Source organism: Adiantum capillus-veneris, chromosome 18 (assembly GCF_014529385.1).
Source record: "Adiantum capillus-veneris isolate H3 chromosome 18, ASM1452938v2, whole genome shotgun sequence".
NCBI lineage: Eukaryota > Viridiplantae > Streptophyta > Polypodiopsida > Polypodiales > Pteridaceae > Adiantum > Adiantum capillus-veneris.
This window is the reverse complement of record NC_140948.1, coordinates 115,124,106-115,196,194: the sequence shown is the minus strand read 5'-3', so window position 1 is coordinate 115,196,194 and position 72,089 is coordinate 115,124,106. Positions and strand designations below refer to the sequence as shown.

The window sequence follows — 72,089 nt, the reverse complement described above, 5'->3', positions numbered from 1 at the left end:
AATTTTCTTTATATCTTTAATTGTTGTATATTTCAAGAACTCTTGCAAGTTGTTTTTTCCTCTCTTATATTTTGTCTTCTTGAAAGTGGTTGCATCCTTTTCTCCTATGGACATGCAAAAGGAATACGGGATAGCACATTTGGCTTGTACTTGGATGGGATGATATTTCACTCGTACATACTAAGATAGAAAACACAAGCGAACACAGTGTGCATATCACATCTCCAACCATGCTTCAACAAGTTGGCAAAACATCACATTGTATGCTCTAGTGTTGAAATGAATACTAGAGATTTTATCCCTTATTCGGTATTTCTCCAAAAAGTCCTAAGTTACTCTTTGGTGTTCCAAACACTATTGTTGACAACATCTGATGTGAGAACCTTTACAAGCATTAAGATGTATTTAAGAACGTTCCACAACTTTCCTATGTGAACAACGTAGCACATGTAATCTCTTCCCACGGACTTGTAAAATAAAGAATTGTCCCAAATTTGTGCATTTTTTCCAAAATTCCTAAATATGTTTATTTATATATATATATATATATATATATATATATATATATATATATATATATATATATATATATATATAGAGAGAGAGAGAGAGAGAGAGAGAGAGAGAGAGAGAGAGAGAGAGACAAGTGAATCTCTACTCGTAGATTAGAGATGATAAGACTTTGGAGATCCCATAAGGTATTGTAAGCATTGCAAATTTTTCTTGATAGTGTGTGTGTGTGTGTGTGTGTGTGTTGCCAAGCCCACCTCTAGGTAGTGTAAAGTGTGAGCTTTGTTCTAAAGTGTGAGTCAAGAAGAGAAGAGTGGAATTATCACACATAGTTAGGTCGTGTTTGATTAAGAGATCCCTGCACTTAATTAGGGTCATTTTTCACCTTTTTGCATTTTTGATTCATTTCATTTAGTTATTTTTATATTCTCATTGGCTACATAATCTTAAAGCCACACTCACAAGCTACCCGAAGAGCTATGAAGCTCTGCAATTTGAGCTTGAGAGCTCCCTCATCCCCATGCCCAGATTTATAACTTAAAATAGGTGTGTGTGTGTGTGTGTGTGTGTGTGTGTGTGTGTGTGTGTGTGTGTGTGTGTGTGTGTGTGTGTGTGTGTGTGTGTGTGTGTTTGTGTGTGAAGCCCTGCAGAGTTGAGGAAAAATACCTGACTATTGGAGTTTCCAACACGTGGAGGCCCATTGGGGCCCTTGGTTTATCACAATAACTCTATAAATAGTTCTTGTGTGTGGTCGTGGGTTCAATCCAAGTGGGGGATGTGGGCAGACTTGAGGAGTGCATTTAAAGTGGATTCAATCCCCTTGGCGGGTCCACAGGGCCCTCTTACCACAAGCGCCTGACAACCCTTTTTTGCATCTTTGATTAATTTCATTTAGTTCTTTTTCTCTTCGCATTGGCTACATAATCTTAAAGCCACACTCACAAGCTACCCGAAGAGCTTTGACGCTCTGCAATTTGAGCTCGGGAGCTCCCTCATGCCCATGCCCAGATTTATTACTTAAAATAGGTGTGTGTGTGTGTGTGTGTGTGTGTGTGTGTGTGTGTGTGTGTGTGTGTGTGTGTGTGTGTGTGTGTGTGTGTGTGTGTGTGTTTTTGTGTGTGAAGCCCTACAGAGTGGAGGACAAATACCTGTCTTTTGGAGTTTCCAACACGTGGAGGCCCATTGGGGCCCTTGGCTTATCACAATAACTCTATTAATAGGTGGCCATAGGTTCAACCCAAGTGGGTGATGTGGGTGGACTTGAGGAGTCCATTTAAAGTGGATTCAATCTCCTTGGCAGGTCCACACGGCCCTCTTCCCACAAGCGCTTGACAACCCTTTTTTGTTGCCGCTACCCAAGATCCTACCCATTGCTTGCGCCTGCCCAATCCTTTGCCCGTGCTGGCCATCCTAACCCTGTCTGCCTGGCCTGCTCGTTGGCATAGTCCCGCATCACACAACCCTGGGCATCGCCAAAATCCCAAGGGGGAGTTCCTATAGGCCTTGCAAAAGGTTCTTTAACCTTGCCTTATTTTGGAGCCTGTTCCTACCTGCAGCATAGTACACTGACCACGTGTAAGGGTCTTCTCCCATATAGCAACCTACAGCAAACCCGAAGCACCAAAGGAGAGCTTCATCAAACATCTAAAGGAGTTTTAAGGTAAAGAGCATCAAATGTTTATCTTAAGGAAGAGGCTTCTCAAGACAAAATTCAAAAGCTTCCTTGAGCAATCCAAAAAAAAAGGTGGTTTTTTGTGAAGAGTGACTTCACCCCGGTGAAGAGGAGCTTCACAAAAATTCAAAGCAATTTTCTCTTACTCTCTCTCTTATTAATTTTGTAGCTAGGCACAATAACTTGCAAAATAAATTTTTTCAATCATCTCTGCTAATGCCAAAAAACGAGGTTAGAGGTATGCGTAACTTATGTCCTGCAACATTCAAAGCGGGCATGCTTTACCTGCAAAATATTTTTGCCTTCTATGGTTGGGGAAGCATGCGTTCACCATGTATAACAGTTTTTCCCTTCTACAGCAGGACCACAACACTAGGCTGGCTTTCTGTTTAAGCCGTAGGATCAACTGCTCCGCATCCGGCCTTACAAGACAAATTACATTCTTTTGGAGATAGACTACCCGTGGCGTGTGCTCCTTTGGTAGGCACTCAAGTTCCTCAAGGATTTCGCTACAGCTGGTTAGTAGCACGCCATCAAGATCAAGCACAATCATCCGCCCGCGTGTAGCAGCCACATCAGGCTATAACAATGTGCTTGCCGGTGTCTCGTCTAGCCACCAACTTACTACAGCACCAACAAACATAATGAGTGGGGAAAAATACACAGTGCAAACATCATATCTAAAACAAAAAACTGGTCCAAAAACTACCAAATTTGGTATTGTATTGCACAAGTAATAAGGACTATCCGAAATTGCAAGTTCAAGAAGTACCAAATTGGTACTGTAATAGTGGACAGACGTGCACCCAAGTTCAACCGTACCAAAAAGTACCAAATTTGGTACTGTAATGCACATATAGTGAGGACAACTGAAACAGTAATGCAACGAAAGGTAACATACCAACACAGAACTAGATAGAGAGAACAGATAAAGCTCAGGGCCAAAAAATCAAGTTGACTCAGTCACTAAAAAGCACAAAGTGTGGAATACAATAGATTCTCACTGGCTACAGTTTGCATGCACGAGATAATTGATCACGGGCGCAATTGCGCTTCTTTCTCTGCAAACAGAAAAGTTCCTGCAGGGTCACGGAATCAGGGGAATCACCTCTCCGCTTCGAAACAGCATCGGCAGCAGTAGAGTCAACGCCCCCGTCGATGCTGTCCACAACAGTATCGTTCGCAAGTACTTCTTCCTGTAGAGAGCTTAGGAATATTGCTTAAGATGATTAAGAAATCGAGAGTTTTTCTTGCTTCTAGAGAGAGAGCTCCAAGAAAGGGGAGAGAATTCCAAACACACGAGGGTCCTCTCAAGAGAGCCCCCCTTCTCCTTTTATTTGTTGCATGGATTTTCCTCTTTCTAAAAATGGCCTACTCATTAGCAATGTCGCTCATGGGTACCCACTCAATGACGTGGCAGGGCAGATTCCGAAGCAGTGTGAAATTTGATGAGAGTGGCGCCGAAATTCACCACCTTGGTCTGCTCTTGCAACTTTTGTCTCTTCACCGCCTTCATTTGAGCGCCATATAGGCCAGCGCGAGCCTGCGAGCTCCCTCCTCGTCGGCTGTAGTTGCCGCCATGGCTTTTCTTTTCTTTGCTTCACATTAAAAGCCCTTTATTTTGTTTAATGGGCGGCCATGCCATATTTTGGGTGGCCAGTCCCTTAAGGTTTTAATGGGCGGCCACTCGACTCAATATGGGTGGCCACTATTGGGTGGACACCAGCTTTTGGGCTGCCATCTTTGCCTTAGGCGGCCTTAGGTGGCCTTAATGCCTCACTGGGCAAGCGGTCCCCTAAAGGGACTTCACATTTGGCATACATATCGACTAAAGCATCGCGAAGCACCACATTCTCTCCTACAGTCCTTGACTAATATTATCATCATGAACTTTGATGCCCGGATTAACATCTCATATAATGCATCATGCCCTCAAAATGCAAGTTTAATTGATTATATTCGCGGGAAGGCATCTCCTTTGCAATCGGTAAAAAAAACCCAGCTCCTTGTAGCAGCCGTGTCGGCATTCCCTGCAATCATTGCATTCCAAAAGATGTCATTTCGGACATGATACTCCTCAAGCACTTACTGCTCCCGCATTTCAAAACCTGGATGAAGCTTAAAATTTCCTAGACGGAACACCGACCGAGCGGACCAGACTAGTACAGAACTGGCCCTCGATGAATCTTCAACAGCTAATATCTTGGCAACCGGAACTCCGATCACTGATCTAAAAAGACCAACGCACTCCACAAAGCGAGCACTTCAAGCTTGTGCATTCATTTCATTTTTGTCCCCTCAGCTGCAGTTGCCCAATCCGATACGGATCTGCATCGACTCAAACTTCAAGCTGCCATAACTTCCTATCTGTAGCTCCAATTGACGAGCCGTAAAGACAGGCCTATAGAGAACTTCAAGTACTTCATCTTTGATAAATAAAATCCTTGCTATGATCACTTCAAGAATACTCATTGTTTATCATTACCAAGACATCTTTTGGCCCTTAGAGCCCCATCTGGCACACTTTTAGCTTAAAAATTGACTTGTTAGCAAGCCCTTATAACTGTTGAATAATCATGTAGGATTCAAATACACCTGATTGGCATTGCTTTGCTCATTTTCTTGTCATGGGACCAGAGCGGCAGGACATCCACCCCCTCTGAACCTGCACAGCCTCCGATATGTGCCAACCCGTGTTCAAGCTCCATCTTCTATAAACACCTTAAGCTACTTGTCATCAAGCTCACGTAGTTGGTAAAGGCATGTAAAACAAAAGAAGGTTTAAATCATAGCATCAATAGTCTAGCTCACTTATCTGGTAGCTATCCCATCACAAATCCTTGAACTGTAGTGGTCGTATCTCCAAAGCATTCAATTATGAAAAAGTTGTTTAGTGAACCCTGCCAGACTCAAGTGCTCCAGTTAATTATGCACACGGCTTGACCATCATCTCGCTTTAGGGAACCCTGTCAAGCTCAAGTATGTCTTACTCTGTCTGCACACGGAATGGTCGTCAAGTCCTTTACTTCAAGTTCTGGTAGCAGAACCATCTCAAAAGATGTGAAGATATTATAATAATTGTCCAAAGATGTCAACTGGAAGATAGCCATGCAAGCTTATTGATCATATAACCAAAAACACTTCTGTTTTAGCATACACCCAAAACAAATCTACTGCCAAGTAACCTGCTACAAGAAAATAAATGATATCTTTGAATCTGCAAGTTGCTCTTCAATAGCTCCCAGGAGAAAATGGGATAATAAGAAATTGCCCCAATAGTGGAGCATCATAATATCATTATGAGCATACATATGCTGAATCGATCAACTTCAAGCATGTCTGCTCCAAATATGTTCTTCCAGGATCTAGCAGAAAGAAACCACAATATATACCTAAAAATACCCATTCATAGTGAACCTGCTTTTGAAGATCTTTCAAATCTCTTGGATCAAATACCATTAAGATCACATAGCATTGATGGCCTTCGCAATATACTAGAGCTTCACCTGAAGCATAGTGCAGCAGCCACATCTCATAAACTTTCGATAACTTAAGGTCGTTACCAACAAAAATTAAAGTTTTTGGACTCCCTTTTACCGGTATCCAGGACATCACTGACATAAGAACTATTAGGAATAGTATCCAAATCCAGCCACATTTAGCACATTGTCCAAAGAAACGAAAAATCTTTACGCAGTATCAAGGATGATTTAGCATCATCACCCCCTCTAGCTTCATAGCCATTATGAAAAACCTTATAAATTTCTGGACCTATATCATTAGAGAGATTTTTACCTGGATTTCAAGTTTGATAATGAAGAATAGCTTTATCCCGAGGATCTTCATCCATAGCATCCTTGGGAAAATCACCCTTGGAAGTCTCAAGATTCATCAAAGCTATAGGAGTTGGCTCCTCTTGCAGCCCGTATATAAGCATAGATGTAAAATCCATGTCAATAACCTGTTCACAATCAGCATGATGTAGGAAATCTTCAATATCATCCTCTGCTTCATCATCTGCATCCATGCTACTTAGCAAGCCATTATAACTCTGAAAAGGTTCATCAGGCACCCCTTCTAAAGGGGTACATGCATCACAAAGCTCTCCTATACTGCTATAACCTTCTCCTTCAGATTGGACCAAAACCTTCAATTGTGGAATCTTCTTCTGTAATAATAGATTCAACAAGCATATTGCTAGGAGAAACCATAGGTTCATTGGCATTATCAGGTGTATCCTATGTTTGGTCCAAAATCTCGGCCACTTCATCAGCTATTGTATATATAATGGATTTGTTTATGCAATCATCTAGAAGAGGTTCAGAAACCAAAAGGGTCGTGATCGCTCAAGGCGGAGCAAGTCACGCACGAAGTCAGTTCTTGAATGTTGGAACTGTGGCAAGAAGGGCCAGGTTAAGAAGGATTACTGGTCCAAGAAGAAGAAGGAGACAGAGTCTCAAGACAACAAGCCAACATCAGAGGCCAATGTGGTAGGTAAAGTAGAGCAAGATGCTCTAATTATCTCATTAGACAATGTGTCTAATTCCTGGATAGTAGATTCCGGGGCTTCATTCCATGCGACACCACACAAGCAACATTGCCAAGATTACACCAAAGGTAATTTTGGGTATGTATACTTGGGAGATGATGAAGCTTGTGAGATTGTCGGCAAAGGTACAGTTTCTATCAAAACTGCTAATGAAAATGAATGGAAGCTTAAAGATGCTAGGCATGTTCCTTCTCTTCGCAAAAAATTTGATCTCTACTGGACAATTGGACGATGAAGGTCACAACATTGCATTCGAAAATAAATGGTGGAAGATCTCAAAGGGATCTTTGGTGGTTGCCAAGGGAGAAAAGGTCGGTACACTTTACTTGTGTATTGTTAGCATGCAACCTTCAGGTTGTGCAGCAACTACAGAAGTTGACAGTGCGGTGTGGCACTACCGGCTTGGGCATATGAGTGCCAAAGGAATGCAAATCCTTCAAACAAAGAAGCTTCTACCAGGTTTGAAAGAAGTGGACTTAGAGTTCTGTGAAGATTGTGTTTATGGTAAACAAAAGAGGGTAAAATTTCAAAATTCAGGAAATGAAAGAAAAATAAAAAAACTTGAGTTGGTTCATTTTGATGTTTGGGGTCCTGTAAGTACACCATCACTTGGTGGCTCATTGTACTATGTAACATTCATAGACGACTCGACTAGAAAAACATGAGTTTATATCATGAAGAATAAGTCCGATATATTTTCCATATTTCAAAGGTGGAAAGCCTTTGTGGAGAATGAAATAGGTACCAAGGTTAAATGCGTCACATCCGACAATGGAGGCGAATATTACAGCCAAGCTTTTAAAAGCTTTTGTGCTAGAAATGGCATTCGGAGGCAAAGGACAACCCCAAGGACACCTCAACAAAATGGGATTTTGGAAAGGATGAACAAAACAATCATGGAGCAAGCACGAAGCATGCGGCTACATGCAGGCCTACCGCTTGAGCTTTGGGGGGAAGCTGTAAGTACGTATGTGTACTTAATCAACCGGTCACCCTCAACGGCATTGGATGGGGGAGTTCCAGAAGAGGCATGGACAGGTAAATCGATGAATTATGCATTTCTCAAAGTGTTTGGGTGTGAGGCTTTCATGCACATAAATAGAAGCCTAAGATCAAACCTAGATGAAAAGTCCAAAAAGTGTTTCTTCATTGGCTATGGAGAAGGTGACTTTGGGTATCGCCTATGGAATCCTGAAGATGGTAAAATCTGAAGGAGTAGGGATGTATTTTTTAACGAAAAAAATATGTACAAATATTACTTGGAAAGAAAACAAACAAAAGAAACAGGTGATGATTACATGGAGCTTGAGGACGGTGAAGACTCAAGGATTGCAAATGGTGACAATGTGCAACAACGTCAACCAAATGAAGAGCCTCAACCTATTCCCCGAAGATCTACAAGAGCAAGTAGACCGCCAGAAAGGTTTGTTCCTTCCTTCAACCATCTCTTGATCTCAGATTCTGGAGAGCCGGCCTTGTGGCTGCTCGTGATCTAAATCTCGAGCAAATGGATGTAAATACGGCATTCTCTCCCGGTGACTTAGAGGCGGAAATCTACATGCTTCAGCCAAAGGGGTATGAAGTAAAAGGTAAGGAGAAAATGGTTTGCAAATTAAAGAAGAGATTTTACGGTTTAAAGCAAGCATCAAGACAATGGTACTTGAAGTTTGATCGATGGATGTTGGGTCATGGATTCACAAGATGCAACTCGGATCATTGCGCCTACATGAAGAATTTGGGAGATGGGAAATTCATCATCCTAATGTTGTATGTTGATGACATGTTGATTGCAAGTGCTAACATGCAGGACATCAAAGACCTAAAAGAGGAGCTGTCTAAATCTTTTTCAATGAAAGATTTAGGTGCTGCAAAGAGGATACTTGGTATGAAAATATCAAGGGATAGGACGAAGAAGACAATAAAGCTATCTCAAGAGGATTACATCAAGAAGGTACTAGAAAGGTTTGCAATGCAAAATGCAAAACCAATTTCTACACCTATGGCTGGTCACTTTAAACTAACGAAGGATATGTGTCCAAAGACACAAGAGGAGATAGCCTATATGTCTAAAGTTCCATATGCTGCAGCGGTAGGTTCTCTAATGTATGCTATGGTCTGGACAAGGCCAGACATTGCACATGCAGTGGGAGTTGTGAGTAGGTTCATGGACAACCCAGGTAAAGAGCATTGGCAAGCTGTGAAGTGGATACTTAGGTATCTAAAAGGGACAGCAACAAATGCTTTGTATTTTAGAGGAACTAATATTTTTCTTCAAGGGTATGCTGATGCAGATATGGCAGGTGACAAAGATACTAGAAGGAGCGCTATGGGCTATGTCTTCACGGTTGGAGGCACAGCAGTAAGTTGGGCTTCAAAGCTGCAGAAAGTGGTCTCACTTTCTACCACGGAAGCAGAGTATGTAGCAATGACAGAGGCAAGCAAAGAAATTATGTGGCTACACAGATTCTTAGAAGAGCTTGGATTCAAACAAGACAATTGTGTCTTGTACAGTGATAGCCAAAGTGCTATCCATCTTGCGAAGAACTCAACCTTTCATTCAAGGACAAAGCACATTGAGGTGAGATATAACTTCAAACGCACTCTTTTGGAAGAGGGACAGCTAAAGCTAGGAAAAATGCATACAAGTGAAAATCCTGCAGACATGTTTACAAAGGTGGTCAACAAGGAGAAGTTGAGCTTTTGCTCATCTTCAATCGGCATTCAAGGATAAGAGCCAGGATGGAAAGCAGTCACAGGTTTGGTTTGGAGATCAGTCTCCAAGTGGGAGATTGTTAAGTATGGAGCCTAATTTACCCCTTGTAATTTTTTGTGGTAAAAATGCACATTTGTAAGGCCCCCATTATGAGGAGAAGCCATCGTGCGTGAAGGAAAATCACTCGTTGGAAACCAAAGTTTTCACGGCCAATCTCGAGATTGGCTTCGCCGGAATATTATGGCTGGACGGTGGTCGGAAAGTGGTCAAAAAACGACCGGTCGGTTGGCCGGTTGGCCGGTGGCCGGTAGTCAATGGCCGGTGGCCGATGGTTGAAAGTCAATGGCTGATGGCCGAATTCTATGGCCGGTGGTGCCAGAATTCAAAAGCGGACTTGTCTTCTCAAGGACGGCCACACATGGCCGGATTGGAGGGTCCGATTTGGACTTATCTACACAAGAGCGGCTACACATGGCTGCCTCTGATGAGAGAGGGCAGCCCTTTTGGCCTATAAAAGGAGGCCATTTCTACACACATTTCATGGTGTGAAGTTGATGCAACAAGGTGAGTGTGAGGCAGGTGGTGAGAGTGAACCAAGGCGGGAGCTCTATTAAGGGTATAATCCCTTTGTAAACTACTTCTTGTTTTGAAGTACTAAATCCATTGAGTGGTTGCTTTCTCGTGGACGTACCCCACATTGGATGAACCACGTGTATCGTGTGTACTCTCTCTCTCTCTCTCTCTCTCTCTCTCTCTCTCTCTCTCTCTCTCTCTCTCTCTCTCTCTCTCTCTCTCTCTCTCTCTACTCTATAAACTCTTGTGTGTGAAATCTATCTCTCTCCATTAAGTAATCTACTCAAATATCTATTTAGCTACGTCATATTTCCTAACAGGACTAATTGTCAAAAGAAGCCGCTAATCAATGTGATGCTTATCAACCCTAGGCGGTCCATGTTCGTAGAATCTATTGACACTTCGTTGAAAGACAAGACAAACGACTATCTAACAAGGGTATATGAGCATACAATAGAAAGGGAAAGTGGTCCAAAGCATGTGACTGTAATCATCATAGATAATGCATCCAACTACAAAGCTGCAAGAAGGGCTATTGAAGTTAAGTACCCAGAGATTACTCAGGTGCCATGTGCAGTGCATACTCCTACTGGATGCACACCATGTGGTGAAATTTATTAGAGAGCATCAATTTTTGTATGCTCTTTTTCGAACAAAGTCACCCAATAAAACTTTACTTATATTTTGTGCAAAAAGGTTTGCTATATTATATTATGTTCTTGCCACCTTGTAAGAAGTGAAACCTGCCTTGATTGAAACTGTAGTTGATAGACAATGGGATGCATGGCTCAACAAGTATCATAGCTATCAGGATGCAACTACAAGATGTGCACAGCTTGTGAACTTGTCAGTTTTCTTGGTGGAATGTAGAAAGGACTGTCACTTTGGCAAAACCATTTGTAGATCATTTGCAAACAGCTGATAAAGGCTCTTTCATCTTTGGCCGAATTTATTGGTATATGTCAGAGGTCTTACATCAGAGGTCTTACGCAAAGTAAGAGAGCACGTTGGCTTTGGTACAAAGGACAAAGCTGCCATAATCACAGCTACCAACAAGCGATGGGTGCAGTTGCATACACTGTTGCATGGTGCGGCATTTGTATTGGATCCTAAATTCAAAATGCATCAACAGTCAATCAACAAAGAAGTCACGATTAGAGAGTTCGGATGTAAAGTCAATAAGTCATCACGTTAAACCCACTTATTGCATACCACTTATATAGTTATATCTACCACCATGTTGCAAGAAAGAGACAAGATAAATTAATTGATTATATAAATTACAATCGCCACTAGAGACAAGACTAAAATCAAATCATCACTTTAGCCATCAACTAGTCGTAGACTAGAAGTCATTACAATTCCATAACCCACTCTATGGGTGCCATTTGGAGCGAGTTTGTGGAGAGAGAGAGAGAGAGAGAGAGAGAGAGAGAGAGAGAGAGAGAGAGAGAGCGAGAGAGATATCAAAAGCGTTAGGCCAGGTTGAGTGATTATTTTGCTTGCCACTCTCAAGGTGTGTAAGTACATTGCTCAAAAAATCCCTTTTGTTTTGCTCTTGGGACACGGGCATGCACTTTAAGAGCCATTTACAAAAGTATGGCACATGGAGAAGACATCCATGGCTTTAGTCCAAGGGGGATTAGTAGATATACATTATGGGGTGGCCCACGGAAAATCTATGTCGCTTTGATTTCTAGTTTCTATCTATAAATGTTGCTGAGAGGAGGTAAGTGGGCCATTGTTTTGGTCTTTGTGCATGACCCCCAATCCACAATGCCTACATAGACACCCTTCTGCCCAAATGGAGCATCATGTTGCAGGGGTGCAGGTCATTGTGGAGGTAGTCATGTGCATGTAAATACTTCAAGGTTTGAGAAGATCATTAATCATCTGCATAATGTTATTTTGGAATAGCTCTAATGATTCCTTGAGGGGTTACATAATCACAAATGGCAGGTTGACTACCATCTGCATTGCTCTACATGGCCACATTCCAAAAACATGAAATGAGCATTGGATGCTCTACGTGGTGAGCCATGGCAAGTGGATAAATAATGCCACAATGAGAAATCCAAAAGTGTGGCTTTGTCAAGTTAACCTAGTGATCCATTGTGTGTTCATGCAAGTGGACTTTGAGGATCTTCGCAACATACATTGGATCTTTAAATGTAGGATGGGAGACACCCACACGCTTCACAAGTGCCCATCTTCCTTCTCCCAACTGTGGAGCTTGTATGTTGAAGATTGCAGTATCTTACAAAAGAGGGAAGTTATGACTGGTCTAAAGTGATAGCAACACTGGCAACAGCAGGCTCTGCTCTAATGGTGTTTCCTTGATCTTTGGAAACACTGGAAGAGCTCGCTTCCAATATTGTACACTTTGCTGACCTTTCTATCTTCTCCTTGCTCTTGAACTCATTATACAAATGTTGCACAAGTTGTATGCAAGTAGCTATCCTTGGCAAAGTAGTAATTTCAAGATTTTTTAGCTCCTGAAAAGGCTTTTATGATCTACCCAATAGACTACTTGACCATGTTCAATGATGAACCTGATGTCATTAGAGATATGTCAAAAGCGATGGGTGCAAATATGCACTAGAGCTGCTCAAATATAGACTTTGTTAAAGTCTCTATGAAAACTGGTAATAATGCACAGGAGTTTAAGGGTTTAGGCAAGGAGGAATCTCGGCCTGTGACATGTGATGAAAGTGGCGTACTATAACCTTGAAAATAAACTTTTGCTAATGTTTTACCAGCTTAATGTCTTCCATATTTATAAAATATAATTTCAAAGCATAAACATTATGATATGAATGCAAACTACCAAAATCATATCATGATTGTGAACCATAAACACTATGACATAATTTGTAGCCAAAAACACTATGTTATGATTGCAAACCATACATTATACAATAAATCATTGAAAGTATAAGAACTAGCAAAGCACACACAAGATATATATATATATATATATTTAGAGAGAGAGAGGTGCACAGGCCAGGAGTGTGAGGTATGTTCATTACAAGAACTAGACTCAATTATATGTGTAGGGGTGAATTTAGAGCTTTAAAGAATATACATAAATGGTTAAAGGAGCGTACATGTGAACAACCCAGCCTGTGTGAGGTGCACTCACCACAAGTCTTGGATGATGTTGTAATGCTGATTGATAGTTTAATCAATCTAATCCTTGATGAAGTGTGTGGAACTCACAACACAACCATCAACAGGCAGCTTAACAATCTAAGATTTAGGCCAAACATTGTATGTCTATACATCCAAGACAACACTAAGTCATCTAGTGATGAACAATGGCGTATCTACGGATAGAAATTTCAAGGGTAATGCATGTCATGCTAAGATGAAGAGGGCATAGGTATGCATCTCTCCCTCGGAGGTTGATGAGCGTAACCCTCACATTCCTATGTAGTATTAGCGATAATGTGACATAATCTAAGATGAAGTGTGTGGAGCTCACAACACAACTATCAACGGATAGGTAAAGAGGGCGGGAGAGGAGAGTAAGAGGTAAAGAGGGAGAGGGAAAGGGAAAGGGAGATTGAGAGTAAAATAGTCAATGAGAGATAGAGAGGGAGAGGAAGTGGGAGAGGGGAGTTAGAGGATAGAGAGAGGGAGTGGGATAAAGGGAGAGTGAAATGGGAAGTAGAGAGTGAGGAGGGGGAGTGAAATGAAGAGAGGGAGAAAGGGATAGGGGTTATAGAGTCAAAGGCAAGGATTTCATTAACGTAATCATGATCGTGTGATTACGCCAATGACTCTAGTATTTACACAAGAAAATCACGTGATCACGTTAATTATTAACGTGACTTTGATTATGACCTGCAAAAACCCATAGAGCTTATTAGCCCTCCAGGTTTTTTATGATTCCCTACGAGGCCCGCTGGGCTTTTTCATTTTCTCGGCGGGCCCACAGGGTATATGTAAATGCCCGGCAGGCCCGCTGGGAAAATGAAAAAGCCCGGCGAGAGTAGTTATATATAGTAAATAGTGTGCTAATCGCGATCCTTTAGCTAGAAAAATCCTTGGGGAGTGTATCTGAGTGCCGGGTATAGTCATCTCCTTGTAAATTGACTTAAGGTTACAGAGTCACAGGTCCTTTTTTCTGACTTTTTGGTCGAACGTGATTCTTAATTCGGTAACCACTTCTAAAAAATTTTATTTCAGTTTACCGACATAAAGGTACGAAACCAAAACAATTGAAAACTTGGAGAGTCATGCTCATTGCGAAGAAGCCATTGGTCCAAATGAGGGTTGTAATTGGTTTTAGAAGATGAGCATATGTAAATGATGAGTCCATAGTCAAGGGTTAGATGTTTTATACTGGTGTACTGTGCATATAAACATCCTTGTAGTCTTGTATTTTTCACCATCATAGATTTGAGTTGATTTATAGTATAAGAGCTATAATCCTTAATGGGATTAAAATAGCTTTTATATATTGAATTGGTTGCATGGGGGGGCTACAATCCTTCACTAGGTACAAGTGGTCCTCAATTGAGTGAATATATTGAAGATTTATTTGCGTTAGTTCATGCATTGGTTTATAGAGAGAGTGCATTATGTATTACAATAGATTATTAGTGCATGAAATGACCAATTATATATTTTATTGCTTTCGTTTTTTTTTGTAGCAATTGAAATTAGATGTGTCTTATTGTTTGCAAATGAAAGTGGACATATAGATAATCATTATAATAATGATTGCATTGAGAAATTCATAGCATTGTTCTAGTCATTATGCCGTGCATAGACTGTATTGCAATGTGTATGTTTGCTCACAATATAGGTGATCGATATGTGGATTGACTAGCGTGTATTGAAAATTTCATATTGTGCATCATGGTTACTTTTATATTGAATGGTTTTTTAATCTAAATATAAATTGAAAATAAGAAAAATGTTCAAAAATTGAACATCTGGTTCTTTTGTCTTCAGTTTTAATTTAAAAGCAATGGAGCAAAATGTAGGCACAAGTGGTACGAAGAAGCCAAAGAATAAAAAAGCTCCTAGCAAAGAGTGGGATTTTGCTCACAACATATGCGGCCGATATGTGGAGTGGCAATGTAAATTTTGTCACACAACAAAATTAGGTGATGCACCACGTATTAGGGATCATTTTCTGGGTAGTGTTAAAAAGAGTTGTAAGAAATGTGAACATCCTCAGGCACCTGTAGTTGCAAATCATTTGAGTGAAGAGCTCGAAAAGGGTGGCAAGAGACGACAGATATATAGCTCTGTGGCTTCAAGTCAGGAGTCTCAGAGCCAAATATTAACTCCACAGATCCTGTAGTGACGCCAACTAACCTTGGAGAACAACCTGCCCAGGGAGAGGAAATTCCAGGCAGTGTTTCTTTCAAGCATCACAATGAAGTTGGACTTGGTCAAATGCGTCAAAAATCATTACATCAAAGCTTTCAAGTGCAGTCTCTAGAAGAGGCACAAACTGCACTCACCAAAGCAATATTCTTTATTGGAAGTGTTGTGGTCATGGTAGACAGAAATCATTGGAAGGCTGCTTGGAAGAAAATTAGTGAGTTTGGCCCAGGATTTTAAGCTCCTTCTTATTACACGATACAAAATGTTTTCTTGGACAAATGTTACATCGAAATCAAAGAGCGTGTTGGCAAAATAATACTGGGGAATATTTCACTTTCAGGATGTATGATTGTGAGTGATGACTGGTCAAATTTTCAAAGAAGACCGCTGATCAATGTAATGCTGGTTTGTTCAAGGGAGAAACGTTTATAAAGGTGATTGATAGTTCTGGTGCAATTAAAAGTGGCAAAATACATTTTTGAGGCCTTGATTAATGTAATTAAAGAAATTGGTGTTGAACATGTCGTTCTAATAGTCATAGACAACGTAAAGAATTGTAAAAACGCAAGTTAATTAATAAAGAAGTGCTTTCCACACATTTTTGCCAATGGTTGTAATACGCATAGCTTAAACTTGGTGCTGAAGGATTGATACACTAGCGAAGAAACCACATGGTTCGCCAAAATAATTGATACAACACATCAGGCTGTGAAATTTATCTTGAAACGATAAAGAGTGCTCGATTTGTATAGGATATGCATGTCAATGATGTTGAAACTTTGTGTTGAAATCGGTTCTACATGCACTTTTATACCTTGAAATCACTTCTTAGCAATAAATGTGGTGTAATCGACACATTCAATTGCGCGGCCTTTGATGAATGGCAGCTTGAGTGAAAAGAAAAAAAGAAAGGTAAAATTACATGTCTACATGGCAATGTAAACAAGGTTGCTTGGTGGAGGAGTGTAATGGATGCATACCATGTAATGATGCCCGTTATGTTCGCGATCCGTAACCTTGATCAAAGGGCGCCAAACTTGGGCAAAGTGTGGATGACATGGTGGTCAGTCCAACAGAGTCTTGAACATCCCGAAGAGCTGAAAGAGTCTATAGTAGAGAAGAACTAGTGACTACCATTCTCTGGCAAAAACAGTGAAAAATTTTGGCCAAGTATTTTTATGCAAGGTGGAAGAGCGCTCATAGACCACTCCATAGCGTTGCTTACATGCTCGATCCGGAGTATTGGAATTTAGATCTGATGTCCAATACATAGGTGATAAGCGATTTCTATCACGTGGTCAACACGCTCTACTCCAACGTTCAGGACCGAATTGATTGCATCAAAGAAATGAGTGCATTTAGATTAAAAGAATGTCCTTTTGCGAATGATTTTATACAAGTAATGGAAAAAGAGAAACCTGCATGAAAGTAATGGATGATGAATGGTGGAGAGCATTACTCTACCTTAAGTCCCCTTGCAATGAAAGAACTGGCACAATGTGCAGCAAATTCAAGTTCAGAGAGAAACTAGAGTATGTAAAAGTATGTTCACAGCACTATTCGCAACAGACTATTAGCAGACAGAGCAGAAAAATTAGTGTATATGTTTTGCAACGAAAAGATATTGAATCATATCGAAAGTGCTGGCTACGAGGAGGAAATTCCAACCTGGTTATATGATTGTCAAAACGAAGACTAAGAAGAGTTCAATGTTGGTGTATCTCAATGCACTATAGACGAAATAGAAGAGAATTTGATAACAGATGTGGAGGTTGAATTACAAGGAAAACCGCAATACTCATACTTAGAACCAGATAACAACTTTACATTCAATATAGCTTGAGAGTAGAATGAAGATCGTGTCAAAAACCATTGTAAAAGACCTTGTATTCAAATGTGTTTTGACCATATACAATGCTTCATATTTGCGATTATACATAGATTTTTTATCTCAATTGTGTTGCTCTGAAGCAGCATCTTGTTCACCAAACAGATTTCTAATTGTGCTAGGGGTATCTTGGCGGGCTTGCTTGAATTTATACTCATTTTCCATGTCAAACATAATATATATTCCTTGTGGAGTATCAAGTGATAATAATGACCGCATGTCAATGTAAAATATCCACTCCATCCATCAAAATTCTTGTAGCAAATTGGACATTGGGAAGATGAGGATGCATCTAAAGTAAATGAGGGGACAAAATTTGGAAGCAAGACAAGGTGGCTGATGTGTGTCCCTTGTACAAGTGTTGGATTCACTCGCTGTGTCAGATTTTGAACATCCTGGCTTAAGCGGTGAATGCTTTTCTCCATCCGGATCTGCGAGGGTTGGGGTGTCCGGGTGGCTATAGAAAGCCGTGCTATTTTTGCATCTTTCTCTGCCAACTGTGTCATGTAAATATACTTCTCTCTCTTTAATTGTAGGTCAGTGCCTTCCACTATCAATGCCAACTCATCTCGGGCGAAAGTGACACAACTCTCCCTTATATCATGAGTGGCAACAGTTGTCTCCTTTGACAAAAAGTCTACTGGTCTTTGTTGCACAAAGTGAACATATAACATTTTTGCCAAATATAATGCACAATCTGCATTGTGCATGGGATGGCCATAAACTTCTAAGTAAATCCTCTCAGCGTTTTCTTTGATTGCATCATGGTTGCACTTTGAAACCTTCCACCTTCCTTTCTTGATTTCTGCGTCCTCACATGGCCATATTGTTTTGATCATGTCCTTTGTCACTTCTTTATTGATCTCTTTCCATTGCATGTGGTTTGGATTTGCCCATTTTGAGAGTCGCCGAGCAGTGCGCATCGCTTGCTGTACCGACATATCGTGTGCTAGAGACTGCATGCGTTGAAATGCATTAACAACCGCTTGTTGTTGATCATCGGGCATTGATTGGGTGCCAATATCTTGTTCTTCATCGGCCATTTTCTCTTGGAGCTTCAATCAGCAGATAGACAAATATTCAATATCATTGGCAAATATATATTTTCATGATTCAACAGTAATCCACAGTCACTTAGCCATGTCTGCATCCCCTGCTCTCTATGCCTCCAAAACTGGAGAGTCCAACTATGTGCTTGGATGCAGATAATTAATTGTTGTGCACTTAGCTGGAGTTCTAAGCATCATCCCCCAATCAATGATACTGACGTGGGGTTTATTTGCGCGAGTAAAGTCCAACATTATGTTGAATGGGTGCAGGTCACTGTGCACTATCCTGACCGAGTGGGCAGATGCAACGCTATCAATTAAGGGGTGACAAATGACTAGCATCTGCTCGATCACTGCTTTGATCCGCACCGTGTCTATCTCTTGTACAGGAAGATTTGCTGCAGGCAATGACCTCCAGGCTTGTTGTAGCATGTGCATGTGTCGTCTAAACAATCCGTGAGCGAATGGTAAGCGACACATCATGTCGCCCACGGTACCCCCATTGTAGTATGGGAATATTGTGATCCAAGGAGCTTTGGTAGTAAAGCCAATGCACCTTACAATGGAGGGGTGAAGTGTTTTCATTCCTTGCTCTGTCTGAAAGGTGTCAAATATCTCCTCACTCCCTCCCTTGTAACATTTTCCCACATATGTAATGTGGTCTGGAAAAACAGAGATGCCTTTGATGGTGTATAATGTGCACACACCAAAGGAGCCTGCTCCAATCCTCATATCTTCTATAAAGGCTTTGTCAAGGATGCCAACAAGATGAGCGCACTTGGCATTCAAAGCCGTGCGCATGATTGTGCTAGTGCCGCTGGCATCGGATCGGCCTCCCAAAGTTGCTTCGTATCTTGGGCCATCTTCAATCTCTTGGGTAAGGCTGCTTGGTCCTATGCTTTCACACACTTCATCTTTACCTTTTGTTCCTCCTACAATTTATCCCAGAGCTCTAATTTTGACATGTTGCAGGCAGGTAAGATATCTTCCTTTAAGTCTCTACAACATACTTTCATATTGCCGAACACTGTCCTAACCTTGTGGTGGGGGTCAAATTCTTGAATCCCTGTTGGAATCAACAACTCGTATCGGCCTTCACCTTGTAGCTAGCTCTCTGTGTTCTCCCATATAGCGCTAGTGAGGTCTTTGATGAAGACATCGCTTTCACTAATCTGTTGTATGCGACCATCTGCACATGATAAGATTGCCAAAATACATTCTTTACAAATGGCACGCATAATACTTTTCTTTTGATCAGGCATCATATTTGCATTCGACAATAAAAAACAGCATATCAAATACAAATTCATGGTTGCGAATGACACTAACACTCTCACACTATTTTAGGAAACCCTTAACCACGACTTGAAGACTTTAAGAAATGTGCAAGGAAATATTGATAAAAATTGAAAATAATCTTCACTTAAAATTGCAATCTGTTACACGTGTAAAATTCATATCAAACAAGTGGTTTATAAGAACTTAATACAGATCAAACAATACATGTTAACAATCTGGCACATTTCAACATATATTGAATTTTTAACTTATATTTTTCTCCGTGCGCACATACTAGTTCAAACAAAGCACACACCGACTTAAAGACTTCAAAAACATTTAAAACATTGAAACATTTTTTAAAAAAAGCTCGCTCAAAAGCTAGCTTCTTTGAGCTTGCTCGAAGACCTAACTCCCATAAGTGAAATTGGTCTAGGTCAAGAAGATAGAAGGCAAATAATCCTTCAAGAAATGGAAATTCAGTAGAAAGTTGAATTAGTATTATTCTACTTTCTATCATTCAGGGCCAAAATTATCAATCTCAATAAAAAACTATTCATTGAAATCAATGCATTCAAAAAAATCAATATTTCTTCTATTTCCACTGAATGAGATAGAGCCCTTAGTACTACTAAGCCTTAAAACAATAAAACAAGAGGGATTTTTGTGATTCTTGAATGACTAGGGCTCATGTCTAGAGGTTATAAGGCATCAAAACAACTTTAAAAAGTTCAACATATCATCAGTCATTTTGGATCTAAAAAAGAAAAGCCTTATCTAGGTAGAGCCTAAAACCAATGAGTAACATGAGAATTTAACAAAACTTGGGACAAGGAGGTATTCTCAACCCGTTCCATAGTAGCAGGGGGAAGATAATATAAATTCAACTTAAGAGTCACCACATAGATTCCTTACAAGCCCTTTTACCTCTCTCTCCCTCTCTCTCTCTCTCTCTCTCTCTCTCTCTCTCTCTCTCTCTCTCTCTACTTAATAACAAAAACTAAAAATGGAATCATGGCTGAGGGATGAAGAATCCTTTTATATAGAAGTGGGAGATAGGAAAATTTAGGGAGCATCACATTCCAGTTCATATCTATAGTTGTACACCACAAGCATGGACCAATCTTGCCAAAGGCAATATCTAGATAATCTAGATAATGAGAAGCCTTGCAATTTCATAGGAATTTTATTATGTGCATTCAATCACAAGTAGAAGAGAAAATAGTGTTACCAATGGGGGCAAGACATGGCAGGTCTATATCCTTAGCATAGACACAAATTGCTAGAAGCTACCATATCATTTTCAAATCAAGGGATAAAGCCCTCATATTGATAGTCATCCATCACCCATCATGCAACCTATGGCAAGGGTGAGATGGCTATCAAGAGTTCATATGTAAGCATGAGTGTCATCAAAAATAAAAACAAAAAATACTTAATGGTAGTGGAGCTCCAAATCGGATCCATATACAAAGATATGTTGAGTGAAGTCCTTATGCAGCAAGTATAAGGCCTTGAAGCCAAAACCAAGCTATGGGTAGGTAATCAAGGTAGTGCTCAAATTAAGTAGATTTGGTATCAATTGTCAAATCCCACTTGAATATGCAAATGACATATTCAGGTGGAAAGAAAAGAGCTAAGAAGTTACAACAATGCAAGTAATATGTCAATACATAGTGAATTACTAAACTTACCAATTCAATGCAGAGCAATATAGCATACAACATGAAACAATACCTTCCCTTGATCCCCTCCCACACATGCCCTTGTCGTAATTGTAAATTCAAGGCACTAAATCTACAAGGTCTCAATTTCTCTCACGGCCCCCAAAATTATGCCTGCCCTTGACTCCCTCCCAACCCGTGTACCCAGTGAAGTCCAGGTCATAGGTTTGCTGCCCCAATTTACAAACACCCCTTCAAAAAAATAAATTATGCACACACACAGGCCACATGATTAATTAACACCCCCCCTTTTCATATGGGATTGATGGTGTGCAGTGTGCAATCTTCGATCAAAGTGCATTGTTGATCTTTTCACGAAATCAAATAAAAAGCACCCCCACGTATGACGCTAGGGTTGAACCCACACCATGAGCCAAGCATCTTACCATTAACCTATCAGGTGCTAATTAAACACACACCATCTAACCCATGGGACAAGCATCTTACCATTAAGCTATCACACACTGATTGAAACGGTGGCATGAACTAAGATTCATATTTTAAAAAATGGCAAGGGAGTTAACTTTGTGATTACATTTGAATTACATGGAGATCATTGGGTGCACTTGAAAGAAGATACTAACAACACCCATGGTCATGTATGGAATAACTGCAGAATAAGAATCCATCACTTCAAGAAAGGTAAAGACCCATCAATGATTGCACTAACCAACCCTGAGGCACCCAAGGCAGATGGGACCAAGTGGGTCCAAGGATAATGAATCCAGTACAAGTACTGGTAGTGGTAGGAGACGGTACCAGAATGGGGCTGGAAAGGGTGGGGGTGGAGGAGATTTTGCAAAATGGAGCCTGAACTATTACACATGCGGCAATTATGGACACTTTACAGTCCAGTGCCCAAAAGGTTTGAAGCTAGAGACTACTGACCAGAAGGCACTAGAATAGTGCCAGCTAGGGTGGTAACTAGAAGCAAAGGTGGAGTCATTGAAGAGATCCCAGATGATAAGGAGGATAAACAAACTATCAAAAATAAAAAGTGGGAGGAGAAGAGAGCAGTCAAGGGTAAAGAGAAGGTAGTGGATGAATGGTAGGAGCAGAGGAAGCTCACAAACAAGATCACTAAAAAGATGGCCAAGAAGATACTAAAACAGCCAGAATGTTCTGAAGCTCAGACAATTCAAAAACTACCACCCCAATCTTCAGAGGTCCGGAAGGAGAAGGCAACATCTAGACTCGGTGATTCCATGATAGCTACAGTACAAAGCCTAGCCAATGAGGTACATCAAGTCAGAGTGGAGTTGACTGAAGCTGGGTCAATTGAATGTAGGGACTGGTGTGTGTGTGTGTGTGTGTGTGTGTGTGTGTGTGTGTGTGTGTGTGTGTGTGTGTGTGTGTGTGTGTGTGTGTGTGTGTCTTTCAAGGAGGCTCAAAAGGGTAGGCAACCATTGCTTACACAATAAGAGATAGAGAGCAAGAAGTACATTGCTGAAAAGTAAAATGGACTCTTATTACAAGGATAATGTAATACGTTAGCTTAGAATATATATATCATATATACATAAAAGCTCTTCTTATAAGTCCCAAAGGCTATTGACTTTCATAAAGGCAAAGATAATATCAGATACTACAAAGTCTTATCTTCCACATAGGTACTAAAAAACTAAGAGTGGTTTCTCACACCAGTTGTCGATGTTTAGGCCAAAAGGACACAAACCCAACAATCCTCCCCTTGGACTTTGGACTAGGACAATACACTAAAGATTCTTATATCCACTAAGTATGACACAGTAGACAAGGTTGTTCTTGCCTTTGTCTCGTCTTTTTCTTTGTCCTCCACCATATGAGATGATCCTCTTACAAGTTTCTTGCCTTTGTAGCTTATGTTGCTGTTGCCATTGCTATTGCCTCCACTTGAGTAGCATCAAGAAGGAGGATGCCCCTTCTTACCACATTTTTTGCAAGACTTGCTGGTGTAGCAGTCCTTTGCTACATGTCCCATTTTCCCACAATCATAACACTTATTTACATTTGATGATGAGGATGCGACAAAACATCCTCTGATGAAGTAACATTCTTCCCTTGCTTCTTCTCCTCAGACATTAAAGAGTTGATTACATCTTGAAAATTTTGTGTTGGATCCTTCTCTTCAATGATGGTCATTATCTAGTCAAAGCTAGGTGGTAAGGCTGCTAGAAGAACTATAATTTTGTCCTTCTCTAGTACTGCTCTATTTACATAAGCTAGTTGTGTGGTCATGCTTTTAAGGATATTGACCAAGCTTGCACTATCTTTGTTATGTTCTATTTTTAATTGGTATAGATCCTTCTTTCAGCTCACTTTTCTCTTCTTTTTCCTAGCTCCAAAGCTTTTTTCTAGTGCTTCCCATGCAACTGATGAGGTTTCACAATCATGAGTAAAATGTACATAATTGCCATGTAGTGTAGTGATTATGATTCCTAATGCTAGCTCATCCTTGGCTTGATTTTGTGCGCTCGTAGCTAGTGTGTATGTGCGCTCCATCAATGGATGACAGATTAGTGATCGCTGGCTTAACTACTTCCAGAAATTGCTTTTTCATTAAGTAGCCTTTCAACTTTAGTTTTCCAAGTGTGAAAGCCCTTCTCGTTAAATGTCCTAAGCCCCTTCTCTTCCATTGAGGGGTCTTAGCCTAGGAGACTCTCCTAGCCAATGTCTACCTCTTTACACAAACACAACTATGAAATCATCACCATAAATGTAGATTATGATATACATTGCAAAGGACTCTTGTGCCTGGTTGCAAAGTTTTTGGAGTTAGTTGCAAAGAGGGAGAGGGAGAACAAAAACTTTCCTTGATTTTTGTGAAGTATCTCTTCACATAAGTGGTCCCCCTTCACAAAAAACTTGTCTTCTTTGATGCCCTTTTGCTTTGCTTGAGGTTGAAGTCGAGGCTCAAGAGAATGCTTGAAGTAATGAAAGGTCTCTTCATTGAGATGAAAATTTGAAGCTTTAGAACCTTTGGAAGTTGAACTTTCGAAATGTACTATAGGCACCCTCCGTTCCGATCGAGGGGGGGAAGTTGAAATGCAAGCCGGATGGTGAGATCGACCATAAAGGGTTCTGCACAGCAAAAAGGCATAGATTATGAAGAGAAATTTTCTCCCACTTGTCGTATGACTACTGTGCGTTTTCTATGTGCATTGGCAGCTCATTTTGGTTGGGATGTACATCAATCAGACATTGTACTACTTTCTTGAATGGTGACATATTTGAGGAAGTTTATGTAATGCAGCCTCGCGGTTTTGTAGTGAAAGAACAAGAGAACAAAGTGTGCAGATGTAAGAAGAATTTGTATGGGTTGAAACAATCTCCTCGTGCTTGGTATGAGAAAGCTGACACTCATTTGGTCAAACGAGGCTTTCGTATAACAGTCCAACAGAAAGCACATTGTATGTAAAGCGTGAGGGTGGTGTACTTCTCATTGTGGTTCTTTATGTAGATGATTTGCTGATCACTAGACCAAATGAGAGACATATTGCTGAATTTAAGGCTGATTTGAATTCTACTTTCAAGATGAAAGATTTGGGGCTGTTGCATCATTACTTGGGCATACAGTTTAAGCAGTGTGATGGTGGTATTGCCTTGTGTCAGAAAAGTTACATAAAGACATTGCTATGTAATTTTGGACTTGAGGATTGCAAACCTATTGCCACTCCCATGGAAACATGTTTAAAATTGATTCTTCATGATGCTGGTGATCCTGCAGATGTCACTCTTTACCAAACTGCTGTTGGATGCCTCATTTATGTATGCAACATGAGGCCAGATATTTAGTTTGCAGTCTCACAGGTCAGCAGATTTATGCATAGACCAGGGTCTAAGCATTGGCAAGCTGTCAAGAGGATTTTTCGCTACCTTAGTGGCACTTTACATCTTGGCTTGTTTTATCCCAAGGGGGGATCATTGCCACCAGACTTACATGCTTTTTTGGACTCAGATTGGGGGCTGGTTGTTTTGACACACGAGTGTCCACAAGTGGTTTTTGTTTCATGCTTGGCAGTTCATGTATATCATGGTTGAGCAAGAAGCAACCTACTATGGCCACTTCGAGTTGTCAGGCTGAGTACAGGGCAGTCTTCACGCTACGATTGAGTGTGTATGGCTCAGACGCCTTATGGATGATTTGGGTGTTGGACATGACACCGCCAACACTATCTACACTGACAATCAAAGCGCATTGGCAGTTGCAAAGAACCCAGTTTTTCATGCTCGCATAAAGCACATTGAGGTGCATTACCACTATGTCAGGGAGAGGCTCTTAGCAGGAGAGATCAACTTGGCTTATGTGCCAACATAGGACAACCTTGCAGATCTTTTCACAAAGGAATTGTCTCGTGAGAGGCTTGAAGCTATCTGCAAAGCTTTGGGCTTACTACCCTTTGTGGATTGATCATGTCCTTAGGGCATGGCACATCCCTTTACTCATGTGCCAGCTCTCGTTCACCGCATCACTCGAGAGGGGAATTTGTTACCATATACATGTGGCAGTGATATGTGTGAACACACTAGGACCGCCGGGGCCCTTTTTCACTCTTTAGGAGGTTTTTTCCCCCATGTGTTGTATATACGCCCATCACTCTAGGGCTATCTATATTTCCATTGCACACTAAGTATCATAGTCTCAGTTGTGTGCCTTGAGCTTCCTTTGTCTTCTCCAAGCTGTGAACATTTCTCTGCAACCCTAGTTCCAACATTTTAGAGGTGCAGAGAAAAGAGAATTTGTGTGAATCCCTTCAAGTCTGTATTCATGGTCTTGGACAACTTCTGGGGCATATAGTGTCCAAAATTGGGATTGAAATCGCAAACGATGAGATCAAGTGCATTCATCAGGCCAGAGGGCTCACAATCGTGTCTAAATTGAGTTCGTTTCTTGGATACATGATCTTCTACAAGAGATTTGTTCATTGGTTTGTAGCTACGGCACTATCTTTATATGAACTGACAAAGAGGGAACAAGTTTATCTGGACTGAATAATGTGAATAGAGTTTCCCCAACGCTTAAAGGATGTGATCAACAAGAAGCTAGTACTTTGCCAACCTAACTGGGATGTGATTTTCCATGTACATGTAGATATCTGCTTTTGGCATGGCAATGGGAGCTATACTGGCCTAGCCTGATGGAAAGATGGACTACGCGGTCTTCTTCACTAGTCGTAGGTTTAGTGCTGTTGAACAAGGATACTCTATCCCTGAGAGAGAAACACTAGGAATGGTATTTAGTGCTACCAAATTCAGACACTAGTTGTTGGGATTATTTCACTTTTATGTAGATCATCAAGCTTTTTTGTTTCTAATCAACAAGGTTATTATACAAGGAAGGATAATCAAATGGATGATGTTTTTAATGCAGTTGGAATTTAAGATTTTCCATAAGCCATGGAAAACACACTTTGGTGCAGACTTCCTTTCCACAAGCACAGAGGGTTGTTTAGAAACTTCATTAAGAGATGAGCCAGTAGATGTTGAGTTATTTCACACTATAGATGAAGAGGAACTAGATCCAGAATGGCAATATGTTTATGATTTTTTTCGGCTGGGGAAGTTTCTCGATGACTGGTCCCAGAGTAAGAAAAAGACAGTGACCATAAAAATTCTAAAATTTACCATCATTGCTAGAGTACTTTACAGACTAGGCACCGATGGCATGCTTTGCAGATGTGTACCAATGAGAGGATGAATGTAGGTAATTACTGAAGCTCATTGTCGAGATGCAAGAGGACACTTTTCCACTGATATTACATATAAAAGGATCCTCCAAGTAGGACCATGGTGGAAAACTATGATGGGTGGTGTTAGAGATTTCTGTAAAACATGTGATATTTTCCTGAGAATGGGAAGTCCAATAGGAGCTGATATGACACCATTGACTCGAGTATGGGTGTGAACTCCCCTTAGCAAGAAGTTGGCGGAGGGCTAGAGTTAAGGGGCTTCCAAAAGCAGTAAACTAGGGACAATTACCATGATAATTGATACATTGCGTAGCTAGTCAGTTGGGAAGACTATAAATAGGGCCCATTACTTCATTTTGGGGATCCCTTGTGTTTCATATCTTAGATCCAATTCTCGAGTCCCTAACCCCAAGCCTAACACTTTTGTATCTTGAGCCATTGGCTATAGTATTTTGTAACTTCCATTAAGTTGGAAACTCATTCATCACAGACTCCAGTTGTACACACTTTTTGAATAATACAATTCCAGTTTCAGCTCTCTTCTCGAGTGTCAATCTCTTTCACTACCAATTATGTCTTTTAGTTGTACTTAAATCTGATTTAAATCTCTGGTCTCTGATCTAAACTAACTCTAAATGTCAACTTGGAATAGCTGTCTAAATGTGTTTAGCTCATTCCAAGCACCCGTATCACATCATCTGTGGATTTAGTGTTTTGATGCTATGCCATCAAAGCTACTATAGCCGTGTACGCGAACATGCTCTTTATTCTTGGAATGATTGGAAAGTGTCGTAGAATCTTTGTAGGGGAAAATTTTCCTTGTTTGTCCTCTCTATACGTATTTGATCTACATTTGGGACATTTTTCCAAATACTTATACTTATTTTGAAAGACTACACAATCATTAGGACATGCATGGATTTTATTATAATCCATCCCCAAATCGTAAGAAGTTGTTTGGTAGTAGTTCCAATAGGGGGCATGTGATTAATCGCCTTCTGTAGTAAAATATGCTCGTTGAGCATTCTATCACCACTTAAACAATTTAAACAATAACTTTGGCTTTTTATGTAAATTAGTATGTCATATATATATTTACCTAAAAAGCTCTGTGACACTTGTGTTGAACCATCCTTAAAAAGATTGTAGTTAAGCATTGCCAAAGTTGTACAAAGAACAAAAAATTTGGCACCATTTTAAAGGAGGCGCACGAGCAAGAGTTTGCATAATCTCTCCTTCCTCTTCATCATTTGCATGCTGTCAATGTGGATGGATGATTGAGGTTGAGAGGTAGTGTTGCCTTGAATTCTTTCTCCACCTTGGCTTTCAATGATGGGATCCATGTCAAAGAAGACATCCAACATTTGTTCCATCTCAACTTCTTGGAATGTGGCACCAAGTGTTGGTGGGGTAGACTAGCGGTTCATTTAATATTCGCCTTTGAGTCCATGATGAAATTGGACCAATATCTAAGAGTGGGGATTGACCTATTCTCTCCTAATGGAATGAGATTGATAATGCAAATCTTGTAGTCTCTCTACGGAAAAAAGATCGTTGTAGCGTATATGATGATAAAAAATCTTTCATTTTTAAAAGATTTGATGCTTGCATAGAACACAAGGACATTCCATCCTATCATCCATATTTAATCTAGAGATTACACAACAAATTAACAAGTAATATTGAGTGCACAATGATAGTGTATTATTACATTATATAATATCTAACACATAAATTTGAACAAACGGCTAGATAGCCCTAAGCGGACTAAAACAACCAATCGAAAGTATCCAAGCACGGCCAAACCAAAAGCCGCTAGCCCTTTAGAGTTTCTACATTGACATAGTATAAACTACCTCACATTCTCTAGCCATGTCGAGAGGACGCAACATGCTCTGATACCAATTGTTGGAATTAGGGTTATAAAGAAACGCACACATCCTGGAGAAGACGAAGGAAGCTCAAGGCACACAACTGAGACTATGTTACTTAGTGTGCAATGGAAAGATAGATAGCCCTAGAGTGATGGGTGTATATACAATGCACGGGGGAAAAAACCTCCTAAAGAGGGAAAAAATGCCCCGACGGTCTTAGTGTGTTCAGACACATCACTACCACATGTATATGGTAATAGTTTTAGGTTATAGTGTTAGGGTTACTTTTACCATCTTTGTTAGTTTAGAACTTGCTATTTAGGCTAGATTATTAGGGTTTGACCATCTTAATTCATTTAGATCAACTTGTCATTTAGGTTACATTATTAGGGTTTGACCATCTTAATCCATTTGGCCACTAGTTTGGCTATTATCTTAAGATTTGGTCGTGTAAAGTTGACTGAAGTTGGTTGCTCTAAATTTGCTTTTGGTTACATTAGTTTGTCTGTTTTAATCCGTTAAGGGCTAGCGGTTTAGGGTTAGTGGCTTTTGGTTTGGCCACTAATAGTTGGCGGTCCATATTAGATCACTTAGGGTAAAGCAGCTTTTGCTTTGGTTGCTAGGAGTTGGCGGTCTGTGCTAGATCACTTAGGGAAATTTGGCTTTTGGTTTGGCCTCTAGGAGTTTGCCTTGTATAGGTGCTTAGGGTTGGCCGTAAAGACTCTCTATATCTATTCAAGATCGCTTTAGTTTGGCCATTTTAGTCTGCTTAGATCTAAGTAATTGGAGTTAGCAGCTTATGGTTTGGCCATTTCAATCCACTTAGGGTTGATCCTGTAAAGGCAATTAGGGTTGGTTGATCTAAATTGATTCAATCCATTTCAGTCCGCTTAGGACTAGCCGTTATTAAATTATGTGCTAATAGTTGGCCGTATTTAGTCGCTTAGGGTTGGTCGTGTTTGGCTGCTTAGGATTGGTCGCTTAAGCTTATCCGCTCTAAATTGGCTTAGGATCGCACTAGTTTAGCCATTTCAATCTCCTTAGGGCTAGCCGCTTAGGGATAGCAGCTTATGGTTTTAGTTCTTCTTAGTTTGGTAGTTTCAGTCCGTTTAGGGCTAGCCACTCAAGGTTAGCGGCTTTTTGTTTGGCCGCTCTAAATTGGCTTAGTGTTGCATTAGTTTAGCCATTTCAATCATTTTCTTAGGGTTAGCCGCTTAGGGTAAACGGCTTATCGTTTTAGTTCTTCTTGGTTGGGCTATTTTAGTTCGCTCAGGCCTAGTTTCTGAGGGTTAGCAGCTTTTAGTTTGGCCGCTAGGAGTTGACCTTATAAAGGCGCTTAGGGATGGTCGTGTAAAGACACCCTAAACCAACTTAGGTTCTCTTCAGTTCGACCATTCCAGTCTGCTTAGATCTAACTACTTGGAGTTACTAGCTTATGGTTTGGCCATTTAAATCTGCTTAGGGTTGATCGTGTAAAGACGCTTAGGGTTGGCGGTGTAAAGCCGCGTAGAGTGTTAGGGCTTGTCCTCTACATGCATTGTCATGTAGATGTGGGTGTATACTTATGTCACCCACAAATATAAGCATTGACCAATAAAGACGATAATATAACCCAGTGGTCCTGATCTTTGTGCACCTCTAGACTGAGGTGTGCGGGGATCGGGCAAGGCTAGATAGTAGAGAATGTGAGGTAGTTACACTATGCCAACGTAGAAACTCTAAAGGACTAGTGGATTTTGATTTGGCCACTAACAATTTGGCGATGTTTGGTTTGGTTGTTCTAAATTGGCTTAGGGTTTGACTGCTCTAAATCTACTTAGTATTTGCGGCTTTAAATAGTCTTTGACGATCAACAAATTAAACCAACCTAGTTTGGCCGATAGCAGTTTTAGGTTAGAGTGTTAGGGTTTGTCCGCAATCTACATGCATTATCATGCAGAAGTGGATGTGTACTTATGGCACACCCATGAATATAGGCATTGACCAATAAAGACCAAAATATAATTCGGTGGTCCTGAACTCTGTGCACCTCTAGACCAAGGTGTGCGGGGATTGTTCATATTTCTGATTCAGGCTCGGTCTGCACATGCAATTTTGTCATTTTTTGTAGAATTTTTGTCAGCGCTAATTACTGCATAACATGTCCCATACAGTCTGCTGGGGGTTGTGCTATATAGCACATACTGGTCTCACTCAGTTTCTCCTCATTTTGGAGAGTTTTCACATAAAGTGCAGGCAATTTCCATGGCTGACAACAACACAGATGTGTTCAAGATGTTTGTTGTTTGAGGACAGATTGGATGGGGACAATTACCCTATGTGGGCTTACATGATGCAACATGTTCTTGTGTCAAAGGGCGTCTAGAATATTGTGCAGGGCATTGATGTACGTCCTGGTTCTGAGGATAAAGGCGATGTTGAGGATGTTGCAGGTCTTGCTGCAGGGATTACTGCTATTAGAGTTGTTTTGCCTCTGGTAAAACAAGCTCGTTGGGATGTAAAGGATGCACAAGCTCATGCGTTGATTGCGTTGTCTGTAAATTGCACCATTACTCCTCACATTTATTCAGCAAAATCTGCAAAACAAGCTTGGGATATTCTAGCAGGTCTTTATGCAAGTCGCAATGAGGCTAAAATTGCTTTGCTGCGTAAAAAGATAGAATCAAAGATTATGCATGAGGAAGATGATATGGACACTTTCCTTGCTGGTGTCAAGGATATCAATGAGCAACTTATTTCTGCAGGTGAAGTCATTTCAGATAGTTTCCTTGTGCAGATTGTTCTTGATGCCTTACCAGATTCTTACCAGACTTTTGTTACTTAGAGGCTTATGACCCAAGGAAATTCTGAAGTTGTCAAGTTTGATGCATTATGCACATTGCTGTTGCAAGAGTCACTTTCCAGAAAAAACAAGACTAGGCAGCGTGCAGTTGAACAGGCTTTTATTGATTCTCAAAGAAAGGGTGGTGACAATAATGCAACCACTTCTTATGGTTCTGCTGTGAGCGGCAAAACTTCTGTTCCTAATGCTTCTGTTGGTAGCAATCCGTCTGAAAATTCTGGTGATAAGGGAAAAAAGAAGATGCGATGCCATTATTATAAAGCTAATGATCACTTGATCAAGCAGTGTCCTAAGTTGAAGGCCAAAGAGGCTAAGAAGAAAGAGGGTGGTTCCACTGCAAATGCTGGTTCCACTACAAATGCAGCCATTGTTGAGTCTTCTATGAAAGGAGAATGTGATGCTGATGTTGATGCAGAATCGGATTTTAGTGCAGAGTGCACTTATTATCCTGCTGTTCGAAGAAAGAGGGTGGTTCCACTGAAAATGTTGGTTCCACTACAAATGCAACCATTGTTGAGTCTTCTGTGAAAGGAGAATGTGATGCTGATGTTGATGCAGAATGGGCTTTTTGTGCAGAGTGCACCTACTATCCTGCTATTCATGATGCATGCATGTCGGTTGTTGCAGATTCACATGTGTGGTATTTTGACAGTGCTGCTACAAAGCACATTACCTCACATTGTGAATTATTCACCTCTCTTGAGTCTTTCCCTCATGGGAATTCAGTCACTTGTGCGAACAATGCCTCTTATCCGGTTCAGGGGGTTGGAAAGATTGTGCTTACTTTTGCAAATGGCAGTTCTTTCACACTTGTTGATGCAGTTTATGTACCTGGGATCAAGAAGAATCTTTTGTCTGTATCTGCACTTGATAGACTTGGACTTGTAGTCAAATTTGTGGATGACAGATGTGCAGTTCATGATCTCAGTTTTGGTGATGAAATTGTTGCATCTGGCCTTTTGTGCCATGGGCTATATAAGCTCACTTTGTATGCGACGTGTGGACAAAATTTTGCAAATGCAGTTGTAGATTCAAGGTCTGTTTCAAATGCAAAACTGTGGCATGCACGTTTTGGGCATCTGAATTTTGCCAGTTTGCTGCGTTTGTAGAAATATGATATGGTTTCTTCTTTGCCGCCTCTTGAAGCACCTGAACATGTTTGTGAAGGTTGTGTTTTGGGTAAGATGCAGCATTCGAAGTCTCCAAAGGATGGCCACATGCAGGTTGCAGCTTGTGCATAGTGATGTTTGTGGGCCCATGCAAACTCCTTCATTGGGCAATTACCTTTACTTTGTGACTTTCATTGATGATTACCCCAGGCATGCATGGGTATTTCCGCTTAAAGCAAAGTCCGAAGTTTTTATGTGCTTCAAACAATTTTCGGCTATGGCTGAAAATGTCTCAAAATGTACTATGGGCACTCTCCGTTCCGATCGAAGGGGGGAGTATATGTCTCATGAATTTAATGCATTTCTAGCTAGTTGTGGGATAAAACACCAATGTACAATGCCTTATACACCTCAGCAAAATGCTGTTGCTGAGAGGAAAAACAGGTCACTTAAGAAAATGGCACGATGTATGGTCAAAAATCAAGCTTTGCTGCATTCTTTTTGGCTCGAGGCCATCATGTGTGCCACTTATGTACTTTATAGGTGTCCTACTAAAGCTTTGCAGTTCTATTACTCCATATGAAGCATGGCATGATAGAAAGCCTTCTATTGAGCACATGCATGTTTTTGGCTGTTTGGCATATGCTTTGGTGCCACAAACACAGCGCAGAAAATTGGATGATAAGGCTATCAAATGTATTTTTTTTGCTTATAGTTCTGAAAGCAAAGGTTACATGTTGTATCATCTGCAAAAAAAAACATCTTTTGGTTTCATGGGATATAGTGTTTGTGGAAGATTCTGTTCAGCCCTTGCTATCATGTACTAGAGACAGTAATGTAAGCTCACAGGACATTTATGACACTTTGTTGCCTCTTTTCAGTGGTGGAAGTTTGAATGTAAATTCCAATGAGGCAAATGTACAACGTATAAGGATTTTCGAAAATGTTATAGATCAGCCTATTACTAATGCAGATGTACATGATGTACTTGATGAGGAAAGGGCTAAAAATGAGTAGGCTAGAGAAATGCCAAAATGGCTGGTGCATACATTGCGTGACAGTAAATGGATGCACCTTTGTCTTGTTGTACTCATTCACGCTCTAGCCATGCATCTTATGCATCAGATTGTTATGCTTTGGCTGTGTCTAGCTTACATGATGTTGAGGAACCTCTGTCTTTTGATGAAGCACATAATTCAGAAAATTGGATGGCTACCATGCAATCAGAATATGATGCACTTATAGAAAATGACACATGGACTTTATGTGATTTGCCTCTTGGCAAAAAGGCCATTGGTACGAAGTAGGTTTACGAGTTGAAACGCAAGCCGGATGATGAGATCGATCGCCATAAGGCTCGACTTGCTGCAAAGGGTTATGCACAACAAAAAGACATAGATTATAAAGAGACTTTTGCTCCCACTTGTCGTATGACTACTGTGCGTTTTCTATGTGCATTGGCAGCTCATTTTGGTTGGGATGTACATCAATCAGAGATAGTTACTGCTTTCTTGAATGGTGACATATTTGAGGAAGTTTATGTAATGCAGCCTCGCGGTTTTGTCAAGAAAGGACAAGAGGACAAAGTGTGCAAATGTAAGAAGGCTTCGTATGGGTTGAAGCAATCTCCTCGTGATTCGTATGAGAAAGCTGACACTCATTTGGTCAAACGAGGCTTTCATAACAGTCCAACAGAAAGCACATTGTATGTAAAGCGTGAGAGTGATGTACTTCTCATTGTGGTTCTTTATGTAGATGATTTGCTGATCACTGTACCAAATGAGAGACATATTGCTGAATTTAAGACTGATTTGAATGCTACTCGGACTTGAGGATTGCAAACCTATTGCCACTCCCATGGAAACATGTTTAAAATTGAGTCTTCATGATGCTGGTGATCCTGCAGATGTCACTCTTTACCAAACTGTTGTTGGATGCCTCATTTATCTATGCAACACGAGGCTGGATATTCAGTTTGCAGTCTCACAAGTCAGGAGATCTAAGCATTGGCAAGCTGTCAAGAGGATTTTACGCTACCTTAGTGACACTTTACATCTTGGCTTGTTTTATCCCAAGGGGGGATCATTGCCGCCAGACTTGCATGCTTTTTCGGACTCAGATTGGGTTGGTTGTTTTGACACGCGAGTGTCCACAAGTGGTTTTTGTTTCATGCTTGGCAGTTCATGTATATCATTGTTGAGCAAGAAGCAACCTACTATGACCACTTCTAGTTGTGAGACTGAGTACATGGCAGTCTTCACAGCTACGGTTGAGTGTGTATGGCTCAGACGCCTTATGGCTGATTTGGGTGTTGGACAGGACACTGCCAATACCATCTACACTGACAGTCAGAGCGCATTGGCAATTGTGAGGAACCCAGTTTTTCATGCTCGCACAAAGCACATTGAGGTGCATTACCACTATGTGAGGGAGAGGCTCTCAGCAAAGAGATCAGCTTGGCTTATGTGCCAACACAAGACAACCTTGTAGATCTTTTCACAAAGGCATTGTCTCGTGAGAAGCTCGAAGCTTTCTGCAAAGCTTTGGGCTTACTCCCCTTTGTGGACTGATCATGTCCTCAGGGCATGGCACTTCCCTTTACTCATGTGCTAGCTCTCGTTCACCGCATCACTCTAGGGGGGATTTGTTACCATATACATGTGGTAGTGATGTGTGTGAACACACTAGGACTGCCGGGGCATTTTTTCCCTCTTTAGGAGGTTTTTTCCCCGTGCATTGTATATACGTCCATCACTCTTGGGCTATCTATCTTTCCATTGCACACTAAGTAACATACTCTTAGTTGTGTGCGTTGAGCTTCCTTCGTCTTCTCCAAGCTGTGTGCGTTTCTCTGCAACCCTAATTCCAACATAAACTATATCGATCTCTAATCTAAAGCATCTAAATTTAACATTTACAACCACTTTGCATTTGGTAACCATAGATCGCTAACATAATCAACACGAGTTTGTACCAAAAAATGACATTTTCAATGTCCTTTTGTTATAAATTTAGATTAAATGTTACATGCATTACACAATGTATTTAAGAAAACCCTCTTGATAAGCTTAAATATGTTAGGGCACACACAAGCCCTAGACAGACACACGTCTCCCTTCATCCCTCCCCCCCCCCCCCTCTCTCTCTCTCTCTCTCTCTCTCTCTCGTTCTTTGATATCTCACGACACTAAAGCCCACGGGCTATTAAATGAGGGGAAGCACTGGATCAACGATGGGGGCTGCATGCATGAATCTTGAGGAGATTGGAGGGCTCAAAAAGATGGGACATTGAACGCCTCCTTTAAGAATTGAACCATGGTAGGTACTAAGCAAGACTTGTGGCCTACCCGATCATCCCATGGGTGCGGATCATAGGTTGTTCACTTACTGATCACTTTGGAATGGTTGGGGTCACACAGTGATCACTTTGAGATCACTTTAGAATGGTTGGGGTCACATGGTGATCACTTTGGAATAGGTAGGTTCATAGGGTGATCACATCTCAATTGCGAATCACACGGGGATCACTTAGCCATCACTTGATATTCACATTGAGTTTCCTTCGGGTTCACTTCGATTGTGATCACATGACGATCACTTGGGGATTAATTTGCCATCGGACGGCGCAAAACCAAACCCGCCGCCCCCAATTAATAGCGACCATTGATCCCACCTGACACAAATAATTCTGAGGCTGATCGATGAACCCACAACAGTAATTAACAGATGGTCGTAGTTTGAATCGGCAGACAGGATGACCGCTATAATGCCTGAGAGGAAATGGCCAAAGGTCACCCTCTCTCCTCCCTCATGTTCTCATGGAAGGAGCACTACAGGGATTCTTGTCAATGGTGGGACAGTGATGTTTTCATACACAAGTTTTCCAAAGAAGCTGTTTGGATTGATAGCTTCTCCTCTCTGTCGTCACAAGCTCACCTTTGTGATTTTGGGCATGACCCAGCACTCCTGTCTGAGGGACATGCCTTTGTTAGCTCATTGAGAGCCTGTGCCAAGAAGAAGGATCTGTCCAGAGGCACCTGCCTTCATAACCGCATTCTCGCAAGGGGTCTCCTTAAACACTGCTCTGATGCTCTCGTTACAATGTATGCAAAATGTGGGCAGCTTGCAAAAGCAAAGGAATTGCTAGACATGCATCCAAGCAGTGATGTCTTCTCTTGGACCGACCTTATAGGAGGATATGCCAGGAACGGGCAGGGCCAGGATGCCCTAGATTGCTTTACACTCATGCGGAAGGAGGGACCATCTCCGAACGCGGCAACCTTCACTTGCATCTTGAAAGCTTGTGGCAACCTGAGAGCCATTGACAAGGGCCAACAGGTTCACAATGCCATTTCCAAGCGACGATTGTTGGAACATGATATTGTTCTTGGAAACTCTTTGGTGGATATGTATGTCAAGTGTGGTGATCTTGTGAAAGCACATTCAGTGCTCGACGAGCTTCCTGTTCGGGATGTCGTATCTTGGTCTACAATGATTGCTGGATATGCTGAATGGGGCCAATGTGAACAAGCATTGCTCTGCTATGATCACATGCAGCATGAGGGCGTCTCCCCGGATGCTGTGACCTTGACGTGCATCCTGAAAGCATGTGCTAGCACAAAAGAATGTGACAAGGGGGAACAGATTTATGATGATATTGCTAGGCAGGGGTTTCTAGAAACTGATTTAGTGCTTGGCAATGCCTTGGTAGACATGTATGCAAAGTGTGGCTCTTTTGCGAAAGCAGAGAGAGTGCTTAGAGAGCTTCCTAATCGAGATGTTGTCTCTTGGTCTGTTCTCATCGCAGGGTATGCTGAGGTGGGCCAAGGTGAACAAGCATGGGAGTGTTTTGAACAAATGCGGCGTGATGGACTCTCACCAGATCCCATGACGTATGCTTGCATCTTGAAAGCTTGTGGTAGTATGAGAGCAATTGACAAGGGGGAGAAAGTTCATGATGACATAGCCAAACAGGCTTTACTTGTAGACAATGTAGTGCTTGGCAATGCTCTAGCTGACATGTACGTCAAGTGTGGTGCATTACTCAAAGCACAACATGTGCTTGAGGAGCTTCCTGCACGAGACGTTGTCACTTGGTCCACCTTAATTGCAGGTTATGCCCAACAGGGCCAGGGTGAGCAAGCATTGGAGTGTTTTGAGAGGATGCGGGGTGAGGGTGTTTCTCCAAATGTTGTAACCTTCATATGCATTTTAAAGGCCGTTGCCTTCATAGGAGCTATTGATAAGGGCCAAGAAATTCATGATGAAGTCGCTAGACAGGGATTGATGAGTGACAATGTTATGCTTGGCAATGCAGTGGTAGATATGTATGCCAAGTGTGATGCTCTTGAAAAAGCACGTCGTGTGCTTGAAGGACTTCCTGTTCAGAATGTAGTATCTTGGAATGCACTTATCTCTGGGTATGCGCAACAAGGGCAAGCTGAACAGGCGTTGGATTGCTTCGAATGCATGCGGCACAAAGGAATTTTACCAGATGGAGTGACGTATCTAGGCATTTTGAAAGCCTGTGGCAGCATTGGTGCCGTACACAAGGGTGAACAAATTCATGATGAGATAATTAGAATGGGGTTACTTTCCACCAACATTGTGCTTGGCAATGCAGTAGTGAATATGTATGCCAAGTGTGGTGCTCTTACAAAAGCACACCGAGCCCTTAAAGCACTTCCTGATCAGGATTCTGTCTCTTGGAATGTGCTGATAGCAGGATATGTTGAACAAGGACAGGTGGAGGAGGCACTGAGTTGTTATGAGCAGATGCAAGACGTTGGACTCTCGCCGGACTCGGTGACTTTTTCATCCATTTTGAAGGCATGTGCATGTGTAGGAGCTTCTGATAAGGGGGGACATATTCATGATGAAATTGCTAGGCAGGGATTGCTCAGAGATAGTCCTGCACTCAGTGTTGCTCTTGTGGACTTGTATGCCAAATCTGGCGACCTTGAGAAAGCGCAGCAAGTTCTTAAGGAGCTTCGTACGCATAACCTTGTCTCCTGGAATTCAGTAATTGGAGGATTTGTTCAACAAGGGAAAGGCGAGCAAGCTCTAAGATGCTTTGACCAGATGCAGCAGGCCGGCCTCTCTCCAGATGCAGTGACTTTAGTGTATGTATTGAAAGCCTATTGCATTGTAGGTCTTTTAGATGAGGCCCAGTCATGCTTTATGAACATGAATGGAAAATATGGCATCAGGCCTAATGGCGAGCACTTTGTGTGCCTCATTGATTTTTTGGGGCGTGTGGGGCTGCTTGATAAAGCAGTAGCAGTAGTTCAAAAGACACCATCATTTGATTGCTCCGCTGCCCCTTGGTCAACCGTGTTGAATGCTTGTCAGAAATGGGGGGATGTAAATGTAGGGAGATGGGCCTTTGAACAAGCGATAAAAGTAGATGGCGGTGTGTTAATGTAGACATCGTAGCCTCTCATCATGAGCTCTCTGAAAAGGAGCACTGCCATGAACTGTCCACCCAACCATAAGAGTCCCGTTATCCATTTATAAAGTTTGATCTTGGCCTATTCACACTTGGCCATTGGCCAAGGATGCCCAAGTCGACGGTGTGCGGGGCTACACACCTGTACGGCTGTCCAAGGCCCCATGACAGCCCGTGTGGCCATCTGGCCATCCTTTGGACTCCACCCCTTGGCTCTGTGCACCGGTGGTGTGCTCTACTCACTATCCGTGCATGCCATATGTAATTCATGGTCCCACCTCTATAGCTGAGATTACAAGGTGGTGCTGCACCTTGTGGGCTTATGGCTGAAATCTATAGAAGTGCTGGAATGGAGATGCCAAAAAGGTTGAATTGATGAGATGCTCTGAGACCTAGAAATTGCCATCTTATTGGGAAAACATTAGTGTTCTTTTCAACAATGGAGTTGTTCCTCAAAAGAGTATGTATATTTGGGGACTAGATGCATCAGCATCATAAGCTACTCCATTGATCCCTTTGACACACATACACACAAACGGTGGTAGCAACCTAGCAGGGAAGAAAACAGGTTTCATCAGTAACAATTAACATACCCCCTCAATAGAGGATGTATATAAACAACCAAATATTCATATCAAGGGATTTTCATCTGTTAAGGATTAGCCAAGCATTGTAAGGTGCAGCGGAAGTGAATGTTGAACTTTGCTAAAGATGAGTGCTCCGAACTATGCTCAAGGTTCCTCTTGCTTACGGATGGGAGAGCCTTCCGTTCCTTTAGTGAGAAAGTCTAAATGATCACAAACAAAGTGGATAAACACTGTGAATGAAGGTGCTGAGACTGAGAGATAGAGAGAGAAGAATATGACACCAGAATGTTGTCAAAACCCTCTCCAAAGGCCCCACTCTCTATGGCGAGAGCGGCCTACTTATGATTGCACAAATCTCTGCAATGCTTGGACTTGCCGACGATGTTGACGATGACGAGACGGGCCGAAATGTGAAAACGCTACTGGTTGAAATCTGCAAATCTTTATCTGTTGAATTTTGAGTCTATGTCGTGACGATGTCAATGGCGACGATGCGATGACGACGCGTTGAAAACGCATATGTTGAAATTTGTGTTTTTCGGACTGAATCTGCAAACTTCGCGGGATCTGACCATGCGGCGAGGATCTGTTGCGAGAAGGTGAGATCTGCGAGGTTCGGGACTTGTTCTGCGATGTCTAAGTGCTGAAAATTGAAAATGCTGGTGCTTGTGTTGGTTCCGTCGCGGTAGATCTGCAAAATGTTGAAATGCTTGACAAATGCAAAAACGCTAGGACTGAAAATGGTCTAGTTGTAGGTAATTTGCTAACGCTGGGAGTCTTCTGCTTCTTGTTGTCGCCAAGCTGTTGCCAATGTAAAAACGTTGGCTGATCTGGTCCAGAAACGCCAGCCTTCTGCTTTGATGCAAAAACGCTAGTCTCTTGGGGGTTTTGTTGAGAAGTTGCCTGTTGAGCGTGTGCTCCTGCTGCTTCTTCTGCCAGAAAGTGCTAACTCTGGTTTGCTTATATATTATCTTAGCAAAATTGCTCTCCCTAGTTCCCAACAAAAGTCACTTAAAAATAATAAGTGAAAAATGTCAAAAATAGGGAAAATAAGTCTATGCTCTGGAAAATTTCCCTGATGAATTTTGATGGGAATGTTGATGATCTTGCTGTGTGCAACCAGAGGATATCCATCTACTCTAAGTGTCTAGCCATGCATGGTCTGCGAACAGACTCACAAAAGTGCTAGATCACTTCCTATTCTAGACCGACTTGACTGACTGAACTTTCGTCATGTTGTAGCTTGTTCACTGACACATAGGGTTGGATGTGTCACGTGACATCTCCTTCTTTTCAAAGTGAGGTACTGATATCGAGCTGTATGACGTCGAGGGAGATTGCCAACCACGTTTGGAATCTTAGAAAGGATTCTTCGCCGCCCCACTAGGATGCGTGGGTCATGCGATACTTGAACTTCATAAAGATCTGCAACGCTTGCTTCTTTGGACCGTGCGGAAAGCGACACAAAGTCATCTGTGGCTCCTTCAAGGTTTCAACTTCGTCTATAGTCATGCGTCTACCTTCTTCAAGAATCTCCGAGGTTGAAAATTTTTGAAACCACTTCCAACACAAAAACATGAACATACTTATTCCATGTAAAGTGATTGGAAAAATACTATTCCTTCGAAAAAACTGTGCATGCAATGCAGATGAACATATATACGGAGTGCCAAACCGTCCATAAAACACACGCAAACAATGGGGTCGAATCTTTACTTTTTTATCTAAACGAATCAACTGAGGCAAAACACAAAGAAAATGCCCATGCTTGATGCTCAATCTTTCTTGTGCTCTTTCTACGATTGTGTCATGCCAAGGAAGAGACATGGAATGTGAATTCCTTGAATGCATACTTTTCAGCTTTTCATGAGAAATCCGCATACATCCGTGCTCATTCATGAGTGAATCGTGCTCAATTTACAATATGTCATGCTTATGAAAAGGGATCACATAAAGACGTTGACTAAAATACAGGAAACGATCACAAATGAAACACTCTTATAATGCGTGCTGACTAATCATGCAAACACATAATACTTCCTGTGAGGGTTCTTTGGACCTAGGCTTGAGAGGCAAAATCGGTTCTTCGTGGTTGATCGAATCTTCTTGTGGTGGTTCTGTGGACCTCGACTCGAGAGCCAAAATCGATTCTTTGATCGATCGAATCTGCAACGAAGTTAGTTTCGCTAGAAAAAGCATCAACTAAACCATCATCCTTGTGAACAATCACGTCCTAATCATACAAATCATCATGCTTGTGAGTGATCACATCTTGATCATGGAAATCATCATGCTTGTCATTGTCATCCAAATCATCATGCGTATCATTATTATTTAATTCATCATGCTTATCATCATGCAAATCCTGTGTGTCATGTTTTGGAGAAGATGAGATCGAGAGTCTCCTTCTCCTGAATCCGTTCAATCTTCGCCTGCACATTAGAAATGAGAGATGGAGAATGAACAACTCGCTCTCCACGAATAACAATGGGAGAGTCACTTTTTGCATTGAAAGTGAACGTATTTTCCGCCCAATCAATGAGAGGGTTATGCTCACGAAACCATGGAATGCCCAAAATCATATCACATCCGGAAAGAGGAAAGACTAAAAATTTTCTACGAAAAGCAGCTTGTTGAACTGTAAACAACACATCAAAGCTCTCCTTCGTGATGAGAGTATCCATACCGGGAGCGAAGCTAGAGATCTCAAGAGGAGATTTATGACTAACCTCTAGACGGGCTAACTCAACAAGAGAGGGACTAATCACATCATGCATACCGCCTGGGTTAAACAATATGACAAAACACTGTCCCGTCATATGACCATAACATTTAATGAGAAACTCATCAATGGGAGGGTCATGCGAAACTTGGGACACACTCGTGTTGTCATTGATTGCATTGACAAAGGAAGTAGGTTCTGTGGATTCTTTAGATTCATTAGAGTCAAGCTTAGGACGCGTTCTTTTTATGTAACCCTTAATGTGACAATGAAAACAACGATCTTCCTTAGAATAAGTGCTTTTCTCTTCCGACGTGATGTATCCTCCTAAAATTCCTTGTGCTACCTTTTCATCTAGAGTGAGCTTAGGTTTAGCAATTGTGTTAGCTTTACCCTTAGGTTCATTTTGAGAGTTTTTTTCTGAGAGACTATTGGAAGATTGGTTAGAAGAGTTATCGTTCTTACCATTTTGAGGGTTCTGAGAGGTCTGAGAGGTACTTGTGGAAGTCTTGTTTTTCTTAGGCTTTCCCTTCTTGTGCTTCATCTCCTGTGCGAGAGCAATCGCTACCGCATTGTTGAGATCGATTGGATCGAGCATCTCGACATCATACTTGATATACTCGTCCAATCCATAAAGGAATACCTCCTTGCGCTCCGTATCTGATTTGCGTAATTGAGTGCCGAGCTGTAAAACACGATTAGAGAAAGACATAACTGCATACTATTTTGCTTGAGACCGCGCCAATCGTCCTTCAATCGTGCGAGATACTGAGGTGGCATAAACCGCGCCTTGAGCTTGTCTTGGAAAGCCCAATTGAAGGAAAGGGGCGTGAATTCATCGGCTTCCTCTAGGTGTGTGGCTAACTGTGCCTCTTGCCATGCATGGTACCAATTGATGGCATCACCAGCAAGGTACATAGCTGCCATCAAAACCTTGCTATTTCCTATCTTCTTAGTTGTCGCAAAATAAGCATTAAATTGATGCAACCAAGAATGAATAACCATAGCATCCATCTTACCATCATACTTACTGAACTCGATCTTCTCCGTGATTGGGTTGTTGAAGTGCGAATCTCGGCTTGCACCACTTGAGGAACTACCAATATCTTTGGCTGGTTCGGACTTCGAGGCAAGAGCTTGTCGAACCAATTCTTGAGTGCGGAGGTCCATCTGAACCTCACGATCGGCCTCTAAGGCCGCTCGTCATGCTTGCGCGTTTGCTCACGCTCACGCTCAATAGCCACCTTTCTGTTTGCTTTTCTTTCTTTTTGTTCATTGTGCTCGCAGTCCAAGGCAATGCGAGTTGCTTCTTGTCGTGCCATCAAGTCCATCATTGATTCCACCAAAGCCTCCATAGGCTTTGGTGGAATCCCTAGCGTAGATGGTGAAAGAGGAGGGTCAAGAAAACCTCCATGGTGAGGAAATTCTTCTTCACTACTTTCATGCCCATCACTTCCATGCGAAGTATTCATTTTTCTTCGGGTGATGACCGTGCACTGTGATCTTTGGTTCTTAAGTTCACGAGAAACTTGGATTCTTGTGGGTCTTGGGTTCTTGGGGGTTTTGAGGGTCTTGAGTTCTTGGGGTTCTTGAGGGTCTTGAGTTCTTGAGGGTCTTGAGGTTCTTGAGGTTCTTCTTTCGCTTGCAATCTGTGTTCGAGAAGGATCTTCTCTTCACCCGATTTTTGCTCTTTTCCCCCTTGGAGGCCTTGTACTCAAACCAAGGTTGCTTTTTCCCACCTCACGTCGATTGGCCGGCCGCTAAGTGCACGTTCCGCTCTCAATGAGTGAAAAGAGGCACAAGGGGAGGCTGGATAAGCCCTTCTTTCTTGGGTTTCCTGTCACTCTTCAAAAATACGATTAGGAATCGACACGTCCAAGTGAACTTGGGTTCGTGCGACCTCAATAAGCAAAAAAAAAATTATGTGGTTCTTGTGGTTCTTTCCTTGAGTGATACAGAACACTGCTAAAGCTCTGATACCAATGTAAGGTGCAGTGGAAGTGAATGTTGAACTTTGCTCAAGGTGAGTGCTCCGAACTGTGCTCAAGGTTCCTTTTACTTACGGAAGGGAGAGCCTTCCATTTCTTTAGAGAGAGAAAGTGCAAATGATCACAAACAAAGTGGATAAACACTGTGAATGAAGGTGCTGAGACTGAGAGATAGAGAGAGAAGAATATGACACCAGAATGTTGTCAAAACCCTCCCCCAAAGGCTCCACTCTCTATGGCGAGAGTGGTCTACTACAAATCTCTACAATGCTTGGACTTGCCGAGGATGTCGACGACGATGAGGACGACGACGACGACGAGAGGGGCTGAAATGTGAAAATGCTACTGGCTGAAATCTGCAAATCTTTATCTGCTGAATTCTGACTCTATGTTGGTGATGATGTCAAAGGCGACGATGCGACGACGACGCGCTGAAAATGCAGATGCTGAAATCTGCGTTTTCCAGGCTGAATCTGCAAACTTCGCTGGATTTGACTGTGCAGCGAGGATTTGCTGTGGGAAGGTGAGATCTGTGAGGTTCGGAACTTGTTTTGCGATGTCTAAGTGCTGAAAACTGAAAACACTGGTTCTTGTGTTGGTTCCGTCGCGGTAGATCTGCAAAACGTTGAAATGTCTTGCAGATGCAAAAATGCTAGGACTAAAAATGGTATGGCTGTGGGTAATCTGCTAACGCTGGGAGTCTTCTACTTCTTGCTGTTGCCAAGCTGTTGTCAATGCAAAAACGCTGGCTGATCTGGTCGAAATACCCCAGCCTTCTGCTGTGATGCAAAAACGCTAGGCCTCTTAGGGGTTCTGCTGAGAAGCTGCTTGTTGAGAGTGTGCTCCTGCTACCTCTTCTGCTAGAAAGTGCTAACTCTGGTTTGTTTATATATTATCTTAGCAAAATTGCCCTACCTAGTTTCCAACAAAAGTCACTTAAAAATAATCAGTGAAAAATGTCAAAAATATGTCTATGCTCTGGAAAATTCCCCCGATGGATTCTGATGGGAATGCTGATGATCCTGCTTTGTGCAACCGGAGTATATGTATCTACTCTTAAGTGTCTAGGTATGCACGGTCTGCGAACAGACTCACCAAAGTGCTAGATTACTTCCTATTCTAGACTGACTTGACTGACTGAACCCTGGTCATCCTGTAGCTTGTCCACTGACACATAGGGTTGGATGTGTCACGTGAAAATAGAAGTACTGGAATGGAGATGCCAAGAAGGTTGAATTGATGAGATACTCTGAGACCTAGAAATTGCCATCTTATTGGGAAAATATTAGTGTTCTTTTCAACAATGGAGTTATTCCTCAAAAGGGTATATATATTTGGGGACTAGATGCATCAGCGTCATAAGCTACTCCATTGATCCCTTTGACACACATACACACAAAGGGTGGTTGTCACGAGGACGTGGCAACTGCTAACCTTAGTTGTTGGTTTCTTTACAATGATTTTTGTTTAATTTTTGAGACCCTCTTTTTGAAGTTGCAAATGGTGAGACATTGTATGGCCAATGTGAACGGTAGTTTCACCCGCAGACCGGAAGCTGGTCGGCACTGGAACTCGTAAAGTAAAAGGATGTCTAGGCTCAGTTCAAGATCATATAGGTCGCCCTGTCACACTGAGCAAGTTGGTGGATACTAGGAAATGAACTCAATAAAGGCATAAAGTCAAGGTGGGATCACCAACAGAAAGTATTCAACAGTTGGGCCACATTGCACTTTTGGATGCTGTCCCGATGAGGATAGATGGTCAGATGACCAGTGGGAGCCCAACGGAAGTATCTCCTAGAATTTAGGGAATTTTTATTTTGGGCCACGAAATGTGTTCGCGTTATTACCTTCGGTATGACAAGGGGAACATTTTATTACTCTGCTGCAAAGTCAATTGATGCACCAGTTGAGAGATTTTTAAGCAGGAAGCCCATTGCGAGGAAATTGCATGTATGAGTGCCAAGTGGCACTTTTTGGCCAATTTACCAATATTTGGGAGAACAGAACTCGTAACTAACTTTTTGGAGCAGTTTTGGAGGCTGTTAACTATGATTTTCAGCCATTTCTCTCCATTTTTGAGCTTCCCATGACTTTACCTTGGACCAAGGAGCTCATTTTCAGCATTGGAAGGCATCAGATGCGTGTCTACAGGGCTGTTTTGTTGCGTTTTCAGCGATACGTAGGTTCTAGTAGCCATGAAAATCTTCCCCTTCTTGTATCTATTTGTTCACAGATGCATTACAGGTCAAGGGCAGCAGAGGGGGCGCTCGATTTATGCTGGGGGAATGCTTCATTGAGAACCTGTCAGGTTAAGAGCTATGGAGTGCTTTCTTTCCCTCCCATGTACAGTGTGGTGCTAGGAGTGATGCCTTGTACACTACACACTGCTCTCTCTCTCTCTCTCTCTCTCTCTCTCTCTCTCTCTCTCTCCTATGTGCAGTTATGTGATGCCCCACAAGAGGGCTCTTCATTTGACTGATGTACAACTGTATGGTTTCATGCTTTTGTGCTGAGGCAAGAGCCTCCTTGAGCAGGAACAGGGTAGCTAACTGCTACTCCAAAGCAAACACCGGTGAGGGTCATAACCTCATCATACAGGTGCATTTTCAGCGCTGTGTATGCGCTGTAAATTGATTGTTTTTCAGCCATACGGACGCCAGAACTATTGGGAATAGTGCCCCACTAGCAGAGGACAGTTAGGAGACTGTTTGGGACTGAAAACAGAGCAAAAACCAATAAATACAGCGTGCTGAATTTATTGTTTTTGGGCATGAATCAGAGAGTTTATGTCAGCGGAAGTGAGTTCCAGTAGGGGAATTGGTTTCGCGCAAGTTTTGGGGTTGTTATGCTGCCGAAATTTGGCCAAATCAAGTGGTATCTAGTTGGATATAGACAAAGGATTCCCAGGACTCTACTTTGTAAATTTACCCTCTGTAAGAATAAAGAAATACCGAAAGGGGTGCCAATTTTGGGGCCTATAGGTTGTTGGCATCTGCTCGGAGCATTCTAGCTTCTGAGCCGTGTGTGTGTTCAAGTGTTAATTCCCATCGTAGGTTCCCTTTGCAAAGTGCTCTGTGTGTGTGTCTAAAGTAAAGAATTTCGGGTGAAAGCCAACGCCTACCGCCCCACGGGCCGGTTTCAGTGGTAGCAACCTAACAGGGAAGAAAACAGGTTTCATCAGTAACAATTAACATACCCCCTCAATGCAGGATGTATATAAACAACCAAATATTCATATCAAGGGATTTTCATCTGTTAAGGATTAGCCAAGCATTGTCAGACAGAGAAGTATCTCCTAAGAGGTCTGTTCTCTTTGAAGGATTGATTCAATTCAAGCAACAGATGTATGTACAAACGCATGTTGATCCTCTAAGTGCGTAGATTGGTTTTATAATCCAGTAACTTACACCGTGGCTTTCTAAAGGCTGTTTGGATGATTTCAAATCTAAATTTTACTTCGTTAGCATATAGGGTAGAGGAGCCAGTAGGGGGACGGGTAACTTGGGGAGCTTGAATCTCCCTCCTCCGAGCTCAATTTTTTGCGTTGAGTAGCTCAATTTAATCGCCTTTTCATAAGCTTTCAGGAAAAATAATTTGGGATTGGTCGGGTTTGAAAGTCGGTAGTCGCGGCGCGATTTTCGGAATCAAGTGTATCAAAAATCGGCATGAATAAGAACACCAATGGGGGCCAAAAGAGGTAAAATGCAGCCACAACGTCTTGAACCCACGCCCTGGCCAATGAGAAGGCTGTATTTCAAATGAACTAGCCGTTTCAACTCCACTTTTTTGTGCTTCTTTTGGTCCCCAAACATATTAAAATTAGGGGTTCATGTGTCTTTTCTCTGGGGACCGTACCACAACTGGCCCCTCTACCCTAGGCAGGTTTCAAAATCTGCCAGGAGGTTTATCCACGTGTCGGGGATTTCTAACGGCTCCATCAGCTTTGTACAGCTTCTGCTGCATGCGTCACCTTCGTCGACATCGACCCCATCCACCACCGCATTCAAGAGCTTCAGCCAGCAGCAGTAGCAAGAGCACAACCACGTGGCCATGGCCGGCCGGATCAAGCTGGACATAGCGCGGTACACATCCATCTCTCTCTCTCTCTCTCTCTCTCTCTCTCTCTCTCTCTCTCACACACACACACACACACACTCACACACACACACACACACATACCCGTGCACACAAAGAATAGCTATAATGAATTCGTTTGCAGTACTTGCAGTGGTAGAAATTTTTAGCAAGCAACTAAACCCAGTAGATTAGGATGTATTCATACACACACACATACACACTCTCCGGTGCAAAGAGAAGAGATTTAGTGCAGTAGTGGTAGAAATTCTTAGCAAGCAACCGAGCCCAACAGATTCGGATGTCTTCGTAGAGGGCCTGCAAGGGCTCTCCAGTGTCATTCGAATGAGGGCCAACTTTTTCCATGTGCCGTACGAAAATGACTACATGTTGCACTTTTTGGCATGCGAGATTCAAGAGAGCTTCCTCAAGTCACACCATGTGGTTGTCAACAGCCCCTTTATAGAGCCTCTTGAAGAGGAGAGCATAACTAATCTGTGGAAGGAAGACGGGGCTTGCATGCTTTGGCTTGACCAGCAGCCCCCTCTCCGTGCTCTATATCTCCTTTGGTAGTATCACCCTCCTCTCTAGACCTCAGTTTGAAGAGATTGTGAATGACCCTCTCTATAGCAATCAGCAATAACTCTGGGTTCCTTCTTGAATTTGTCAGTAGATGTGCCACCGTCTTGTGGACACAAGACTAGTGACGTTCTCGTGCGATACTGGTGCCTTTGTAGGTGTGAGGCTATGGTAAGGAAGCTTTGCAACAATTGGAGAAGAAGTATGTGGGCATATAATCTGACTTAGACATGAATCTGATGTCATCGTCATCGTCCTTGTCTTCATTCCTGTCATCGTCCTCATCTTCATCGATTATGGCTGCTTTCATCTCCATCAGCATCTCAACGCTCTTCAGAGCTTCCATTGCGATCGCTATAGCCATGATTCTAGGTTCTCCTTCTCTCTCTCTCTAGGTCTGCCCCCACTTTTACATATGGTCGAGAGACTGTGGAGTATACAGATACATACACTTATCTTGGGGGCGGTTTTCAGTGGTCCAGTATTTTCCTTGAGGCATGTAGCAGATACGCGATTGACCAGAGCCTATGCAGCATTGGGGAGACTTGATAGGATATGTTCGTAGGTTCAGTTCCAAGAACCTCGGACAAAGCTTTGGCTCTTTGACACTTTGGTCACTTCGGCCATGTTGTACGGAGTGGAGATATGGGGCCCCTCAGTTGATCATCATAGCAGAGCTGGCAGTACTGATGGATGGAGATGTATGGAGAAGCCATTGGTGTCTATGATTTCTCGGATGATTAGGGCCAAGGCCTCAGTACCACATGACATTGTTAGGGCGGAGCTCGCTGCTCCTCCATTGGTAGTGGAGGCACTCACTCGATTAGTTTCATTTATGCATAGCACTTGGGCTGTCCCTAAGAGACAGATATGCTCGATTAGCACTAGTGTCTTCGCGACAGCTGGCATTGCAGGGAGATAGATCATGTTGGTATGCAGAGATGGCATCTTGGTTTCAGTTACATGGCTTTAGTATGGACCGGCTACCCCCATTTCAGTACTCTCTGAATGCACCCTCCATCCCCCTCACAAGGGCAGAGATTACCAAGCTCATTAGACAGGACTTGATTCAGTTGGATACGAAGAGGACATGGATACAACCTACACATGAGCTAGGTACGAAGATGACTTTCTATAAATAGCATCTTCTCCAACTCACGGAGGATGGTTTTGTGATCAGACCAGGATACATGGATACTCATCTATCCCACGGATATGATGTGCTATTGGTCAGATACGCACATCCTCACATCAGCTAGAGATCGTGACAGACAGATTTAGAGGAGTACCCGCTGAGTCTAAGATTTGTCAGGTGTGTCAAATAGAGCCAAAGACAGAGCTACATTACATATGTCACTGCCCAGTTTACTATGAGATACGAGACTGCTTTCATTGTCTATTCAGAGAGGGTTTTGGGCCACTTTCTAGAGTCATGAGATACCAGGATCAGAGATGCCTCGGATTATACTTACTGGAGATTCGCAAACACAGAGAGGACCTCTTGAAGAAGGGCACAATGAGAGATCTAGCGACAGCGGAAGATCACATATTTCTTTCAGTCACATACAGAGAAGTTCGAGCAGCCCCCACAACATAACAACACCAGAGGCATACTACTTGACCGGGCGATAGAGTTGGGGTGGTCCCGTCGCCTGCGGATGAGAGGGCCCTCTCGATATCGACGCAGATTGCGACAGAGGATCCATACCATACTGGCGCGACATAGGAGCCGTCCCGGATACTGATGTATATGTATATGATGCCTTGATTGTTAGAGAGCTCCATTGTATCAGCTCACCCTTTGTCTTCCCTTTGTATCAGCTTTCACCCCATCCCTACCCACTATTTTCTTTTCAATTCTTTGTACTTTTTGTACCCAGACCTGGTATTAGATTCACCACATGTAACCTTTTGGTCTCATAGGTCATTTTGGCCTTTTGAAGACGTTAATATTACATTTCATCTCTCTCTCTCTCTCTCTCTCTCTCTCTCTCTCTCTCTCTCTCTCTCTCTCTCTCTCTCTCTCTCTCTCTCTCTCCGAGGATGAGAGATGCTTGGGTTTGTTTTTGCTCTAGCTGCGCAGACACAGAGAGAGCCTGATGAGAGGAGAGGCTAGCCAGTCTCAGAGACAGATCACAGACTTCTTTAGAGCAGACACTGGACACTCGGAGGAGTTACTACTACAGCAGAGCTCGCCGCCTCACGCCAGAGGCACACTGATCGACCGGGCGACTGAGCTGGGGAGATCTAGACGCCCGCGACTATGGAGGACTACACAGCACCGACGGAGGCTGCATCAGAGGATTCGGATCACTTTGGCCCGATATGCACGACGCCCGGTCAGACTACTGACCACGGAGGAGATTGATGAGATCCGCCAGCGACCGATGCTGGATCTCTTGTGATTTTAGCTATCCCAGCTAGCTGATTAGTTTACACCTTGGAGTTTAGGATTCCATAGTAGTCATTTAGTCTTTTTGTCATATTGTCATTCTCATTTCATTTTGTTACTTTTATTACTCGGACTTTGTATCAGATCCACCACATTGTAACTTTTAGGTCTCATAGGTCACTTTGGCCTTTTGAAGACGTTAATATAACATTTCATTTCATTTCATCTCTCTCTCTCTCTCTCTCTCTCTCTCTCTCTCTCTCTCTCTCTCTCTCTCTCTCTCTCTCTCTCTCTCTCTCTCTCTCTCTCTCTCTCTCTCTCTCTCGCGTGCGCGCACGGAGGTTATTTAGTGAAATTTGTATACCAGCTTATGCAGAGGCAAAGACTTCTTATTCAAGAAGATATTGTTAGTCAGGGATTTGTTTTTTAAAATGTAGTGCTTGGCAGTGCCTTGCTCGACATGTATGCCAAATTTGGTAGGGCCGCGACACCCTGGCTATTTTCAGCAGATGCAAAGCGAGGGCATTTCTCCAGATGCAATCACCTATGCTTTCACCTTGAAGGCATGTGGCACTGTCCGGAATGTCGTGACTCGTCTCTTCAAGTGCATTGATTGTGGGATATGCCCAACAGGGACAAGGCCAGGAAGCTTTGACTGGCTCTTTTCAGGATGCGAAGCGAGGACATTTCTCCTGATGTAATCACCTGTGCTTGCATCTTGAAAGCATGTGGCACTACGTAGGAGTATGCGAGCTTTTTGTCCGGAATGTCGTCTCTTGGAACGCATTGATTGCGGGATATGCTCAACACAGAATTCTCTGGGCTGTTTTCAGTGAATGCAAAGCGAGTTCATTTCTCTCGATGCAATCACCTATGCTTTCATCTTGAAGGCATGTGGTACAATCATAGTTGACACGTACGGTCACGTACGACGGGTACACGTACGAAGACGTGCGGTACTAATCGAACTAAAAAAAATTAGATGTACGGTAACGTAACGTACGATGCAAAAAAAATCATGCGTCTTACACATGATAGATCATATGAGTCATGACATCGACCTTAGTACTTAGTACCAGGGCTAGAAACAAACATTTTTCCTAACCGATCAAAATAAGGGAAAACTTGAGTTTTCAGGTCAAAATTTGAAGCTTTTGCCGGTAATTACACTAAAACTTGTGTAAATTTGCCGGTTTTCTTAGAGGCAAGCTCAAAATCTAACCGGGATTTTATAATTTCAACCGGTTAAAATACACTAGACCCCGGCTTTTTTCTAACACTGCTTAGTACTAAATACTTGTAACTTAAGTCTTACAAGTTAGAACATGAAAGATCTGTCCATGGACATTGGAAACGGCAATGTCCGAAGAAAGAAGAATCGTGATCTCCAAAGTGGTGGCGGCCATAGTAGATCCGCTACCCAAGCTTCGTCGCACATAGGTCATGGTGGTTTGAGCCAATGCAGCCATTGGGCTCTTGTTCAAATGCAGTCGAGATGCAAAACATTCCCACATCAAAAATCGCCCCGCAAAAAAAAAAAAAAAAAAAAAAAAAACGGACGACTCATGTACGGAACGTACGGAACGTCCCGTACGTCGAACGTGGACAACCCTGGACCGTACAATGCAAAACGCCAATATGGACCACATAATTCACGATGACATTGTTAGTCAAGGGTTGTTAAACAAACCGTCGTCGTATATGCTAGATGTGCGCATGTTTTGAGACAAGCATCTCAATCTCAACACATGTCACAAACCTTTAGCTTGGAGTTTGAAAATGGAACCTTGGCCCATTAGAATTTCAGACTAAACGTGTCCAAAGCACCCTCTTCTCTACTCCTACAGTCTAAGACTTGCCCTGGCAATTCCTCAGGCTCTCATGCTCCGTACATCCTAACATAGACTCAACCAAATCTGACCATTCACCGTCATGTAAATATTCTTCCTAATTTCAACTTCAGTCTTAGTCTTCCTCCTGGTATATATTAGAACTCAATCCTTACTTGCTTTGCGATTTTTGGTCTCCAATTTTTCTCACAACATCGTTACAGGTTTACGCGGATTCAAGCTCAAACTCCGACTTATAGTTCCGCATGGAGGAATTGGTGCCAATGATCGAGCGAGTTAGAGTTCTTTGCAAAGTTGTTGGAAGATGCTGAGATGGGCAAAAGCCCTTGGCTGTTTTCAACAGATGCAAAGCGAGGGTATCTCTTCAGATGCAATCACCTATCTCTCATCTTGAAGGCATGTGACATTACCTTGATGTCCAGAATGTTGTCTCTTCAAGTGCACTGATTGCGGGATATGCGCAACAGGGGCAGGGCCAAGATGCTGTGGCTGGCTGTCGGAATGTTGTCTCTTCAAGTGCATTGAATGCGGGGTATGCCCAATAGGGACAGGGCCAAGAAGCTCTGGTTGGCTGTTTCCAACATGCAAAGTGCGGACATTCTCCTGATGTAATCACCTATGCTTGCATCTTGAAGGCATGTGGCACTACGTAGGAGCAATGATCACATATGCAAGATGTGGGGCTCTCGAGAAAACACCAAAGATTGCTTGAGGAGCTTTCTGTCTGGGATGTCGTCTCTTGGAACGCACTGATTGCGGGATATGCTCAACACAAAAAGCTCTGGGCTGTTTTCAGCGAATGCGAAGCAATTTGGAAGACGCCGAGAGAGCAAAAGAACCCACGATGATATTGTTACTCAATGGAGTTCAAAAACAAAATGTTATGCTTGCACTGCCTTGGTCGACATGTATGCCGAATGTTGCAGGGCGAGGGAGCCCTGGGCTGTTTTCAGCCAATGCGAAGCGAGGACATCGCTCCAGATGCGATCATCTATGCTTTTGTCTTGAAGGTAGGTGCCACTATGCAAAATGCTGATATGGGCAACAAAATTCACTCTTCCTATTCCCAACATCAATCTTAGTCTTCCTCCTGGTATATATCAGAACCCAATCCTTACTTGCTCTGCAACTTTTGGCCGCCAATTTCCTTGACAACATTGTTACAGGTTTACACAGATCCAAGCTCAAACTCCGACTTACGTTTTTTGCATGGAGGAGTTGGTGCCAATGATCAAGTGAGTTAGCATTCTTCGCAAAGTTATTGGAGGATGCTAAGATGGGCAAAAGCCCCGGGCTGTTTTCAACAGATGCATGTGGCACTGCCTTGATGTCCGGAATGTGCATTGATTGTGGGATATGTGCAACAGGGACAGAGCTCTCTAGATGCAATAACCTATGCTTTCGTCTTGAAGGCATGTGGCACTGCCTTGATGTCCGGAATGTTGTCTCTTCAATTGCATTGATTGCGGGATATGTGCAATAGGGACAGGGCCAAGATGCTGATGCTGTGGCTGGTTGTGGGAATGTCGTCTCTTCAAGTGCATTGATTGTGGGATACAGGGATAGGCCAAGAAGCTCTGGCTGGCTGTTACGAAATGTGAAGCGAGGACATTTCTCTTGATGTAATCACCTATGCTTGCATCTTGAAGGCATGTGGCACTACGTAGGAGCAATGATCACATATGCGAGATGTGGTGCAACACCAAAAAGTGCTTGAGGAGCTTTCTGTCCGGAATGTCGTCTCTTGGAACGCAGTGATTGCGGGGTATGCTCAACACAAAAAGCTTTGGGCTGTTTTCCGCGAATGGGAAGCAATTTGGAAGATGCCGAGAAGGGCAAAATAATTCACGATGATATTGTTACTCAACGGCTGTCAAAAACAAAATGTTATACTTGCACTGCCTTGGTCCACATGTATGTCAAATGTAGCAGGGCCAGGAAGCCCTGGGCTGTTTTCAGCCAATGGAAAGCGAGGACATCGCGCTAGATGCAATCACCCATGCTTTCGTCTTGAAGGTAGGTGGCACTATGCAAGACGATGATATGGGCGGCAAAATTCACGATGATATTGTTAGCAAGGGGCTGCTGAAAACAATCCAGACCTTCTTGGATCATTCTAAGACTTGCCTTGCCAATTCCTCTAGCGCTCGTGCTCCATAGGATCCTAACATAGACTCAACTAAATCTGGCCATGTGCTGGAATGTTGTCTCTTCAAGTGCACTGATTGCGGGATATGCGCTACACGGACATGGCCAAGATGCTGTGGCTGGATGTCGGAATGTCGTCTTTTCAAGTGCATTGATTGCGGGATATGCCCGACAGGGACAGTGCCAAGAAGCTATGGCAGACCACTCTCTCTATAGGAAACGAGCACATCTCTCTATGTGCAATCGCCTATGCTTGCATCTTGAAGGCATGTGGCAATTTGGAAGACGCTAAGATACGCAAAAGAACTTACGATCATACTGTTGACCAGGGACTGTCAAAAAAATCTTTATGCTTGGCATTGCCTTAGTCGACATGTATGCCAAATGTGGTAGGCCAGGAAGCCCTGGGCTGTTTTAAGCGGCATGTGACACTATGCAAGACGTCGATATGGGCAACAAAATTTACAATGATATTGTTAGCCAGGGGCTGCTGAAAAATGAAGTCCTTCGCATTGCCTGGAGTGCATTAATTGCGGAATATGCCCAACAGGGACATGGTTAGAAAGCTCTGGGCTACTTACAACAGATACAAAGAGATGGCATCCCTCCAAATGCAATCACGATTATATTTTTAGTCAAGGGCTGTTGAAAAAAGAATTCATGCTTGGAATGCCATGCTGGACATATACGCCAAATGTGGTTTACTTCAAAAAGCTCAAAAAAGTGCTTGACGAGTTTCTTGTCCAGAATATTGTCTCTTGTTATGCACTGATTGCGCAAGGCAAGAAGCTCTGGGCTGTTTCCAGGGGATGCAATACGAGGGAGTTTCTTCAGATGTAATCACCTTTGCTTGCACCTTGAAGGCATGTGGCACTCCGTAGGACTCCAATATGGGTGACAATGATATTGTTAGACAAGGGCTGTTAAAACAGAACGTCCTGTTGGGCATTGTCTTGTATGCCAAGACAGATCATTGGATGGTTTTTTCATCTTATCCACGGTGAGCAGGTCGTTTGCAGAGTTGAAACGATAGACCTCATGTATCCCAAATATTCCACAGGTTCTCCATGGCCACTGCAAACGAGTAGTACTGGACTCAAAGCCAGACAACAAGAATTCACAATAATATTGCTAATTGCGTATGTTGATTCCAAGATATATCCAACTCCGTTAGTGCAAGCAAGCCTTTGATACAGAGTTAGATGTCGTTGACACAGTCATGAAAACCAATGAAGCTATTCAAAGTTATAAAAATGTTTCATGCATCCTACTTAAATTTCAGACCTTCTTAATGTTATTATGTTTCATTACAGTCAATGTATAAAAAAGCTTCAACACAACTACTATATATTTACAGACACAAGATATCTGATTGTGCGGTGAGTAAGAACTATCACATTCTACTCTTGATTGTTAAGAACGCAGTAAAAATTGCATGTGGATGTGGAAATGACACGTTTCCTTGTATTATAAAAATTGGGGAGGCCTGTACAAACTCCCCTATGTAAGGAGACTTGCATGTTTTTTTTTTCCAAACATAAGAATTGAACAACATCTAAAAAGTGAACATATTTAAGTGATCCATATCATCACTTTATATAAATTCTAATCCTTCTTATGGCTCTTTTGCGAGATACACTGCTCAAAATTGGGGCATCACGATCGTAACGTATTAGAGACGGTACCAATTAAGAAATAACAAAACTTTCTTTGGTGAAAGGTATCAAGCTCTTATGCCACATGTGGTGGGATACTGATGGGAGACAGCCCACAGGACAATCGCCAGATCTGAGCATGGGAGTAGAGGTTCAGGAGGAGTAGCAGTGCTATATAGGGAGGAGTTACAACTACTACTACATATTGTACGGAGAGATGATCATGCTAGATACATGTGGGTGACTGACACAAGCCGATTTCTATACATTGTCATATGTTACTTCCCCCCCCGCCCCCCTAGTACGTCAGTATATGCTACATCCAGAGGACAGTTGCCTTCTCTATACAAGATGATGATATATGGGAGTTTTATAGGGATGGTGATATCATCCTCCTAGGATACTTCAATGCCCGAACGGGCAATTCTCAGACAGTCTTCTCTGACACTTCAGATGAGATGCTTAGAGTGCTGGATGTGGGTGAGTTGGGGCTTGACAGATGCTACATGACAGAGAGCAGACTGAGTATGGGAGATACCTCACAGAGATGACAACTACACATGGGCTAGCCATACTTAATGGCTTACAACGATTTCCTGGAGCAGCCGGTTTCACATGCTTTCCACACAGACACGGGGCCAGTACAGTGGACTATGTTATGGCACAGCCGAGCTTTATTCCTTGTATTCAGGATTTCATAGTGGGAGCCAGACCCGTGGGCATAGCAATGGATCATGCACTTTTGACATTGTCTATTTCATTTCAGTATAGTACAACCCAAACATTAGGAGGCAGGTCGCATACCCGTTATACATTTACACCAGAGACTGACTCGGTTTATACAAAGGAGATCTATAGCCGTCTATGCACAACTGGTCTTGGCCTCTCACTGGAGGAGTGCACTACTTTACTGACTGAGACACTACATGGTGCAGCATCAGAGGCATACCCACACACTCAGCCGATATTCTGGGAGCATGCCCCATAATAGTTGGTATGATGTGGAGTGCAGAGAGATGAGAGCCCAGCTTCAGAGAGATCTTCTTTTAGGAGTCATCACTTACAAAAAATCTCGGATTATGCTTCCCGACGCCTTGTGCGATGGAAGAAACGAGCTTACTTGGCCCAGATGGAGCGAGACTTGTATCAGCTGTTTTGGGTAGAGACTCAAGAGAGGCATGCCAATTCTTTCATGAGCACTCCCCTCCCCCAATGATTACTTCTCGTGATGTGTGGGGCCAGTATGCCTCATCGTTATATACGGTTCTTGGACAGGACCCCTTTCCAGATCCTACAGATCTATTTTCTCGTAACAAAACCTTCTTTACCACTGAGATGGTAAAGAGAGCCATTGTTAGGATAAGGACCAGCAAGACATATGATCATGATAATCTAGTAGCAAAGCACTTTACACATGCTAGAGATATGCTGGTAGAGGTTCTTGCAGTGTTGTTCAATTGTGCCATGTCACATCCCGTAGCAGATCCTCACTGCTTGCCCATCCGAACCAAGACCAACGTAAGGTTTTTAGATTCAGTAGAGATCAGTCAGCGTTTTGCATTCTCAGTCCTTGCACGACTTCGGCAGTTGTAGATCAGCCCCACAGTACCGCCACAGTTGCAGATCCATAGGAGAGCATCTAGCATTTTTAAATTTCAGCATTGACCTTGTTGTCGTCATCGATACCATCGTCGTCGTCGACATCGTCATCGTCATCGTCACAGTCATCATCGTCGTCAAGTACCACAACATCTAGAAGCATTGTACCGGACTTTGTGCAATCTAAAGCAAATACCTCTCTAGCAATAGAGAGGGGAGCCATTTGGTGTCGTCTCTTTTCTCTCTCTCTCTCTCTCTCTCTAGCACTCTCTTGTACACTCACTCATAGTTTGCATTCCACTCTCGTGTTTGGTCATTGCACATTCTCTCATTAAGTCGAGGAAGGCTCTCCCTTCCCGTCAGTAAAAGGAACCTTGAGCACCCATTGATCACTCATCCTTAGCCATACACCATCATTCACTTCCGCTGCACACTACACTATATTTTTAACATCTCAAGGCTTTTGAAGGTATCACGTCAATTTATGAACATGGAACTGTTGGATAGATGAGCTCTTGGTAAGGAACTTCTGCTGATTGTCACGAAAATACGGAAGCGAAAACTGACTGTTAAATGCAATTTATATACTCAAGAGACTTTGGAGAGAAAGAGAGAAAGCTTGACACATCATTGGGGACAAGAAGATGGGCTGGTCCCCCCCATAAAGAGAATATCTTTATTACTAAGGGAGAATTCTTTACAAGCACAGGAACGGGGCGAAAGCCCGTCCTCTATTCTTTCTTGTCCTTCTTCTTCTTCTGGCTGAGAGAGTGGAAGAACTGCTCTCCTGACTACTAAGAGGATCTTTCCTCCTCTGTGAGATTATGGGAAGCTTTTGTAGATGAGAGTCTATCTTCCACAAAACTCATCAGAAGCTCTCAAAAACGAAAGTCTATCTTCCACTAACTATGTCTCTTCGGACATAATCATTCCTGCAGTCAACCCACGAAGGAAACATGCAAAACACACACACACACACACGCTTGCTGTAATTTTTTGCACATAACTAGAAATTGTTACCTGAACGCGTTCCAATGCCGAAACGGAGGTCCTTTTCGCGACGGAAACGCTCCAAACTTTGTGTGTGTGTATAGTAGGTAGAGAGGAATAGTTTCCTACTAAAGCTTTTCTAAAATTCACCTGTGCGCTCCTTGCCGCACTGTCGAAGCAAGGGACTTGCCAATACACCGTGTGCGAGCCACAAACGGCTCCAAGCACACAACAAGCCTAAACTAGCAAGCTCAAGAAAACAAAGGGTGTGTCACTCACCGCTCTACGCTCGCCTTCGTGGTGGATTCCTCGCCGCGATGAAGAAGAAGCTGCAGTCGTGCCGCGCTCAACCGCTTCGCCGTCGTCGTGCCTTCGTAATGCTCGATCGCACACACACTCTCCCTCTCTCTCTCTCTCTCACTCACACACACACACGAGGAGGTGAAGAAGAAGAAGATGGAGATGGAGCAAGAGCACTCTTCAATTGCACAAATGAGAGAATGAGTAAAAATTAGGTTTAGTTGGCTTTTATAGGAGCTCACCCCATTCACACTTGGGCGCCCATGCTTAGCCAACTAACCCTAGCATGTTCGTGTTAGAGTGCGCCTCTCATCAACGATCACTCCTACCCTTTTCCTATTGGTCCGACAAGCCTGGTACCTGACTCTACCGAATACATAATACACGTCCGTCGTAGGTGATGGGGTGTCCGTGAGCCGTGAGGGTTAACATGCCCCCCTTCCTGATGTAGATTCCGTCCTCGGAAGCTATTGAGTTGAAGCTGGTTCGTCGAGGTGGAAGAGCATTTGAGATGAATGTCCTTAGCCTTCTTCAGTCACTGCAAAATCAAACAACATTGGCACAGTAATGGCATTCTCTTAAAAAGCATATGCAGTTTTAGGTAGACACATTGATTGGTCAAAGAATTTCAAACAATTTGATAGCAATGAACATTAAATTGCAATGTAATCAAATGCATAAACAGATGTAAAGGTAAAAAATTAAACAAGTCTGGGGTCACTAATTTGACGGTCGAAAGGCACTAGAGATCAAGTATTAATACCATGGGTAAGCTTCTTAATTTTCTGTGGTCAATTAAGTTGTTTAATCGCGAGAGCCAAGTATTCATGTTCGAGGGCTGACTAGAGGCTATACCTAGAAAACTTTGTAGTTAAGCTACCATAAAAGGAATTTCTCATGAAATCATCGCCTGACTGATTACTTTTTCTTTGACCCCCCAAGGTCTTTTCACATTGATTCAATTATGATGTGTGTGCTTATTTTGTATGCCTTGGGTTTTTTGCTTTTCAAGGAAAAGCGCCCACATTGGGAACCTCTAGGGCTCTAGTACCATAGGCAATACATGTGAGTGAAGTACCAATTTAAGCAGGGATTTCTCTTCATGCTTAAAATTTTACATTGTGGCACTTTGATTTTTTGCTTGTTCATTTTCAGCATTTAAATTTTGTAACTTTGGGGGGTCATATAACACTGTTACATCCCCTAGGCTCATCACATTAGTAGACTCCCTTTATAATACTTAAGCTAAAGGTCACTAGTGTTAAGCCCACTAGTGTTAAGCCCACTAGAAAGCCCTAGTACATTTCATACAATGCTGCCTAAATCGGATTAAGAACCTAAGTAACCATTGTTTATTAGGAAGGCATTCCCCATGGTATTAAGAGAAGATTTCTAATATCTAGCTTGGTCAAACTAGCTTAGTCGGACTGCTTGATTTTTAGACCTAGACAAGTGATTATGACAAAACATTGCATTGAATTAAATGTTTGATACTAAGCAAATGCGCTGAGTATTATGCTACCAATCACAATCAAAACAGACAAACATGGATGCAAAAAGATAACGGCAATGCTAATGGACAAGAAACACCTGTTTGTGTTGATGGTCGCGCTTGATTTGAAGGTTCCATGAAGGTCCAAATCCTAACCACAGCAACACGCTCCTGTACACACTATGAAATACAAACAATACCTCTAGGAGGCACATCAGTGGGAAAAGAGATCTTTGCTAATCACTCAACTCTAAAACAGAAACACTCCTATCGTACTAATCTTACCTACCCTCCATCATTCAAGTGATGAGGATCAAAGGTGTTTTATGGCATAGGTTTCTGTTTCACTGTACCAGATGTGACATGTGTAGGTCTGAGTCAATGTTTTGACTTTAATGTGCATACTCGTTTGCTAATTGCTCTTGCTCTTTTTTTTTTTTTGTTTTTTTTTTGTGAGTATAAAGCTTTATATGTACATTCCCTAAGATTGGAATTGAGAGGTCAGGGAAAAAGGTTGAGAGGGAAGCAAGTGAATGATGGATGTCAGCAAACACTCCCCCCTTCCTTGGGTAGATCATACCGTTTGAAATGAGCTTGTCACCCTTTGAAACCAATTATTCCAGTTGGTAATAGGTGAGGATTTTTGCCAGTAGTTTTCTATTACCCTAGGTGCCTCATCAAGCTGCAAGGGTGGTAAGGTACTCTCCCAGGATTGAACTTGAAGTGGTTCATCAGGTGATTCTTGAACACTGGGAGGTGTGGATTCTTTTGTAGCTTCATGGAGGTCCACTACTATAGATGGAGGCTGTGTAGAAGCTTTTACCTCTATGGATGTATTACATGAGGAGCTAGAATCTTCATGGGACTCCCCCCTTCTTGAGCTAGGTGGAACAAATCGTTCTTTCTTTGGTATCCAAACTAGCTCGGGAGCGGGTGTGTAGCATTCTGTGATTTTTTTCTTTCCACGATCATTGATTCGTTTTGGAGCTACGGGATTGGGCTCACTTGGGTCAGGTGATAGGTAAGAGCACAATCTACGTTTTGGCACCCAGATTTGATCATTTCCTTGATAGTAGCCTTGGGCTTCCAATAGTCGTTTAGGGATCCATCGCAACATTTTCTTACTTTTCTTGGAGCGAGTGGTACGTTTCTTACAAGGCTTCTGTTTTTTAGCACTAGCTATGGTCACTAAAGAAGCTTTAGGGACCCACTTGTATGTTTTTTTCGTGACATTAGGATGAGTCTTGTCGAAAGCGATATGCATTGCTTGTAGCATATTTAAGGGTATAGGCATTTCATCCCCATCAGGTGTTACCCAGGTCATCCCCCTATTTCCCCAAGTGTCTATGGTTGATGCTAGGTGGACCCAATCCACATTGTCTGATTCCGTCATACTCGGTAACACATCCATGTAAGGAGAATCTTGGCCAATGTCTGTATCCTTCTTACAAGTGTAACAATATTGTAGTGGGGCCGAGTGAACTGTGGTGTCAGATCGATGATCAATAATGGTTTTACTCCCTAAGGGGTGTACCTTACCAGTCACCAAATCCACTCTAAGGACAGAGTCTTGGAATTGCAAATAGACATGATTTTTAGACCAATCGTGAACCATTTGTGCTTCCCTCATGAATGGTCGTCCTAAAATCATTTCATATGACATAAGGTGTTTAGAGAAATCCATTACAATGAACGTATGTCGTACCTTGTGTCCTAGAACTTTGATCTTAAGATCCTTGAGCATCCCCATAGGTTTGGCTATGGTACCATTTGCCATCTTTACCACAATGTTAGTAACAATGAGGCGGGGTTTTCCCATGGATTCCCAACAATCTTTTGTAACGATGCTAACTCCCGCACCACCATCAAGAATTCCCTTTATAGTTAATCCCTTGGTAGTGATGGGTAGGGTCGCATTAGACTCGTCGCCTTCAAAATACTGCCCTAATTCGTTAATGGGTACCTCAATCACAGACTCGTGTCCATCTAAGTCAAGTGATTGCACATGATTTTCCTCATCAATCATAATCGAGTCAGGCCTATTTGGTTGCGCAAACTGCGGTAATCCCGTTTGTAGCTCTCCGTTAAGGAATGCTCGAAGTGCAAGGAATAACTCAGGATCTCCATACAGCTTTGCTATGATCGTGGTTCGGACCTCAGAAGACATGAAGTCCACGAGTTTGGCAACATTCATTGGCGTTTTGCAGGGTGTAGGTCCTTGACTAGGAACTGGTGAGGATGGAATCTCATATTCCTCAATGGGATCAGGTATTCCTTCGTTAAACATCCTTTCCAACAAGAAGGGTGTATGCTCACTTTCTGATGTCCCGTCCTCACTCCCTTCTTGGATGATACTAGATATGGCTAACGGTCTATGGTTCATGTGGGGTGGATGAACTTGCGTGGGAAACACTGTGTCATGAATTTTGATATGCATGGGTTCTGGTTCTAGTTTCCTTTGAGTCTCCTCCACTAAACCTCTTAGATGTTTCACCTGCTTAATCTCGTCTACAGGGTTTGGGTACGTCCCAATCTTCTTTTTACGATTTTTCCCTTTTTGCCCCTGCGATTTATCTTGGGGGTCTTGGATTGGATTTGGAAACACTTGTGGTGTTTTCAGAGGCTCTTTATGGTTTTCTCTTATTCGGTTTTCATTTGGTTCCATGTTACGGTTTTCTTTGTCGGTCTTTCTCTTTGTGGTATTGGTTCTAGTCTCCATTGTCTCGACTGAATCTGAATCATCCTCGAGGTCATTCATATACACGGGGTCATCTCCTGTTCCTATGTTTGTTTTGGAACTTGGCTTTGAATTTTCCGTATTCTGCGACTTCTTCCTTCGTGTCTTTTTTTTCTTTGCTTGGATAACTGACGCGGTATCTCTCTCTTCGAGGATATGGACTGGCCCTTGAAGCATGGACCGTGTAATCGCATAAGCGGGTGCGACGGGTGGTATTGGTGACGTCACACTAGCAATTTCGACCAAATTCAGGGGTGTGATTTTAGGCGCATTTGGGTTATAGGGGCATTGGGCAATCAAGTGATCTATGCCACAACGATTACATGTGAGTATTGGCATTGCAGACGTGCTCCCTTGATTCATTTGCATCTGTGCAGCATTCTTTTGCAGCCTAATAGGGCACTCCGCTACTCGATGTGGTCCACCACACTCGTAGCATTGAAGAGGTGGCCTCCTAGCATGGGTGTTGATATTTTGACCTCTGGATGCGAGAGCAGCAGCTTGATAAACCGGCTTGACTTGTCCCCAACAATCTTCCATGTAGTATATAGGACACTCTTCCAATGTATCAAGTCCGTAGGCAATACTAGTGTCTATTTCCTCCTCACAACCATCTGCATAAGCATTAGATGGCTCGCAACCCACTTGGTTCATAGGGGCGACTCTTGGATGCGGGGGCTGCGGTCCTAGCACAGGAGGTGGTAGCGGTGTAGCTTGTACAACATTTTGAGATCTAGGGACCATGTGTTGCGGTAGTTGCTCAACAAGTGGAGTAGGCATCAATACAGGAGCTCGAGGCGCATCCGTCCAGGCTACAGGTGGTCTATTTGCCATCATACGTTTGATCATTAAACAATCCTTAGCTTGGTGACCATACCTACCACATGCGTTGCAAGTTCCATTAAATTTTACTCTAAACGTAGGGCACTCACTAGTGCTATGTGGACCTAAGCAAATGGAACACCATTGTTGCTCCCTTCTTGGATACATGTGACTATTTTGAGGGGGTCGATTATCCTTAAGAGACTCTTGGATTGCCTTGGTGAGGTCTGTCAAGAATGTCTCAAATACCTTTGGCTCATTGGCAATGGGCTTTGCAGTCATGGGTTCATACTCAATGGCTTGTGAGCTAGTGGATCTCGTGTCAGTAGACACCCTCATGCCTGCTATCATCAAGTTGTCCTCTAATTGGATTGCATTGGCAGTGACATCTTCCCAGGTTGTGATACCTCTAATCACTAGTCCATTATAGATTCCTTCATTCCTCAACCCTCGAATGAATCGATCAAGCAGTTGGTTATTGTTGAAGCGCTCATTTACAGGGCAACGAGAGTTTAAGTGCTTTAGACGACTAATGAAGTCCCTTACTGACTCTCCTTCCTTACGTTCGGCCTTCTGTAGCTGAGATGCTACACCCCAAAGCACACCTTCTCGTATGTACTCCTTTAGAAACAACCTTCGAAGGGTAGGGTAGATTGTTTTCTCGTCCACCCTTAGGGTCCTATACCAATCTCCAGCCTTCCCACTTAATGTCAAGCTTAAGGCATTGCACTTATGTAGTTCGTTGCGTTCCCCTAAGGAATCACATACTTGTTCAAACACTTCAATGTGTTTTCTAGCATCTTCGTCCCCATTGAATTTTTGCGTGAGTTTGGCAATTTGTACTGCCTTACTTCTAGGCTCTCTATCAGATGCGTGACGCATATTTTCCGCGATAGATCGACCTATGGTTTGAGCAAACGCTGCCAAGTCACCTATGTGAGGAGGTAGGGCCGGTGGAGGTACTCTTGGAATCATATGTGGGAGAGGAACGGGTACCGGTCTTGGCATATGTGTAGATGATGCAGGATATGGAACATAACCGAGCATAGGTCCACTCGGATAAGAGCTAGGGAGCGGCACTCGAGGAGCATAAGCAAGTGGTACAATTGGAGCTGTGGGGGCCATGTGTGCATAAGGGGCTAGAGGCACATACGGTCGAGGCCCCATATTAGGTACTACGACACTAGGTAGTGGCACTGCGCTAACCGTAGATGTCATCGGTACATTCTCTGTCAGGCTTATCCCTGGAGTGAGCATTGTGTTTTCCTTAATAGAGGGTTGAGCCAAGTTAGGGAAGCTAAAGTTTTCGCTCGGAGGCTCAGATTGCATAGAGACCCCAGGTGAAATGACGTAAGATGGGTCCATGGGGCTCATTAGAGGAGTCTCCATTTGTGATAGAGTAGGCTGTTGAGCCTTGCTCGTATCCAGAAATCTCATGGGGCCAGTTGAGAGTATATTTACCCCTCGGTTTTGCCTTTCTGATTGAATAATGCCATGGATAACATTACAGATCATTTTCTATTGATCTTCGATGCTCGTGGCACTAGAGGTGGATTGTACAATCTCTATCCATCCTACATGGTAGGCGTGGCCAGAGTGTAGATCCGTCAACACCTCAGTGTGGAGGTCGTATGTCCAATGATCATTAATGAACAATCCTTCTAGAGTCGACGTGTTAACGATTTCTTGTGAGGTAGAAGCAATGTTGCTCCCCGTGGTTTTACTTGTCACCAACGGTACTCTAGAGGGAACTTCTGAAGGAGGCAGCTCAACAGGGCCTTCTTGGTAAGAAGTTGGCAGGATATCCACATGGACACTCTTTGGGGGTGTGGGGTCCACGTGCGATGTGAAAGGAGATTCCACTTCCCCACCCCCTTCGTGTGCTTCATTTGCCTCAGGTTCCGAGCAAGTAGCTCTACCTAATGTTTCCATGAAACGGCTAAACATACTAGTACTAGGCTGTGGAGCTTCGGGAGGTGCATGGCCTTCTCTCTCAGTGTTTTGGTTAGGGTATGCTTCCATGATTTCTGAGTTGGAGGAGGAATCACTAGCGGCTATTTTAGGGTCTTGGGTGGTGCTACCTTGTGTCCCCGCTGAGGGTCTAGAGCTTATCGTGGATGCGTAATGGGTGTTTGTATGAACAGAGGCACCCTCAATATGCTCGTGTTCTAGCACCCGCCCAAAGCATAAGTGCATGTGCTTCTGATACCCTAAGGTGTCAAAAAGCTGCTCTAGGAGGCCTTGTGACTAGTTTTTAGCGTGTTTTTTGTTTGTTTTTTTGCTAGATTTTTTAGAGCGTGTCGTGGAATGGGCCGTGTGATAGCTCGAAACGAGCGTATCGGTCAGAGGGTCGTGCCGTGCTTTACAGCCCTCCGTTTGGTCACTCTATGCCCTCGGAATCCCTAAAACTGTCAATTTCCAGTAGGGAACTAGGCCCAAACTAGAAAGTCTAAGGGTGCAAGTGGGAAGAGAAAGGAGGAGAGTGGAGGACTTGTCCCACATGCTCTCATTCTCTCTTGAGGGAGTAGGGTATATATATAAGAGTGAGTTTAGTATATATCATTAGACTGAGGCCTGGGCTTGGGCTTGGGCTTGGGCTTGGGAAAATGATCTCGATCTATCTTTTATACAAACCAACCCGTCCGTTTTAAGAGTCACGTTTTTTATTTTCAAAAAATTTAGCCGCCCGTTCGCTTGCGTTTTTGATTTCCGATTTTTTTTTATTTATTTTTTTTTTTTTTTGGAGAAAAAATAAAAAACTTTTTTTTTTTTTGGGCTGCAGAAAATACAGAAATTGAAAACGTAGATATGCAAAAAATGCAGAAAACGCAGATATGCAGAAATTGAAAAAAACGCAGATATGCAGAAAATTGAAAAACGCAGAAATTGCAGAAATTGCAGAAATTGCAGAAAAAAACGCAGAAATTGAAAACGCCGAACTTGAAAATGTAGAAATTACGGAAATTGAAAAAACGCAGACAATAGCAGAAATTGAAACTTGACAGCAAATGCAGAAAACGCAAAAAACAGAAATCTCCACACACTCCTTCCCTGCCTTTCCTATGATAGAAATTGCACCACAAGGAAGCGTAAAGTGCTAACCGAGCTTAGTGTAGGGCATATCCCCGGCAACGGCGCCAAAAATGTGCGCTCCTTGCCGCACTGTCGAAGCAAGGGACTTGCCAATACACCGTGTGCGAGCCACAAACGGCTCCAAGCACACAACAAGCCTAAACTAGCAAGCTCAAGAAAACAAAGGGTGTGTCACTCACCGCTCTACGCTCGCCTTCGTGGTGGATTCCTCGCCGCGATGAAGAAGAAGCTGCAGTCGTGCCACGCTCAACCGCTTCGCTGCCGTCGTGCCTTCGTAATGCTTGATCGCACACACACTCTCCCTCCCTCTCTCTCTCTCTCACACACACACACACACGAGGAGGTGAAGAAGAAGAAGATGGAGATGGAGCAAGAGCACTCTTCAATTGCACAAATGAGAGAATGAGTAAAAATTAGGTTTAGTTGGCTTTTATAGGAGCTCACCCCATTCACACTTGGGCGCCCATGCTTAGCCAACTAACCCTAGCATGTTCGTGTTAGAGTGCGCCTCTCATCAACGATCACTCCTACCCTTTTCCTATTGGTCCGACAAGCCCGGTACCTGACTCTACCGAATACATAATACACGTCCGTCGTAGGTGATGGGGTGTCCGTGAGCCGTGAGGGTTAACATCACCCTAATAGAGGTGATTAGGGGCTGAAAACAGAGAATTTGCAGTAGCTAGTAGAGAGAGAAAAAGAGTTTTCTACTACTTTACGCGATGAAACTTCTCCCACAGCTGCCTATGACCATGAGAGGCCTTGTTCTAGGTGATGGGTGCACAGAGGCTCCACATACACCACAAGGTGCTGCTCTCAAGCTTCAATGGAGAGCTTCACTGTGTAGAGGACGTTCAACTTAGGGGGGGTAGTGCACTGCCAACCTAGCAAGAGGGGGAGGGGCTGCTCTCTTATAGCCTCCCAGAAGAGGGGGCACTAGCATGAAGAGAGAGAGAGAGAGAGAGAGAGAGAGAGAGAGAGAGAGAGAGAGAGAGATTGCATGGGGAAAGTGTGCCAAGTGGCACACTTACTTTAAAATTTAAAAACCATTCAACTTTTGACTTTAAAAATCCTATGCTAGTTAATGAAATGTGCAATTAAGTGCACAACTGCACACATAGATGCAACAAATGAAAACTTTATCTGCTCCCTAGCGCATTGCCGTACCAGCAATGCTCTGGCATTACCTGTTTGCACTTGTCCAGCCATTTGGTCCAGTGCAAAATCACTTAAAAAATACTTTTAACTAACTTATCCTAAGGCCGTAAAATAGTCAAGCCTTATGGTTAATAGTCTAAGGACCCCATCTCATTCCTGTGCTTGCACTAGCGCGCGTAATTTTCTGAGCTTGAAATCTGAGGCTACTATCTACCCCTTCATTGAAGACGCGATTTCCCAATCGCTAGGGCTTCATGGTATTTTCTGCTAGGGTCTCCCTGAGGTGCACTGGCCCAAACTTGGGCGCACCTGAGGCCCCAGAACTTCTGAAGCTACGGACGCTGTGGGCAAGGCACCCGAAGTATGATGCCAGCAACACTATTCTTGTAGATGACTGTAGATACAAGTCTCTTAAAAATGACTATGAAAACTGTATGGCAATCCGATCATACGATCCCATGGTAGTAGGAACCGATTACCCGTTTACTTGCTAGATTTTGTTTTGCCTTGGTTGCTCGGGTGGATAAGGGATCGGTACCCAACAGCGTACACTCGCAAAAACCCAATCTTTGACACTAAAGACGATATTTCTAAATACATTACTGATTACTTTATACAGATGGAGGGGTACTCCTATAAATTTGATCCCCCGAGGTAGCAGATTGCCATAATCATGTAAATAGTGGAATTTTGTAACCCGATACTATACATAATGGAAAACCACTTCTCTTGTTCAGACTTTCTTGGTATCTTGATCTCTACTATTGAAACCTCTGACTAATTCTGTTGAAACCTCTTGGAGCTAACCAGGTTGCCCAACATTTTAATTTTTGAGGCAGATAGCATCTATGTTTGGCATACCTTTCATGTTATCAACGTAGTTCTAGACATTGCTCAAGGTGGTCGTATCAAATACGAATAGACAAACTCAAAAATACCAAGAAATAAAGTAAACCATAAGTGATACAGCAAGTTCAAGGAGTACCAAATTGTACCAAATTTGGTACTGTAATAGTGGACAGGAGTGCACCCAAGTTCAACACAGTACCAAAAAGTACCAAATTTGGTACTGTAATAGTGGACCGATGTGCACCCAAGTTCAACAGTACCAGAAAGTAGAGAACCAGATAGAGAAATAAAGTAAACCATAAGTGATACAGCAAGTTCAAGCAGTTCCAATTTGGTAATGTAATAGTGGACAGACGTGCACCCAAGTTCAACAATACCAAAAAGTACCAAATTTGGTACTGTAATAGTGGACAGAGAAGCACCCAAGTTCAACGGTACCAAAATGTACCAAATGCACATATAGTGAGGACAACTGAAACAGTAATGTAATGAAAGGTAACATACCAACACAGAACTAGATAGAGAGAACAGATAAAGCTCAGGGCCAAAAAATCAAGTTGACTCAGTCACTAAAAAGCACATAGTGCGGAATACACTTGGTACTGTTGACTATCAGATTTGTTACTATTGACTACCGGATTCAGTTGTTCAATCAGGGCTTCTCATTGCCCTCAAGTAACATGGACGCACCTTCGTCGCTCTCATCATCATGATATGGCATGCTATTGTATATCCTCTCATATACTTCAGTAGACAACTTGTATTGTAAAATTTGACCTAGGGATCCTGCAATAGGCTCCATCGGGAAACGTATGGCCCTAACAAGATGTGAGTAGATCATTACCGGAGATATGTGATCCAATAGCCGGTATGTATCAGCTTTTTCTTCAACTTGGCCATAAAAAAAGCCTTCAACAACCTTCCCTCCTCTAACAATTTTGTTATGCCACTTATCCTTTTGTGCTTTCACCGTTTGGTACAACACTTCTGTGCATTTGATAATGTAGAAGTCTTCGTTTGCCTCAGTTGCTTTTACTGCAAAATTATCCCCATACGGACAGCATGCCACTTAACATTTCAGGGCATCCTTCATATAGTGGCAGGTTGGACACTTGGCTCATCGGAATCAATGTTGAATCTCCACCCTCCTCCTCGTCATCTGATTCGTCATCCCTAATTGTATCCCCGGACTCTGGCAATGGTTTGATGCAAACATATTTCCATTCTTCAATGTGCATTCTGTTCCTGCATCTTCTCCACAACCCACGCATACACGGATCACAAAAGCATGAAAGTGATTGAAAGCGTATGGCGGTGCGGTTGTCCTGTGAATAGCCATCAGCACAATGAAATGAGCGGGAGCCAACGATGCGCTCACAGTCCCATTGCAGATTGTGCTTCACTTCATTCGCGCCAATAAGCCAGAAGACTCTTTGCGTATTACACCTCTGAGATTGTTCTCTTGGCTGAAAAGTTGCATTCAAAAAGTTGACAACATCGGTTGCACACTTCATACGCCAGCCATCTGGTTTCAATTCCTCATGCGTCAAAGTTCTCTTGATGACTGCCCCTGCCCCATCATGTTCACCTTTTCCATGGCCGGATGCAGAGAAGTTATGCATCATGTGCAAGCCTGTCATTTGATAGTACCTGGCCACAAAATAGTAAGGTCTACGGGCCTTGATTTGTGAAGCAGCACCATCTGGCCAAACCCAATGTTGTTGCAGAGAATGTCCTCGTTCTTTCAACCACTTTTCATGCAACAAGAAACAATGTGTCATGCTGCTTGTCATCCGATATGTAGAAGTGTA

At 42.7% G+C, this 72,089-nt stretch overlaps 1 protein-coding gene across 1 annotated transcript; it reads left to right on the top strand.

Moving 5' to 3' along the window:
• Positions 1–36,338: 36,338 nt before the first annotated feature.
• LOC147436247 (pentatricopeptide repeat-containing protein At2g39620-like) lies at positions 36,339–41,596 on the top strand. Its single transcript, XM_086489170.1, has one exon. It carries the CDS (start codon positions 36,574–36,576, stop codon positions 39,217–39,219), a length of 2,646 nt encoding a protein of 881 aa, XP_086345296.1. The 5' UTR covers positions 36,339–36,573; the 3' UTR covers positions 39,220–41,596.
• Positions 41,597–72,089: the final 30,493 nt, after the last annotated feature.

What these genes read in the sequence shown, in the direction of transcription:
- LOC147436247 (XM_086489170.1), top strand. Translation starts at nt 36,574, where the DNA reads ATGGCCAAAGGTCACCCTCTCTCCTCCCTCATGTTCTCATGGAAGGAG.